This window comes from Cydia strobilella, chromosome Z (assembly GCF_947568885.1).
Source record: "Cydia strobilella chromosome Z, ilCydStro3.1, whole genome shotgun sequence".
In the NCBI taxonomy this organism is placed as follows: Eukaryota; Metazoa; Arthropoda; class Insecta; order Lepidoptera; family Tortricidae; genus Cydia; species Cydia strobilella.
The window spans coordinates 52,745,468-52,817,556 of record NC_086068.1 but is presented as its reverse complement, the minus strand read 5'-3'; the positions used below and the strand labels follow the sequence as shown (position 1 = coordinate 52,817,556).

General features: G+C 36.8%; 1 protein-coding gene across 1 annotated transcript; it reads left to right on the top strand.

Moving 5' to 3' along the window:
* The first annotated feature begins 19,481 nt into the window (after nucleotides 1-19,481).
* Nucleotides 19,482-61,444, top strand: LOC134753973 (homeobox protein B-H1-like). Its single transcript, XM_063690012.1, has 4 exons — nucleotides 19,482-20,033; nucleotides 45,107-45,335; nucleotides 59,187-59,402; nucleotides 60,316-61,444. Exons 1-4 carry the CDS (start codon nucleotides 19,895-19,897, stop codon nucleotides 60,557-60,559), a joined length of 828 nt encoding a protein of 275 aa, XP_063546082.1. The 5' UTR covers nucleotides 19,482-19,894; the 3' UTR covers nucleotides 60,560-61,444.
* Nucleotides 61,445-72,089: the final 10,645 nt, after the last annotated feature.

The window sequence follows — 72,089 nt, the reverse complement described above, 5'->3', positions numbered from 1 at the left end:
AAAGTATTCTTATACATTTTAAGATAATATGTGAAGTTAGCATCGTTCCTACCCTGCCGCGAATGAATTATTATATTTAGTTTTTTAAGACAGGAGATTCGTATTCCTTTAGTAATCCATTTATTTTGCACGTATTTAATAACTTTTTTTCTAACTGGGAAGTGCGTTTGAATCAGTTTATCAATTATGTCGTAAAAAATGTTAAGCTTCTGGAAGGAGTTACAATTCCTAAATGTTATTTCCCAATCAATACGTTTAAAACATTCACGAAAGTTGTTATTGGCTCTAGTATTATTATAAACTCGTTTAAAACATTCACGAAAGTTGTTATTGGCTCTAGTATTATTATAAACTCGTTTAAAACATTCACGAAAGTTGTTATTGGCTCTAGTATTATTATAAACTCGTTTAAAACATTCACGAAAGTTGTTATTGGCTCTAGTATTATTATAAACTCGTTTTTTACTACTCGTCGTGTTAAATTGCTTGGCGATATTATTGCATTTGGGAACTTAATTAGCTGTGCATCGTTCAAATTCGTTTATTTGGTGCATTAAGAGGAAAGGGGACGTCCGCTATCATCCCCTTGCACATGCACCAAATAAATTGACAACGTTAGCAATATATCTCATATGCCTTATTATGCTAAACTAAAATCATCCAGCGTTCGGAAATAAGTGTCGGCTTGAATTTTTCAGAGGCACGTAACTCAATCTAAAGCGAGCGTCTGTAGTCAGCGGCGGCGGCGGTGGCGGCGGCGGCGGCGGCGGCGGCGGCGGCGGCGGGCGGCGGCGGCGGGCGGCGGCGGGCGGCATCTGTAAATCGAACCGGCGTTTATGCAGCCCGGCGTAATGCAACAGGGCTCCGCCGGCCCGAGGGCCCAGCCCATGCATACTAACGCACTCTGTAATAAGTAGCCTGATTTCGTGCTGTGCTTCAATTTGGGTTCTAAGTCAAATAAGGAGATCTAAGCTTTTGATAAGATGAGATTTAGATATGACTCATGAAATACTTAAATATTTGTCTTCTTTATGTTCACGATTAAGATTAAAAAAAATTGAGAATATTCTTCTTTATTAATACTATATATTATACTAAAACCTCAATCTCCAAAAGTACCTCTAAAACATATTTTAAGACAGGTTACTTAGATTAGCATACAATAAATGAAAAGCAATGGCGTGAAAAATACAAGACGTAGGGGAGAGTGGGTAAATTGCGGACACATATGGGAAAACTCAATTAAAATTCCAACTTTAAGGAGTAATCGGTCTTATTTTATTTATATAATTAAATTAAGGACATTCCTCTACAAAATCATCATTAACATTGATTTTTTACTTATAAACAAGTATTAAAATTTCAAAAGAACTAAATATTGTGGCCGTACCTATTCTATGACGTTTGAAACAATACTGACATCAAATGGGATGATTACGGACACATTTGGTTAGGATAAATGCAAACGGCCTATTTATCGCAGCAATAATCACATGTTGATAAAACCCCCTATGCAGTTTAACAAAATTTACTAGTTAATGATTACAATTTCGAATGTCCGCAAATTTGCCAAATTACATTGATTGGGTGATTGCGGACGCCAAACAGTAGGTACCTAAACTACCTAATAATAACAACTGTCTACGAATAGCCCGGCAACGCATATTCGAAGAAATTAAAAATAAAAACCGGCCAAGTGCGAGTCGGACTCGCCCACCGAGGGTTCCGTACTTTTTAGTATTTGTTGTTATAGCGGCAACAGAAATACATAATTTGCGAAAATTTTAACTGTCTAGCTGTCACGGTTAATGAGATACAGCCTGGTGAGTCACCACTGAGTGGTGACAGACAGACGCACAGACGGACAGCGGAGTCTTAGTAATAGGGTCCCGTTTTTACCCTTTGGGTACGGAACCCTAAAATTGATTATTGAGCGCAGTGACAAGTTTAGGTTTCATGATTATTTTAACTAATATTATGATATATTGTAAGCAAAAGAAAGTTACAGTAACATATATAAATACGTAAACATGACATTATATTTCGTTAAAACAATTAGGAATCATACATATTAAATCAGGGAGCAAAGCAAACTTTAAAACTTTGTCGTTAAAGTGTGTCGAATTTTTTCCAGTGGAAATTTCGCAACTTTGGAGACTTTCCGACGGCACATCAGTACTTGGCTGGGCAGTGGGCCCTCTGATCGGCCTTGGCAGAGGAAACACGGGGTTTGTGTGATCACGTAGGTATTATACGTTCCGCAAAGGTTGGCTGCAATGCAACACATTCGTTAGGGACAACCATACCATTTATAGTACCCATGTAATGATGGAAGATTACTTTAGGTATAGATTTAGGTTATTTTTTTAAGCTGGAAGAGATCCCTGAGAAACGATATGATATGATGATATGATGATGATATGTATGCCATAGTAGGTACTCTATCTTAAAGTCATTTTTCAACTGCAACTTCAAAATTAGTGATGTCTTACAAACTAAACTAACATATACTTTTCATGATACTTAACTGAAATCCACAAAATGCATGAAATTAGCCACAATTTTTTAAGTGGTATTAATTGTAATATTTCATGTAAACGTAACCATATTAGCACAATCGGATTAAGTCTAACCTCGAAATCCTTCGAAAGATATGTAATTTGGTATATATGTTAATTAAAGGTCTCTTTTTCATGTCCACACTATTTGACATTTGGGGACCTCGAGGAATCGCAGCCATCTTGGAAAATGTGTACCATCCTGGAGAAATTTGCGTTTTACTCTAAATATACGTTCTTTATGAAAATATGGTGTAAGGCAACATTAAAGCTTATTAAATTCTACACAAAACAGTCCTAGATATCTTTGCGGAAAAAATACATCTTGTTATAGAATATAATAGCTGAATCCAGATTTAGCGCTTATACCCTTTCAGGGGATATTCTCTTATGTTTCTTTGTTTTGTGTAGAATTTAATAAGCTTTAATGTTGCCTTACACCATATTTTCATAGAGAACGTATATTTAGAGTAAAACGCAAATTTCTCCAGGATGTTACATATTTTCCAAGATGGCTGCGATTCCTCGAGGTCCCCAAATGTCAAATAGTGTGGACATGAAAAAGAGACCTTTAATTAACATTAGGTATACCAAATTTCATATCTTTGGAAGGATTTCGAGGTTAGACTTAATCCGATTGTGCTATAAGTGAATATCAATATCAGTAGGTATCAACAAACATGAGATTTTTCAAGTACCTACATAGTACTTGTAGCAGTCAAGTATTGAATTTTTTAACCCATATAAAAATACGCGAGCTTTAAATTAATAATTACTTAGGTCAAAAGTAAAACTAAAAAGCGCTGGTGGCCTAGAGGTAAGAGCGTGCGACTTTCAATCCGGAGGTCGCGGGTTCAAACCCCGGCTCGTACCAATGAGTTTTTCGGAACTTATGTACAAAATATCATTTGATATTTACCAGTTGCTTTTCGGTGAAGGAAAACATCGTAAGGAAACGGGACTAATCCCAATAAGGCCTAGTTTCCCGTCTGGGTTGGAAGGTCAGATGGCAGTCGCTTTCGTAAAAACTAGTGCCTACGTGAATTCTTGGGATTAGTTGTCAAAGCGGACCCCAGGCTCCCATGTGCCGTGGCAAAAATGCCGGGATAACGCGAGGAAGAAGAGAGGTCAAAAGTCAAACTATGTCGGGTATAAAGTGTAAGTACATAAAAACAGTTTCCGTTAACCATGTACATATTATAAGTAATATGTTTAGTACCTACATATTATAGGTATAAAATGGCAGGAATACTTCACAATAGCGCCTAAATTACCTAATTCATGTAGGTACAGTACTAATTGCAAGGCGGATGTTTATCTTGAATACCCGAGACTAATGGAAAAATAAATGTCGTTATTAAAAAGCGTCACAAAACTGCCTTAGGTACCGAGTAATTTTTTGCCGATAAAATGACATTAATGTTCGTTTGGTGCAGAAAATTTTATTGTCATGGCAAACCATTATTCTATTAATAGCATTATAAATGGAGGTGGATTGTTGTAGACGAGGGTAATGAGGAAGTTTTTGCCGCGTCCTTTGCCGCCGCCATTACCCCGCCCGCGCCCGCCGCGCCACGCTCGAGCTCCGACCACCACACCACTACTCAATCACGAGGAGCCATTTTCGGAGACAATTTTCGAAAATATACGTACTTTGAACGCTTTTTATTAGATAACGACCGTTGGACGAAATAGCGACCACTAATGAATGATACGTGGGGATGTAATAGCAGCCAATGATGCCTCATTTGGACGCTACTTTCCAAGCATTACGTCAGTTGGTTTTGTATACGACACAGTTGTCTAATCCCTATTGCAGTCCCCCCACCCCCGTCTTTTCAGTTGTAAGTAGAAACTTAGATTAGTGTTGACATTTTGATTGACAAACTGACTAATTAAATTTCATAAATAATAATGAAAGTGTTTGACTAATATTTATCCAACCGAGGATTAATGCAGTACCTACCTACGTAAGTTATACTTGCCAGTTTGTTTGTAATGCACTAACCCCTACATAATCTATTAAATATTATCTATTAAACAACCCCCCAGACGATGAGAACTCGACAAGTTCCACAGACGCTCCACCTGCTGTACCTGTTATTATTAATATACCCAACAAATACATATTTGACTATTATACTTTTAGAACTGCTTGCATGGTTCCTTAACCCCTAAATCGACAAGGGAAAAAAATCTGAAAAAACTGTGTTGTATCGTTTTTAGGGTTCCGTACCCAGAGGGTAAAAACGGGACCCTATTATTAAGACTTCGCTGTCTGTCTGTCTGTCCGTCTGTCACCAGGCTGTATCTCATGAACTGTGATAGCTAGACAGTTGAAATTAATGAAATATCCGCGTAATGAAAATACGTCTAGTATTTCGGACGTTGCCGAGTAATCCGAGTATGTTACAGCACTTCATGCTTATTAGTCAAATTCATCTTTTTTTAAATAAATATAAAATAATTGCATTTTTAAATTAGAAATACACTTACTGAGAATGTCAACTTATGTAATGAATTGAAATAAAACCTATTATTTTTTTATATTTTTGTTTTCTACAATAACTTCATAGCTCGTAGGTGGTGAAATTTTACCAGTCTTTAACGCCATTATTTAACATTAAATCAAACTTAGCGGGGTATCGTAGGATGCAGTTAAATCTGAGGAATGGTTTTGACAATAATGCATGCGCTTTTATCAAAATTTTCGTAAGTAATTTCTCAACTGAAATCGGGTCTCGCTTGATGAACAAACAGGAAAAAAATCCGAAAAAAATACATTTTTTTTTATCAATTTGGTTAACCTAACATTCCTCTGTTTTATTTATTTACCAAACTATCAGAAAATTTAATAATTTTACTCTTCCCATACTTGGCAACGTCTAACATACTGGACTTAGCAAAAGTGCCGTATAATCGACAACGGGAAAAATACTGGACATTACACTTTTTAAGTGTGTTTTTCCCAGAAATACAACACATTTTTATGTAAATCATACTGCCACGTAAGAAATTAACTTATTACATGTTTACTGCACGCTGCATAATACTGTCGTATAAAAAATATTGAAATATGGGTAAAATGACAGTCTGTCGGATGCTTCCTTGCATCTGTAGGACTTTGACAAAAATATTTTGTTCACACTGGTTCCCAATATTTTTTTATTTACTTAAAAATGACATTATTCACTTACGCTACCAGGAAAGTATCGCTATGCTTTAGTATTTGGTGCAGATTTTTTTTCTTGGGATGTCCAATATAGTGGATATTATCGATTTAAGGGTTAACATATTTCTACAAACCATCCTAAAATTGCCAATTTTCACATCGAGGTCATCATAGCCATTGACCGAATCATAGCCCGATATAATATTTCTCGCTGAAGACGACAATGTGGTTCGGTGGCCGGCGCCGGCGCAGCGCGCAGCGGCGCGTGAACCCCGCGAGAGCGTTACTTAACAGATAATGAGAGCATCATCGTTTACAGAAGTAAGTTTAATTAACGTAAAAAAGCGCGTTTACTCTAACCACCGGCTTATCGCGGCATCTCGCCACTTATAATGACTTTTGTTCATTATTTTGTTGCTGGCTCTATGAGTCTGCCTCGCTTCCGGCGCGAGTTCTAATATAATGCAATTTTATGGTTCTACAGAAACGTTCCAATAGCACGCAGCCCTGAGGATTGAGTGTATTGTATTGTATACTATACGGTTTGGATATCATTCAGATTTCACATCAAGGCTTTAAGGATGTCTCTCGGTAGAGGAACGGTCCGGGTCCGGGCCGAGGCGTCCGGTATTTCAGCTTTTGTATAGACAGCATCACGTATGATCTTCGACCACCCGTTATAGAAAACGAAATGTCGAAAGCCTCGGCTCGGACCCGGACCGTTCTAACGTGAGTCATCCTTTATTTGATTAAATAAGTCAGTACATAACTACCTACATTAACTCTACAGTTCTACATATTTAGTAATGATACAAATACGGACAATTTATTTTATGTAAGTAGTTCATAAGTTTCATGACATTAAAATAACCTTGAATTTTAATGGATTGAATAATCAAATTTTCATACATTGACAACGCAACAAAATCAAAAATAATAATTAATAAGAATGTTTTTTTTAAAGATAACTGGGAGTAGGGAGATATCCTTACGCAAGGTCAGTTTAAGATATTTTTTTAACTTAGAATGTGGCCTTGAAAATAACTGCGTATAATATTCAGCAATACAACACAAGAACAAGTAAAGTAATATGAACATGGTTAAACACGATATGAGTCTATCTACAGAATCCTACATATAGGAAACAAAGTAATTCCATACTCGTGAACACTGAAATGTCCAGCGCCGCCTACAAACCGTATACCTACTATGCAACTTAACCATATAAAGGAGCATTTAACTGCTGTTATGCACAATAAGCTAAATGAGAGGCTTCTTGAGAAAGCTGAGGCAAAACGGCAGTAAGTCGAGCTTAAATGGTTGTAGACCGCCTTCGATCACGACCACAGTCAAGGGCTATGCTTTCATGATGTTTCTTCTTCATTGCTCACTGTATGTTTGTAGATATTTTAACATTAACATAAGAAAGCAATCCACTGATAGGTATTTTGTTGTTATAAGTATATGTAGATAATATATGTACTCCGTATAACTACCTAAGCTTCAGTTAGTACCTAAGTAAGTTTCTCATGGATAAATTCCAAGTTCCTATAAGTTTGTTATAATCATACTGACATCAAAAACGCCACATGTTGTTGTATAATATGTCGGCGGCCGATCGTAAAATCAGGCCGATCGTAAAGATTCCGTGTAATGTTTGGACGGTAGTCACATTAAGCCAATAGATAGGTAGGATAGGTTCGTTTAGGTTGCTTCAGATGCCGGAAGGGCAAACTGTCCACCAGAAATAGGAGCCCCGCTACGCGCTACGTTGACGCAGGGAACGAGAAAATGATTTTCACGATTCACGATATGCCTTAGGAATTTCATGATCTGCCTGATTGTACGATCGGCCGCCTACATAAGAATCTTGATAGTATCCGGTCGCTCAAGTATTACTTAGCTTGCCTAGTTACTGGTAATCTCGTTTCGTTTTCATGGCAGTGTAGTTCAGCAATTTCAACAGACATGGTCAATCAAGATCCATTTAACCGTTAATAACTCTGATATGTAATTTCAACTGAAATTTACTTTAATAATCCCTTTAACTCGATTACGCTGACGTGAAAATAAACAACAAGTTTAACAATCACTAGCGGTGCAAGAATCCCGCTCAAATCTTATAATATAGGGGGAGTCCGGGAGACTTGCCCGGGTTGAAGACTAACATTCACCATTTCATAGAAAAACGCAAAAACAAAATATACTTTTATCATGCATATGTCATGTCCGGATAGGTATTTATCATTAAGTGATATTGGAACGCTGATAAAATAAACAGGTATTTATTTTGCCATTTTTTTTTATAAAATGGATCGAGTTGTGTTCGTTTCCCGGACTTCTCTTACCTATTATAACTAACTGCTTTTAGTAATCTATGCATAATATAGCACTTTAGAAATCTGCACTAATACAATGTTTAAAAGGTTACGGAACTTGGCGATATTGTAATCTGTAAATGATTTTTGAGCACGGATCGGGATCATCAGAATCCCTTATGCATCGATAAGTAAATGCTTTGGCCCCTTGGAGGATATAACCAACGGAGACGCCTTGACTGTAATTTGCTGTACAAAAAAGTCTGCCAATTTTTGCGGGGGATGGGAACGTCAAATGTTTGTATACGTAACGTCAAATTGCCATGTCAGATAAACGTCAGTCCATACATTAAATATGTATGACCATTGGCCGACTATTTTTGACAGAGGGGAACGCCTGTTAATGGCTACTCCGTTTGGTTATATCCTCTAAGTTTGGCCCCGAACAAACACCATATGCGCTTGGCTGTTTTCCACAAGGGTTGTAGGTTTTAAAGTTGCCAAATAAGTCTCAGTTTTCAGTACATTGACACCCCAATATTTATCTAAAAAATTGCAATTTTCTCAGCGGCATGTTAGAAAAGCTACTTGTCTTATCTGCCCACGGCACAATACAACTGCATTTCAAGGTAGTTTTAGATATTCTGCCACGAAATGCTGGAACAACATACCGCCGCCCATAAGAAACACACATTCCATTTTGTCGTTCAAAGTAGAATACAAAAAGTATATTCTGAATTTGCAGAAATCTGCTCAAAGAGTGGATCACTTGTAAGTGCCAACCTTTACTTTAAGTTTTGTCTAAGTAATTTTCAGTCAACTCTAATAAGTCTTACAAATATGTTATTAAATAAGCCATATATTAATATATACTTAATAAGTCAAATCGAAATACGTACCTAATATTTATTTGTAATATACCTAATATATATTTAATTTAACCAATGTTAGTTAAGTTTACGTGCTGACGCGATCGCTTGGACAGGTCTCCACGGAAGACCAGCGTCAAGATACCTGAAAGGTAACTTGACATCAAGCTGAGGGGAGACCTTTTCAGTGACGTTTATGTTCTATATTAATAAAAGTGTATTACATTTAAGCAATACTGTAAGCGTCCTGAATAAATTTATTTTCTTTCTTTTCTTTCTTTCTTTACTTCGCAAGCTTAGGGAAATAAAGCTCGGCGCCTTGCGACTTAACGACCACCCAAAAAGAATAGCTAATATGACCGCTTATAGTATAATTATTATAGTTGGTTTTTGCTGTAACCTGCCGTTTAACCATAATTGTATTAAATAATTGTATTATATAAAAATCCCTTTATAATACAATAAAAATGTTGAGGTACATATTTATCCCATCAAAAACATTACATGTAAAAAGATGCAAGTCTCGCAACGCAATTCTTCTACTATAAAAAAGTTTTGAGATGTTATGTGATAACAAGTATATATCCGCTCCTGTACCTAAATCCGTATTCGCAAAGAGGCAGTACGTAGCTCAGTCGGTAAAATTGTATAATTATATAAATAAGTTGTTAAATATTTATATGTATACCATATATGTAATACTAAATTTCAACTTAATTGGTTCAGTAGTTTCGGAGAAAATAGGCTGTGACAGACGGACAGACAGACAGACAGACGCACGAGTGATCCTATAAGGGTTCCGTTTTTTCCTTTTGAGGTACGGAACCCTAAAAAAGTTATTATCTCCGAAATGGAGTTAATTAGAATACCGGTGTCTTTGAGAAAGTTATTTGATTTAACCCTTTAACAGGCTAAGGGATATATATTTCCCACGTATGGCACTTCAAACATGTGTTCTATTTTCAATGAATAAGACTGACATTTGATTGTCATTTTTGAAATGTCAGCCTGGTAAAGGGTTAAGCTTAGGAACGCACCCTTGAAATTAAAGGAAAAAAAACACGGTGTATATGTATATTGTATGGTCATTTTTTAACAATTATATATAATAGAAAAGTGGTTACTTATTGTATTGTTAGGGTACCGACTGTACACCTGTAAGCTAATTTTGATAATTTTCATCACATTTCAAACCCAGACTGTATCTAATTCAAAAACATCAGGGTTTTTAAATGAAAGCAATTACCACGCTCCGCGGCCTAGGTATACACATAACACTACATGCCATTACGAGTACGTTTTCATGCTCCAAGACATTTCGCCATTGCCCGACATGCAGCGTCTGTCTTCCTACGTCAATAATTACATCGTTTCCTTTGTTTGATGTTCAGGATGTTCTGTATAGGGATGGTCAAAGACGTATGTATTTGTTTTTAAGCGTTGTTGTTTAGGGTAAACTACCCATAGAGATACATATAATATAGTTAACATATTACTTGCTTCTAGTAAAGTCTGTACACGGTGAAACCCCGCCATGCATGATGTGGTACCTATATCTTTTTACCGAATGCACATATTCAAGCAGTTCTTTTTTTTTATAATCTGTAATTATTGTAATTTAATCATGTTACAATGTATGGGCTTCTGTGAGTTTTCGCCGAATATATTCCATTATCTTAAATTTTTTGTCCAGCGGTTTTTGATAATCTTCACTTCCTTCGTACTAACAATGCCACAATTGTATTAATATTTTAATAAGCTGGTTTATGCTCATTCGAATGTCATCTTACCAAAAACATACTTTTTGAAACCCTTTTCTACTTGAAATAGGCAGGAAAAGTTTCTACTTTGTAGTGGAAAGCACCGAGTTGTTTTTATATGGGAGGCATTTTTTTTTGTCAAAAAGTCAAATTCACCAAAGTTAAAACACCTCAGAACTATCTCAATCTGAACACAATAAGAAAAATGTTAGGTATCGTGACAAGAGAATGTAATCCATACTAATTCCATACTAATATTATAAATGCGAAAGTCTGTCTGTCTGTCTGTGTGTTCCCTCTTCACGCTTAAACCGCTGAATCGATTTAGATGAAATGTGGCATAGAGATAGGTTGAGTCCCTGAGATTGGTTTATATAATTAAAAAAATATTAAATTATTTTAACTGAAAAATATTTTAACTGAAGACCGTGGACAAAAAAATATAGGTAAGGTCAATGTGGGGAAGACTGGCATACTTTATTTAAAATAAAATTTAGGTTTTTAGTCAGCTGCAGTAGTATCCGATAGGATAACGTGTTAAAAGTATTTAAAAATACTGTAATAATTTTACAACTAAGAACACATCACGCAATAGTTGACCCATCTAATTTATTAGGATTTAATTAACGAAATAAACAATAAATACTCGTAGGTACCCGACCTACGCTCACGGAGATGAAATTCTATTACCTAATAATCCCTTGGCGCTGTTTACTAGACAGTATGCATACAGACGTTCTGCTGTAACTCTAATAGCAAGAAAGTCAGATTAACAACCGAACACGCGAGCATTCGCAATAAACACTATCTACCTGCCTCTATAGTTTTTACCAGCGTACGAGATAGCTTGCACAACGCGCGATCAAAATTATTGTGTGACGTGTACCCACGGTTGCGTCACGCCGGTAATAATCTAGGTAAAACAAAGAAAGAAGCAATTAACTAAGTATGTACTGGTTAAGCTGGGGCACGTAAAAACGCTAGATAAATTAATGTACGCCGCAGCTTCCTGATAATGAGTAATTATTGCAATTACAGTACGGTCAGCGCGTAAGCTGTTATACTTAATTTGGACACGCTGTGTTTAATTAATTATTGCCGCTGCTATATGCAACACGGTGGATGTTTCGTTAATTATTTTTATTGTTCTTCATAAATCTATTGTCAGATAAAAACTGTACTTGATGCTTAAGGTACACGAAAACATTATTTCAGCGTATTTATGATCATACAATTAACAGATGAATAAGACAGACTGATATATGTATAGGTATAGGTATATGTAACTGTTAATGTGGATACTATGCATAGTTTTCTAATTAAATGTAGTGGTTTAAATAGTTAGGCAGCTACTTTGGTCATTGCCTGAAGTCAGCAGCCATCTTAAGTGCATGCATCCACAGTAACGGACTTAACATTTCCAACTCATTCAGGACGGGCAATTAAATATAAGTATTTTTAGCTTTTTGCACACGTAACGTAATAAGTATGTTAATTAGTATGGTTTGATACTGACCATAGTTTAAAAAATAATTGTCTGAGTTATAGGTGAGAGACCTTGTAAAATAAAATAGTATCTAAATAGGTATACTTATATTTACATTATCTTTAAAATATTTATGTTATTAAAATAGGTTAAAAACAAAGTGATGTAGATTTGAATTTATTGTTTTATAATTCGGTGAAGGTGTTGTGTGTAAAATAACCAAACACATAAACCTCTTCATTAGCCCCAAATAGTTTATGATGTTATAAAGATACGAACGTCACAACAAATTAATCGAATCTAGGTATTTATGGTTCGTAACATAATAATGTTATATTTATATGCTAATACCACCAGTATATGTATTATCTTAATTGCCACATTAAGCTATATGTATAATTTAAAAAATGGTAATGAAAATTTACGTAAAAACGTCATACTATTGTAGGGACCTAATTATTCGTAGATACACATATGTCTACGAATAATTCGGTCCCTCAGGTATATATTATATAGGTACCTTAAATAAATATAATAAAATGAACAACTTATTTGCTGCGGGTTAAATTTTTAATAGCCACCCGGCTATTAAATTGTACAGTATCGGCAGGTTCGCGAATTTTAGCTCTATCATTTTCTTAGCCATGCAAACTTCCTTACACGTGGCTTTGAAAAATCTGGCTTAATACCTGATTAGGTTATTTATTTGGGCGGCAGCTGAATCAGCGTAAGATGTTTTTTTTTTGTTTTAGCCTGGATTAAATATGTTAAGTAATTTAATAAACGATAATGTAGACGAGTTTGTTTGTTGGCGGTACTTCGGCAGGGCGCGAGCTCATTGTGTCATTCGAGCTCATCGATTGTGTGGGAACCCAGAACCTTACGTTTGCTAATCGGGCATACGTCTTCATTAAAATATCAACCTAGATTATACCTTAGCTTATTAGTGAAAGTATTGATGGCTGTGAACTGTGATATAATAATATCATAACAGCATAATATGTTCAACTTACAAATACTGAAGAAACGAAAATACCTAGAAACACAATGCCCGAATTGATAACAATTGGACCGGATAAAATTATTTTTGCTGACTTCCGATATTTCGGCTTTATAATGACTGTTTTTCTGACACAATTAAGTTAACATGAAAGGACCTTAACCGCCGGGAAATATACCTCGCGGAACTAAATTTAATTAAGAATAATTCCATGAAAAGCGATAGCAAAAAGTGGCACGATAACGAGAACCGGAACGCTCGATAATCGCTCTACTTGCGAGTAGTTTGCGGAGTTACGTCCGGCTAAATATATTTATTATCATTTAGAATTATCATATTTGTAGTATAAATGGCGAATATTTCGCATAAAAGCGGGTATGATTAGAGTTTTTCAGTACTAAGTGGCCGCGAGAACCGTGAAATGACTGCGAGCGAACACGTAAACGTTGGCGTTTTTGCGCTGTCTATCGTCGCGCCCATGGCTGACCGCCACCGCGCTTACTCGCTGCCGACAGCAGCCGCACCATCTGGACTTCCATTCGTCTAATTGCTCCCTTAGTCACATATAATAATGATTATGAATTATACGGTTCTTGTGATGTTGTAATCCGAACGATGCGTATATTATTTATAACCGAAACACTACTCATTTTAGGTATAGCGTGCCAAACATTCATAGTATACTCTACCAGGTTGCTTTGTCTCCTCAGTTTTATGGTTCTTTTTTGCTATCTCCCTCAGGTACACACAACAACATTCATTCGTAATACATTCAATGAACCGCTCGCAAATATACACATCGCAACATTATTCTACGCGATTAAAGAGCCAACCGAGCGTGAAATGAAACTTCTACACAGCCCATACGGAATAGCAGAATCAGGCTTTTTCATCGAACTAGATATTTATACAACATAATGGTTCTATTGACCTAAGTAAGGTACTCTATTTGTGTTTATTAATGAGCATTAACGTATTATATCAACGTAACAGACAGTTTGACAGACTTATAGGGAGCTTTTTGCTGGACGTGGCACATAAAACGTAATTGCAGCAATTAACTTCTTGCGACGACAATTAACAGTTTAATAGATCAGTAAATATTCAGTTGACAGGCCTGGATCAGATTCAAAAATAAAATTGTTACCGTGCTACGGTACCAAAAATGAAATAACAAATAAGTACTATTTGTATACCTAACAGGATCCCACTAAAAACATTTTCAGCATGTAACATGTTTCCAAGCACCTGGCGTCCGTTGGCTCGTCGGGTGGATGACGTTCGAAAAATCAGTGGGCACTTGGATGAGACTAGCCCATGACCGGGATAAGTGCCGTAGATACACGAAGAGAGGCCTATGCTCGGCAGTGGGCGACTGAAGGTTAAAATGATGATGATGTTGCCAAGACCATTACCATACGGCCTGCACTGTCAAAATGTTATCAGAAATCATGTAGAACTAAGCTTCTAACTCTACGAGCCCTAACTTCACAAACTATACACCTTAGTCAAAATATGTGGCTTGGCCGTTTCTAATCTAAAGTAGGTATAAGAGCAATGCAATCATATCCCGAGAAGAAGCAATGAAAACCTTTAGTTAAATAATGACTTTTGTAGAGCATTTTTTTATTGGTTTTACGTTTACCTCTGTATCTCAATTCTCAACCAAAGTTTCTGTTTGTTAGAGAAGTGCTACTTAATAAAGAGGCTTATTTGTAATTTGAGGTAAATCTTCAAAGAAATTATACTAGTTAATTTGCAACAAATAAGACCCTATTAACTGGGAGTTGAAAATAAATGATAGAGCTACGTGTTAGGAATACGTAAATATGACCAGCGTCCATTGCCTTTAGCTTATTTTTAATTTATCAAGCAGGTAATATGTTTTATGCTTTTTTTAGAAAGCTTATAAAACGACTTTTTATCAAAATTTTAAAATAGTCTCGTCTGTATTGGGAACAATTACAGAAGTGAGGTAAGTCAAATCACTAGACCTATTATTTTTGAAATAATGAAGATTATATGCCGAGATTTATTGAGCATTGATCACAAGTAAAAGTTTTTTATGTCATAGGCTAGTTAGTAAGTTGGAAAAAAATTTGAACAGCTTGATATCTTGAAAACTATTTATTTTTGATCCCTGGTTTATAGGATATTATTTGCTACTTGACGAAATACCTCGAATTACAAATCAGCTTAGGTATATATTTCAACTATTAATATTTAAGATAGCAATACTAACGCATTGAGGCGACGTTAAATATAGGGGAACTACGGGAAACTTGCCCAGGCGGGAGACTTGCCCAGGCGGGAGACTTGAACCATTGTATAAAAACTATAAAACATACTTACCAAAATTAAAATACTTATTTTTTGCATAAAGGATGGAGTGCTGATAAAATAAATATTTGGATATTGGCACTCATTATAAATAAATTGTTCAAGTCTCCCAACTAATCAAGTCTTCCGGACTTCCCGCAAGATACCAACCTGTGATAAATAAGAAAATTGCGTTTTTGTTGGTGAAATATTGCGTTTATGTATATACCTATTGCTGTACAGTTTTGGATAAAATGTAAGAAATCGAATGGTACCCTTACTTTTTTCCTTTTTAGAAGTTGAAAAATTACTTACATTTTGAAACTTTCAAGTCCTGTATTTTTGTATGATTTCCATATATGATTATAATATCTACATTATTGTGATAAATTACTCAGTTGCTATCTATGTTACTAGATTTTGTTATAAAATTCAACATGTGTCATCATCCCTATTATAAAGAAACATGTGACAAAAAATATAAGGTTGAATTTGTTGAATATCTATAGAATAGAATACTTGTAATCTATTTTAAAATTCGCATATTAATAGCATTTATTTCAATGGTTTTGCATAGGCGTCAGAGCTATTCCCGAGGGTGGCACCTACTCGAAGGGTGGTCGAAATCGGATTAAAATTGTAACGAACTTCTGTTTTTAAACGCACACGAACCTAGCCAGTTATTAGATAATGTGCACTTCTTAAGTGACTAGGAGTTGTAAAACTTGTAAACAAGTAATAAATATAAAACTCCCGTTAGTAATAAATAATCATTCAGCTTTTATACGTCCCACTGCTGAATACAGACCTCCACTCTTGCACGAAAGGGCTTGAGATGTAGTGGGCGGTTGGGAACTTCACATACACATTTGAATTTCTTAGCGGGGGTATGCAGGTTTCCTTAACTGAATAGCTTAGAATTACCGCAAGGTAATTATCAAATGACATTCCGTACCTATAAGTACCGTAAAACTCAGTCGTAGAAAGTCGGACCCCAGGGGGACTAGCAAAAATAACAATAGTAAATCAGGGGGACTAGCAAAGATTGACGCCTTGAAAGAAGACGCCAAACGATTTTTTTTTATCGGGATGACAGATAGATACTACGAAAACTATAATAAAGTGACATACTCCATACATTATTTTTAAAGTCTCAATTGGCGTATTTTATCAACGCTTCTAATCATGGCTAGGCCCTCTGATCCACTCGGCCACCACCGCTCCGCTCCGCTGTGTCTCAAGGTGCAGTACGTTCAGAAAGAGTTTTTAACAAGTCGTAGCGCTTTTTAAAGATCACAATATGGCTGCCATAAATTTAATTAGCAAACTTGAGGCTTTTCTCGAGGGACTGTATCGATTCAAATCCTGAGTTTTTGACTTTCGCTCGACAGAAAAAATCACGAACATACCCATGTTAATAATTTGTAAATAAAGGGCATTTTAGACCCCTATAATGCACTTTTTTTTACAAATTATGCACAATAGCTAAAAATATGAAAAAAGCTTCTAAAAATCGGCAATATTATGCTTGAGGGAATGTATCGATTACTTTTATTTTATTTGAACGTACAAAAAATTAATATTCAAAAACATGTTATCTGCACTCCCGGGCACACTTCCATCTCGCTCGCGCTTACGCTCAGTGAGAGTGAGAGAATAACACGAACTTACTGGGTATTAAGCAGATTCAGTCTTAAAATGTTGATTAGAACTTTCACGATTACTCCTTGTTATTAACACATTCACCGCTGAGCTACGGTCGTAGCGCTACATCGTAGGTTTCCCGGTATATAGTGAAAATGCTTAGTAGAGGCAAAACGACAACGTGTTGTGATTAGCGCTAAAAAGTGGGACTTAAGCGTATATAAAGAACGCAAAAAAAAAATCCGACGTTTCTTAAGCGACATTGCCTTCGTTAATCAAGAGATACACTAGGTAAATTTGACTTCTAACTTAGCGAGTTTTTCGAAATACCCGCATTTGGTGTTGTGTTTATGAAGTTTATAGCACACCGGGGCTGAGACTCGAAGTTAAGGCCCCGTGCCCGTGGGTTCAGGTTCTTCTCTCACTCTCACTGAGCATAAGCGTGAGCGAGATGGCTGTGCGTACCCGGGATCGCGGATATCATGTTTTTGAATTTTATTTTTATGTAGGTAAGTTTAAATTAAAAAAAAAGTAATCGATACGTTCTCTTAAACATGATATTGCTGATTTTTAGAAGCAATTTTCATATTTTCAGTTTTTGTGCCTAATTTGTTACAATTTTTTAAAGTGCATTTTAGACCTAAATTCGCGATTATTTTTTATCGAGCAAAGGTCAAAAACTCAGTATTAGAATCGATACAGTTCCTCGAGAAAAGCCTCAAGATTGCTAATTATATAATTATATTTTTGGCAGCCGTATTGTGTTCTAAAAAAGCGCTACGATTTTTCGAAAACCGCGCACCTACTTTAGGGTGCGTATTCACTATAAATAAATTTGTTTATAAACAGTGTTGGTAAACAATATTTCTCAGAAAATTTATGGTAGGTACTATTACGAAATCATATTTATAAACCGTGTTTCTAAACAAAAATGGGTGTTCCATCACATCAAATCAAGAAGTACACACATAGCAATAAAACAGTAACTTTTATTTGGAATAATCCCTATACAGTGATCTGTGTCTGTTTTCCGAGATTGGACAACCATTTCTTCACAGACCTACGAAGCAATAGGTATACGTTATAAACAAATAGCCAGTTTGGCAAGAGTTATCTCATCTCAATACCTGGATATGGTTGGTTGTATTTTTCTTTAAAATTGTTGACCGAGTGAGCGCAAAACGAGAGAGAAGCGTCTTTTTTTGGAAATCCATTCTCTTGGGAGGAAGGACAAATTACCTATTACACTTTAAAACATTTGAGGGTCTTGGTCTTTCTTTGACGCTATACCTAGACCTACACATTTTGCGTTCAGCGTCATGTTTATAAGAACCTATTACTAAATGTCCACTTCATCACCATCATCATCATCATGTCAGCCGATAGACGTCCACTGCTGGACATAGGCCTCCCCCAAGGCTCGCCACTCCGACCGATCCTGTGCCGCTCGCATCCACCGAATTCCCGCGACCTTCACCAGGTCGTCGCTCCACCTCGTTGGAGGCCTAAATGTCCACTTATCTCTATGAATTTAGAAAAAAGTCATTCAAATCCGAGTTATGCAGCTACCTATTTAGGTATTCAAGCATCACAAACTATAGCCGTTTTCTATGTATATACTTACTTAATAGTAATACCAATTTGTACACTGATTTTTTTTAAACAACTTTAAATTATTAAAAAGGGAGAAAAAATATACCTATTAAAAGAAACGTTGACCTTGATAAATATTAAATTTTCAAATGCTTGATTTGAAAATATTGTGCAAAACCTCAATGCGTATAAAGAAAGTAAGAGAAGGTGATATTTTTCTCTCAATGTTAAGAAAAATAAAATAAAATTCATGTTTAAATATGACTACCTAACTGTAGAGCTTAATTGTGCGTTTAAGTGATCTAAGTAGGTCTGTCTTTGTAATAAATCTTGTAAGGTTGCATGCACCTTTCGCCAGATAAAATGACTGATTTGTCTGGGTACGGCCAATTATATTTAGAATAATTGATATGAACCAAATTGATAGATACAAACTGTCCATGTAGCGCTACGCCATCCTCAATTTGGCGTGTGAACCAATAACGAGTTGACAGTGTCGCCAACTTTCAGTAAAACACCGCAATAAAGTGCGATATCCCGCTGCGAGAACGCTTTATTTTCCTATAATAGCGTTTTATCCACGTATAAAAGCTTAAATCCGCGCGGAGCTTTCTCCGGGCAAAAAGAGTATTAGGGCGCTCGGAGCAACATGGCAGCGGCACGCCCATTGCGGGGCGAGGCGAGCCACGCGGCGTGTCATTGGCGGGCGCCGCCTACGGGCCGCCCGCCGCGCCCGCGCCGCCGGCTGGCCGCTGCGCGCCCAGCTCGCAGTCACACCGACCCAAGCCGCGCGACCCGACGTGCAGCGTGCATCGCCTCTCGTACTCTCCGCGCGACTTTCGGACTAACACTCAAACTAGTGAACAACTATCAGTGAAGTGATACTAATATAAACAATAAACGAGTGCGCACCATCGCACACAAGAAACCGAGGAACTTACACTTTGAAAGTGCAGCAGTAGGGCAGGCTTTAGACCGGCGCGTGCGGCGATGCGAGTGCGGAAGTGGCATTGTACCGTTTAGCACTCAGTGCGCTAATTTTGTGACTGTTCCCGAGCTATGTGGGTGCGGTGACGGGGCTGCAGCAGCTTGGTCCGGAGGGTCCGCGTGCGCTGGATGCGGTAAGGGGCGCGGCGGGCGACGCGAGCCCCGCCGGTGCCGGCGGCGCCGTGGCGATGACGGTGCAGCGCGACGAGCGCGAGGCGCGCGCGCCGCGCACCAGGTTTATGATCACGGACATCCTGGACGCGGCCCCACGCGACCTCAGCGCGCACCGGGACTCGGACTCTGACCGATCAGCCACCGACTCACCAGGTCAGTACTCTCACACAACGCACTACTCCATTTACCTCATTTTCCATACCAAGCCAATCAAAAATCGTAGGGTACTCCATCAGCTAAAGTGACCCCCGAGGTACACTCGGTAAAATACTCCATAATAAAGGCGGAGACAATCAATATATAAATAGTAAAACTACGGTCTTCAAAAAATACGTGACGAAAATTGTAAAAGCCACCATAATTATTAGCCTCGTAGACCGGGCGTAGCTGTCGACGTCGTAGCGACCAGCAAAGAGTTCAACGAAACAAGTAAATCGTACATATCTATTATAAAAACTCTACCTAGGGATTTCCGGAAATACAATACACGTCGATATAGAAAGGTTAAACATTTGACAAAAATTGATGCCAAAACGTACTTTACTTTATGCGTAATTAGGTAGGTATTAATTAACGAATGTTGAACAGGAGTTTTTTTATACTTTTTCAGCTATGTCTGGAAGTTCCTAATCAATTGTGTGTAATGTAATGTAACAAGCTCTGCCTGCCATGCGAAGGTTCAATTTATATCTCTAATTTTTGTTACCCAGGGACGTGCCGAAAAATGTAATCATTATAATTAATTAAGTATTTGATTTCTATGTTCAAAGAAAACTTAACTTTTTTTCCGGGTAGCCTACAGGCTCAGCAGTTAGTTATCGGGCCCAATTCGTCGTAACTGACTGCTAGAGCTGTCCCTGCGTGTCAAGAATCTTTATGTGCTGTGTAACACTTTCTGTCACTAACTTTGCCAGGCTCTAGGTTCGACAGGACGGCGGCGGCTCCGGCGCTAGACAGGTGACCAAATATTACTTACAGCTTACAGTTTGATTTCATAGTTCACTATTCACAATAACTTGGTTTAAATATACTTATCCGACTAGGATATCAACAAGTTAAGACGTTAAGAGAGCGGCGTGGTCACATGTGCCTACTACATGTACTACCTATAAATAATGAACCGGATACACTTTAAGAGGGGGCTCCTGCAAAATTGCAGTTTTTATTATGAATTTTTAAATGTTTTAATGGAGGGCTAATGCAATAAAAACAACATATAGAAACTAGACTATATTTTCGAAGGCAGACTTTAAGCAAAACCTTAAAAGGTTAAAGTTGGCTCGATAGAAAAAAAAACACGAAAACATGTCTAATTTTCATTTATTTTCAATTTTATATCATTACCCAGCATTCCATAGCAGTATAATTTTAGTATAAAATAGCTAGTGATATAGCCGAGGGTTTTGTGCAACGAAATTTTAATCAGAAGTATAATTTCAGTTCTTGGGAAAAAACGTTAAAATCCGCGCGATCGTCATATCTTCCGTCGCAAGTTTCGCACGGCGTGCCGTACTTTGTATTCCTTTCTAATTTGCTGGGTTTACGCGCCCTCTTAACTACCTACTTTACGGATATCAACTATTATACTAAGTTTCAAAGAGGCACCAATTTAGGAAGGATCTGTTTTAAACTATTTTGAAAATATCACATGAAAATGTCACTGAAAAGGTAAAATCATGTCACACATATTCACATACATATACATTTAATATATAAAATAATTGCACGTTGAGGCATTGTATATCCCATGTCTTTTTGCAGTAGGATTACTTTAGGTAGTTATTAACCTATTATTTGAATTTTCCTACAATTTCGTATTTATGTTGCAAATAATTACATTTGTAATGGATGTTAAAATGAAAAGTATGTGAAATCCTACACATCTACACTTTACATTGATGACAGGGGACAAAGCAAGGAGATACGCTAAAGCGGCTCTAAATATAAAATTTATAAAACATATAACTTGACTTAGAACTGTTTAATATAAAATATGTTATAATAACTTATGAGTCAAATTAGGTAAATCATATACCTCTAATTTTGCTCTAAATCAAGATCAACTAAAAAATAATGAACGCCTAACAGTTAGACACGTGTTTCATGTCATGAAACATTTAAGGCGTATTCATAAACGTTTGTCAATGTAACAACAACAAGTTGATAATTATTTGCCCCTATCCGTCATTTTGACATTTCTGTTTATTAGAAAGAGACCAATTTCAACAGAGGCTTGCTATGGTTTATGAATAAGGGGGTTAATATGTAATTTTAATTGCTTCAGCCTCAGATTTTTATACCTACTTAAAAAGTAAATATTTTATAAGTACATAGGTAAACGTGTTTTAAATAGTAACAGACGCATTTACCTATAATCTTAATAACTTACTTACCCACTAAACCACAATCGCAATAGATAGGTACTCGTAATTGGTGATTTATGTGACTGTTCCTCGCTAAAATCCAATCCAAGTGGTACCTAATACTTATAGCGATAAGATCTAGGAGCAGGTGTACAGTAGCAATACGGACAATTACACTTATGTATTCTAGCCGTAACATTTTAATTCAAACTGTTTAAATTGTAGTAATCGTCGAATATCTAAACTTTGTTATAGTGGTTTCACATGCACCTACAACCTAATTCAATATATATACCTACCTAATTGGATATTATCTATGTAGTATTTATTAATCTAATATTTGTAACATACGTAAGTTAAAGGGATAAAATAAATGCATGTGTGTTCCTGAAGAAAAAAACTTTAATATTTTTGTTTGAAACCCCTTAAGTGGGTGCAAGTTGCGGAAAGTTTACAAAAAGTTTGAAAAGTTTCCAGAAATTTCAGGAAGATTTCACAGGAAACTAATTATGGAAATGTACAATTTCGGTTCCCATGCAAAAATATGAGGTTTCCGTTTTTTTTCAATGTTGAAATTTAGTAATTTTGGAAACTGCCGACGGCACGTCAGTACCTACCCTTAATTTGAGCTATAAAATTGCATAAATAATAAAAATCCAACACAAAAGTATACTTAGGTAATAAATTAAAGTCACGCAAGACGCTTATGCTTGTTCGAATTAGAAGCCGTATCTCTCACGGTTATCTCGAGATTATATCGCTGAGTGCATTAAGCATCGACGAATTTAACAATTATTACGTGGAACATTTACAGACAAGTCCGTGCAAGTTTTGAAGTCATTATCTAGTGGCTAAAGTTTACATATTATAACACCTTTATAGGAAAATCTTTCAGCCATTATGATGATTCAATGATAGCAACAAAAAAAAAAGAATATGTGTAATAATAAAAGGTGATAAAATATAACATAGACATAGATTGTGTTTTTAAGTTTTATACAATAGAATATCATGTACACCTAATAAAAATAAACAATATTAGGTATAATATTGACTTAGAAAGAAAAGTAAACACTAAGATAGTCAATTTTATGCACATAATAAATCATTCGCCTCGTTTATTTTGCCTTTTAATTTATTCATAAACCGTCATTGGTTACTAAACACGAGTTGTAAAACATAAAAAGTGCATTAAAGCCGAATGCCTCGCGACGGCGCGGCGCGGCGGCGGCGTCGGCGCGCCCGATACGAGAAGGATTTTGTCGCCCTAGCCGCGACCGCTGTGACCGATCGTTGTCCAATCGTTATTACAGGTAACTCAGACCATTTATACAGCTATTCAAGCGCGGTATTGTACTTAATTGTATAAACAAACATTTTAAAGGAGCACACTATACCTACTTTCGAAGTATGACAGATACCTATTTAGTTGGAAAATAAATATAAATAATATAGTTTCAGTTCCCAAAATAACTAGGTACCAATTTTGTGATTCTTTTTAGTTGTATTTAAATCAGCAAAAGAGCTAAACGAACTTCCTCAGTTTAGTGTTTCAAGATTTTGCAAGTAATGGAATAACCACGTCATAAATGCATATCTGATCAACTGCCCTATTTGGAGTTAGTAACTAAGGAAATGCATATTGGAGTGCCTGGTTTGCGCCGTTATCAAAATGCATGCACACCCCATTACCGCCTGCGTACCTATAGGTAGGTATAAGTAGATAAAACTTTCTTTTATTTCCTTTCATTATCTAAACCGCGCCATGTAATCTTAGCATCGTTACAGTTCCTCATTAAATTTAATTCGGCTGAGCCCCGTACTAATTAGTCAGTAGATGTACAATATAATGACTCTTTACCAGAATATGTTAAAATGCATTTTTTGTATTGTTCAAGTAGCGAAACAACAGGTGGACGTTGATAAACGGTCACCGCGGCTCTTAGCATAAGCAACGCATTCATTTGCGGATACATTAAAAACGTATAAAACAACGTTTATGCTATTAGACGTATTCAATATTTGACTGCCCCTTCCAGATAACCCGAAGAACACACGACGAAACATTCGTATTATGAGAGCCTTCAGTGATAAATTCCAAAAAATGCTCTTCGATCGTCGTAAAAGTGAATTAACAAATTTAGATAAGGCTTTACAAATGTTTGAGTTTCGATCGCATTACCCGTCGACGATTTAATAGACAAGCCGATAAAGCAAAGGCGTTAAATAAATTAAATAATAAAACGTATAATGGGCCCGATAAATACAACCCGTTCGTACCTCGCTCTCGAGATAAGTAAGCCCTTATAAAATGGACCAAATTAATCCCGGCTGAAAGGGCACTCCACGTCACAAGGGAAAAAACTGACGTCATAATCAGCTTTTTGTCAAATGTCAAGCTACGATTGCTTTTTAAAATTTTAAATAGCTCCCCGAAATTCCAAATATCCACACCATACTGGGCGAGGTACAGTCACGCGCAGTCGAGGGGTTCATACGAAAGTCCAACTCGTAAGTTTTCTTAAGCGAGGACACCCCAGCTATTATTTTCTTTACAATATACGTTATCTCATGAATTTACCTCCCAATTACTGACTTTAACATCCGCTGGCAGCAATTAAACGTCTCATGCAACTGTAAATACAAAACTTCTCGCCGTCGTAATTTAAAAACCCACTTACCAAGTATGTGAAAAATACAACGTTTAGAGCAATTAGCGCTTATACAACTCCCGCTGACAATTTAACTAATTAATCTATGGTTAATAATACTAGGGTCTATGGCCCGTCAGTCCCAATAACTATTGTGCCAGCTACACGCTTAAAATAAGTGGAAGATTTCGGTTATTCAAGAATGCCTACGTATCTCGTTTACCTTGACATTACATAGGTGTTATCACACTCATTGTCCAAACAGAATTTATTGCGGGAGTGTGGTTATAATTTGACTGTAAGGATTGGTGTGGTCGTAATCAGTAGGTGCACCTGCATTTTGTAAAATTAATGTTATAACTTAGTTTTGGCATCGGTTGTACTTGTTTATCCTCGGCCCCGCCCGTTACTTGAAATATCAAACCTAACCTCAAATGCACGTCAGCGCTTCGCTAAGCAGCTTAACCTACCCCGTCGCTTGAGCTACAAAATTAAACCTTATGCCCCTACAAATGAATTTCAAATCAGCGCATGATGACTTCGAATGGTGACTTTTAGCATAATCGTAAAGGCGAGATGAAGGTAACGATTCTTTCATCGCTTTAAGTTGATAACATCAAAGCTTTTTATTGTGACAATAAATAGATATCATTGATATAAATAGGGCCAGTTTGGATCCCCTTATAATACTATTCGCGGCTTTACGTCGCGTTTGACAGGAGATGCGAGGTGTGAAATCGAGTCCGGTTTAAAATAAGTAGGTAGGCATAAAAGTTGTCTCGAGATTTCTCGGGAAGCTTTTTTTTCGTTGAGGATTATTTCCAGTTTGTTTAGCTGGACTAATGTTGGAAATGTCGACCGAATAAGCCGTTCATTTAATCCTAAACCGTATGGGAAACATTGGCTTAATATATATTTTATTTAAAAATCATTTTTTCATACATATATACATTTAAATAATTTAATTTTTTTATTAGTTCAATGTCCATATTTAAGTTTCAGTTGGTAGGTCCCATAATGACCTAGCCCGAACCAAATATTACTATGCTAGCGAAATAAAACTATTATTACTTTTCAATATAGTCGCCTTTAATGTCAACGCACTTTTGACATCTTTGAATAAGCATCTGTATTCCTTTATAAAAGTACCTTGAAGTTTTGTCTTCAAAATGACCTAAAACGGCCGCCTCCAGTTCTTCGTCGTTAAATTTTTTTTTCCTCGCAAGTCTCGCGTCAGATTTGGGAATAAAAAGTAGTCACTGGGAGCCATGTCCGGACTATACGGGGGATGGTCGACCTCAGTGAACCCGCACTCGCGAACTGCAGCCTTGGCCACGAAGGCGGTATGCACGGGAGCATTGTCGTGTAGCAGCAGTACCCCTTTGGCTAGTTTTCCTCGTCTCTTTTTTTTTTATAGAAGCCCGCAATTTATGGATCAAAGAAGCATAGTATGCGCCATTTATAACGGTATTACGTTCTTTAAAATCGACCATCAGGTTACCATGGCAATCCCAAAAGATTGTGCACATCAGCTTTTTGGTGGACAGGTGCACCTTCGCTTTAATAGGGGGATTTTCGTTTTTAAAACGCCACTCCATCGACTCGCGTTTGCTCTCGGGATCATAATAAAGCACCATTGTTTCGTCTCGAGTCACCAGCCGCTCAATTATGCTTTTAGGGTTTTCGCCACAGAGCTCCAAAAATTTAGAAGCACATTTCACGCGTTCTTCTTTCTGAACAGCTGATAGAAGTTTAGGTACCCACCTTGCACTGACCTTACTCATGTGAAGATGATCGTGAATTATGCGGTGGACGGTGCTCTTAGAAAGCCCTAGTCTTGCTGCTATTTCTCTGATCTTTAGGCGGCGATCACTTAAAACTTCCTCTTTGACGCTGTTGATATTTTCAGGAGTGAGGACCTCCACTGGTCTTCCATCATGTCCCAGAACTTCGACAGCTTCCCGACCAAATCGAAACTCGTTTACCCAGTTTTTTACGGTGCTATAAGAAGGAGAAGACTCGCCGAATATGACATCCAAACGATCTTTGATTACAGCGGGAGATAATCCTTCTTTAAACAGGAATTTTATGACACTTCGGTACTCAATTTTGGACATTGTTAAAAATCTTGCGACAACCTTGACTTAACTTTCTCTAAAGCTGAAAATAAAGCGAACAAGTTGATGCTCTTCCGTTTAAAAACTACTGATTAGATGTGCTATCCAATAGTGTATAACATGTCATGACACGTTGCGCAGAAGTGGGTCAGGCCAGGTCATTATGGGACAGCCTGGTATATGTACATGAAATAACTTTAATTGATAGAAACAAATTTATCATGTACATACCTATTACGAATACCCATTATAAATATGAATTATGAGTCATAAATTACATACAAATGGCGTTTTTAAACAGAAAATTAGCATTATTTATTTCCAATTGATAATGGTAAGAGGATGTTATTCCAATTATGTATACTTATTGCCAACTTCAGTGGAAATGTCCATTCGCTTCGAAGTATCGGAAAATGCATAATTTTTCATCCGATTTCACATCGATTTATATCAAAACATTCCGTAGCGCTGTGTCCTTTGACGACTGTTTACTTTTCATTGCGCACATTTATATCCATGAGACTAGTTATATGCCAAGTTAAGTATTATAAGTGCGTAAAGTTTTTTATTTGAACACGTTTGTATTTGAAAAATATATTATGTATGTTGTCTTATTGTCTATTGATTTTTACTGAGATTAAACGACTTGGCTTAAAATTACTTTATTAAATTGTATTGTCCAAAACTTTGGGTAGGTAAGTACAAGAAAACAGTAGCAATGACACTGTAATAAAAAGTACGTTATTTTCTTTTTAGAGAACTAGGTACCTAGGTGTTCGTTAAATCATTACATCATTAAACATAAACATCTACAAAATCTACATGCAAACCATAGCTGCAGTCTGTTTAGTATTAGGATTTATTTTTACTTATAATATTTATATTGATTAATTAATTATTCATCATATAATTCTATTTTATCTTTACTACTACAGTAGGCCTAGCACATGATTGGCGCGACAGTATCTAGCATATTTAATTTTACAGCGTTTTGGCGCCCCTAGCTGTAATGCTGTATAATTATATCTGAATAAATATCTAATCATGTGGGACTGTAGGTACTTAATAATAGTACTGAACGACTTGTCTAAAGTTGTGGTAATAGATGAATGAATAACGAAACCAACCAAAAATAGGTGTAGCATGTTTTTACATAGGCCACAAGTAGGTATCGTAACTTTTACGACCGCTAAATAGGACGATCACCAGACCGAAAAACAACGGCGGGTATCTCTAGGCAAAGTATTAAAAAAATACAGAATAAACGCAGTTAAAAATGGTTTAGGATCAGGAGCAGGGATATTCAATTCAATTCAATTCAATATATTCTTTATTCAAATAGGTCTAGCAACAAGCACTTTTAAATTGTCAAGTTTTAAATATTACCTTAATATGCAGTTATTATTATTCTTAAAAACATTGAATTATTATAGATATGTCAAACTTAATAATAATAATTCACAAAAGGATCGTCAAACACCAAAATTATATAAAAAATACTAGTCTAGAAACTTTCTAGAATAAAAATCTAAATGTCAAAAAATACGGATTACCTAATATTCAGGTATTCATTGAATTATCAATTTCATCATTATTAATACAATAATAAATATTTAATTATTTTCAGTCACAATCCCACGGTGTTTCATCATTCATGTAGTCTTGTGTGCTATAATAGGATTTAGAGATAAGTTTACGTTTTACATATTTTTTAAATTTATTAACAGATAATTCAGTGATGATATTTGGAAGCTTATTATAAAATCTTACACAGTTACCCATGAATGATTTTTTAATTTTATGGAGCCGAGTGAAGGGTACTGCAAGCTTATGCTTATTTCTAGTATTAATGTTAATATTAGTGTTAATGCAGTTTTTCTTAAAACTGGCAATGTTTTTATGTACATACAGAATATTCTCATAAATATATTGACAGTGCACTGTCATTATGTCAATTTCCTTAAATTTATCTCTAAGTGAGTCTCTATGGTTCATTTTATATATTGCTCGAATAGCCCTCTTCTGCAGAACAAAAATGGTATTTATCTCTGAAGCACCACCCCACAGTAAAATACCATATGACATAAGGCTATGGAAGTAACTAAAATATACTAATCGAGCTGTTTTCACATCAGTTAACTGACGGATTTTGCTCGAACGGATACTCGAGGATTGGCAAGGCAAGTATTCCCAACGAATGCCGACCATTAGCAAGCATTCGTTTTAGACAAACCAGCATAAGTGTTACGTTGCGAGATCCATATGATAATACCAAAGACATATTTAACTCCGTATAAGATGAATAAAGTCTAAGGAATAGACGTGCCTAGGAAATCAAGAATAAGTCATTCTCGAATAGTTGGCGCCACACCTTTGGCCTATGCTCGGCTAGATGGCGTCGACGACACCGTTTGATATTTAACAATTTTAACACATATCAGTGAAAGAACATGGGTCAAAATCATACATAAAAAAATAAAAATAAAACATTTATTCATATACTATCCTTATATATTATCCTTTTTTGATATTTTTATACATTTTCATTTTTAGTTTTAATCGTGTCTCGATAGATGGCAGTAAATTCACTGTGACTGCAAAATTTACTATGACAGTAACCCTCTATACTAACTATTCTCTTTAGTAATCGCGGCCTCTTACGTAGTTTTGATACCTATAGAAGTGTCCTACGAGAGCGATCTCTTTGCGAACGAGAAGCGGCGCGGCGCGGCGCGCTCAATCGGCTTCATTTTTAGGGGCCTGTCAGTTATTCGGAACTGTCAAATTTTTATTCTAACTGACAGGCCGATATCGTCCGGCGGACTGATAGTCAGTGGGCCCTTCTAGATGCAAACGCGACTCAGCTAAATTTTAGACGTGGCGCATGTAGATTAGGGAATTTCAAGTTTTTGTATGAATGGCATCAGTCGATCAGATTTGTTTTGAGGATCAAATGTCTGTATGGGACCCATTTATTGTGTGTAATTGCAGCTGCACAAATAAATCATTTATCTATCTATTTATCTATCATTGTCTTAAAGCAATACAAAAGTCACAAATGGTGGTCAAAGTCTGGCACCCGCACTTTACTGACGAAACGCTTCTAACAAAATGGCAATACATTGTGACGTCACCATGTAACGTCGCTATTGCTTAGAAGCCGTTTCTGTATGGAAAACAAGGAAATTGTGATTTTGTCGGTGAAATATTGCGATGTACTGTTGCTGTACAATTTTGTATTCAAGGGTCGTGATCCGATGGCCGGGCTGAATTTTCCGTTTCACAAAATATCAGAACATCGTTAACAATATTTGAAGTCACCGGGCCCGTTCGCAATGACCCGGCGACTGCGTGGATCTAATAACCCTTCACCCTGCGGTTCACTGGAGGCAAAGCTTCGGTGAGCGATGGGAGCCTGCGCCCGCGCCGCGATCACACGTTCGCCATTATAGATCAATTAATTTCTTGCATCGTCGCTCTCACTCGCAGCTGTGATTGTATAAACGGCAACACCATTACCTGAACTAGTAGTTGCCGGGTTAGGTTTAATTGCAATTAAATTAAACCTTATAGATGCAATTGTTATTTTCTTGTTTCGTAATGTGAAAGATTACAAACGACGATATGAGTATGAAAGGTTACGAACTAGGTAGGGTAAATCGTCAACAACTGGCCACTGTTTAATAACTGGCCACCTTATACTAAAAACACGGCCAAGTGCGAGTCGACTCGCGCACGAAGGGTTCCATACCATTACGGAAAAAACAGCAAAAAAATCACGTTTGTTGTATAGGAGCCCCATTTAAATATTTATATTATTCTGTTTTTAGTATTTGTTGTTATAGCGGCAACAGAAATACATCATCTATGAAAATTTCAACTGTCTAGCTATCACGGTTCATGAGATACAGCCTGGTGACAGACAGACAGACGGACAGACGGACGGACAGACGGACAGCGGAGTCTTAGTAATAGGGTCCCGTTTGTACCCTTTGGGTACGGAACCCTAAAAATGAATTATATCCACCTATAAACCGAATTCATTTTAGTATAAGGTGTCAATAACTGGCCACCCTTCAATAACGAGCCACCTTATTTAAGTAGGTATACTAAAATTAATTCTGTTTATAGGTAAATAATTCATTTCTATTATAAGGTGGCCAGTAATTGACGATTTACCCTACAAGCCGTCCAAATAATGTCAAAAATTTATAAATAGCATTGCTATACCTATCCTTTAAAAGTAGGTTATTCCGCGGTACGAAATTATTTGTCCGTTTTGTTAAAAGATTACCCACACTGAATTACTTTATTTTATGGTGTTCGTTTCGTATAAAGGTAAGGTACCTAATGCACGTGTGTTTATAAATAGATTGAGTTATACAATGTGTGGCCTGTAATAGGAGCAAAAAATTAAACTGTAGGCTGTACTCCTAATACCGATCAACATTTGTTCAGCGACTTCTAAAAATAACTTGTGTTTTGATTTTTAATACACTTTAAAGTTTTTTCCAAGACGCAATGTATTGCGAATTCTGTTGTTTAAGGTGTGACAGGTAACGTCAATCACAATGATAAAGGCGTACAATGAAGATAATATTTATTTTGTATGAAAAATACGAAGTCTAAAGTCTTCATTATTTTTAAAAGTCGCTGAACAAATGTTGGTCAGTTTGAGGAGTATAGCCTACAGTTTAATTTTTTGCTCCTATTACAGGCCACACATTGTATATAATAAATATGAGTTGTAGTACCTACCAAAAAACAACAGAGAAGTCGCCACCTCTAGATACATAATTATGATCTCGATTCAAATGTGTCCGCTCATGGATAAACCTACATACATATCCCACTTCATAAATATGACATGTATTAATAGGATGCAAATCAGTAAGTAGGGTAGACTGGGGACAATTGAAACAATTTAACTTGTAACTATTTTATTTTTACAGTTAGAAAGGTAAGTGCTTATATTACTAAATCTTATTTATTTAGTTCTAAAATAAAGATTATTTGAAAGCCCTACCGCCCATGGTTATGTCATGATAGGGAATCAAAGGGAATGTGGGAGAGTGGTTCAATTGACCCCATAGGTGTGTTAATTGAAACATTTGGAACACAACAAACAGGACTGAGGACATTTGAAACACCATACTCGTAATATATTCGGCAAAATGAATGATTTTTTTATTATTTCTAATCTATTTTTGTTAAATCTCACTGTATACCACGAGGTCAACTAAAGTTCGCAAACATATTACGAAAAAATTACAATTTATCACCGTCTGAAAATTTTAATTAAAGAATGTAAACGGAAAAAAATTGTGAGACTTCTAAACTTCTTTGTTGCGATTACGTTGTACATATAGCTTAATCAAACAAGTTTTAATGCAACATTATGATATAACGATATAGAATTTTAATAGAAATGCATAGTTGCATACTTGTGTTTCATACTAGCATACTCTCAGTTCATATAGAATTGGTACGCATTAGAAAATTGATATTTTTTTAAGCAAACGATATAACAAAGTTATGAATGGTGAATTTTAAATAGTCATGTATTTAGGTTTTAAATATGTATAAATAAATAAAAAACTCTGTTATGTAAATAATTACGAACTTTTTTCGTAATGGACCCCATCATATTCTACACAACACTTTTGTCGACATTCTGGGCGTGTTGATCCCATGTAGATCGCAACGAATTGATATCCTGGACAATTTGACTAGTCATGTTTAATTTTTTTTATGATTGCCCAGTAGTTTTCGAAAGATCGAAATTGGGAACAATTCGGAGGATTCATCTCGCGGGGTATGTAATCAACCTGATTATAAGTATACCATGCCAAAACTTTTTTTGAGTAGTGGCAGCTGGCTAAATCAGGCCAAAATTTCACGGGACTGTGTTATCGGTTTCTAATAAATGGCAAAACTCATTTCTCTAAGCACTCTTTAATATAAAAGTCCGACTTCATTGTTGACGATGTCATAAAACTTTTCGTCTTAAGGCCGCAACTTCAAATTCTTTGACATATCATAATTTTTTTGCGAACTTGTTAAGTTTCACGAAATTATATTTTTCGGGTACATTTCCTCTACTATCGGCCATATAAAACTTCTAACTGAGTAGTTGATTAATATCGAGTCCGATGGTGTGTAGAATACTGTTCTCACCTGTGGGATGGCTCTGCAAAGTACCAGCTTGAGGCGCTCGAGTCCTCAACTGACTCCAACTGGAGGGCCAAGAGAATCATCAATGACAGCAATCTGACGAATGCTCGACTCCAAAGTCTGGAGCATCGTCGCAAGGTTGCCAGCCTGTCGGTCTTTTATAGGATACATTGCCATAGGAGAGTGTGCCGAGGAACTGCATAACCTTATTTCTCCGTTCCATTTTTACCATCGGACTACAAGACAAACGGCACTCCGGCATCGCTTCATGGTAGGAACTCCAAAAATACGCACGAAGCGTTTTGCTTCCACATTTCTTATGCGAACTGCCAAGGAGTGGAACGCCCTGCCCGAGTCTGTGTTTCCGCATGAGTACAATCTGGGGCTCTTCAAGGCAAGAGTTAATAGGTACCTCATAGGTAAGCGCGCTCCACCGTAGACCGCATCATCACTTACCATCAGGTGGGATCGTGGGCAAACGCCTGCCTATTCATCATAAAAAAAAAGAGTTTTACATACGTCTCGTCGTCCAACAACAAGCAACCTTCGAATTTTGTCAAAACTCGGTAGCACAATAGTCGAGCTCGTGTGTTAGCTTGTTGGTTCTATTTAACGGTCCAATTTGAACGTTTATTTGCTCGATAGCTCTTAATAGCCACCTCTGAGGCGAATCATTTTTACAGTATGAGTTTTCGTGATAAATCGTAATCAGGTAGTCCTGGATTTTGTTTGACTGACCTTAGGACTTTTTTCCAAAATCTTATTTCTTGTGCCAGACCTCCGATTAGTTTGTATCTTCCTGTTGGCAGATAGAGTCTCCTTGCAACGTTTTATGACCCTACAAACACTAGTTTTTAGCATCTTAAGCGACTTTGCTGTCTTCGTCCCGGACCGATAAGAATTTGTGAGGTATTTGTGCACGATCAATCTCTTTTTCTCAATTTCCATGGTCGAAAACTTTAAAATGCATAAAGCCAGCAATATAATATTCTCACTATGAATACGTTGAAGGTTGATGATTGAACTGTAAATGTAAAAAAAAAACCCGCCATGAAAAAAAATCTACAACTAATTATGTGCTAATTCTATATGAACTAGGCTTTAAAGCTTGTTTCAATTGTAACAATGTTTCAATCACAACCATTACAAATACTACCATACTTTTAGTCGATTATATATGGGGACGATTGAAACACGGGAGGCGATTCAATCATCCCCAAGTATTTACGATGTTATTATTCAACAACGACGGGATTTAATCGCGTAAAATAAGTTTTAAATTTACCTCCACCACGACCACGGGGACAACGCCGTCCTCGAAACGTCGGAGGTAAATTTAAAACTTATTTTACGCGATTAAGTCCCGTCTTTGTTGAATAATAATGAGTAAAAATCGTGAAAGTTTAAATCAGTGTATTTACGTTGTTCCTATTACCGTCCCCACATCGCAAGTGTAACATCAAGATTAAATATTATTTAGAAACAACACTCCATCGCTGTCTAATGGCAGATAAAATATTGCATGATCCCCATCCAAAACCCAAAAAAAAAACAAAGTGCTCAAAATATACACGTAAACAAAATAGACGAAAAAATATGCGAGCACAGGTACTTCACTTTATACTGCAATAATTTTGAACGGTTTCTCAACACTGCCGCGTCGCTTGTGCGCTTGAGCATTATTGGCTCCAGGATTCAAAAATGGTTGACCGCGTGACCTGATAGTGTAGGAAATGAAGCAAGTTGTTGTATGGAGACCCATGCATTAATTCCTCAGTCGATGAAATTTTGCTTGGTTATTGTATAGTATGAGCCGAAACTAAACATATAAATATCCAAAAAAAAAAAACACCTAAGTTAGGTATTTATACGTAAAAATACAAATCTGTTTATATATTGAACCGAGTAATTCCTCCGTCCATAATTTTTTTACCAAATAAGTTATTTGTATCAGTATGTGCTACTAGAAAAAAATCCAAAACTTTTGTCAAACATGACAATATTTTTTTTATTAAAATTCCTTTTTTTGACTCTAATTTTCATCGGAAAATTGCTCTGTCATTTTTTTCTTCTTATATGATCTTAGAATATAATTTGGCGTAGTGGGTAAGAAAATCCAAAAAAAAATGCATACCCAAATTTATGTAATTTAGAACTATTAAAAACTGTGAGTAGAAAATTTCTCAGCCTGATTTCTTTTTAAATATATACTAAGTAGTCACGTATACACTTAAATCCAAAATATCCAAAAGATATATTCATCCAGAACACCGAAATTTTGGAAGCGAAGATAAATCCATCCCGCGGTTACCCAATAATGTACCTTCTTCCCTTAGCAGTTAAGTGCAGATTAGCGTCCCGACCCGACCGCGTGACCCGCAGCCCGCACTTAAGAAGGGAGTTGTCGTTGTCACTGGTGTGTGATTCTTTACCACTACATTTAGTGATTTTTACAAGCTTTCATTTAACTTGCAATGTACCTATGTATGTGGTTATGTAGCTATGTTTGTACGTGTCAAATTTAAATTTGAGCCACTTTCCGGTTTTCGATGAAACTGAAAATTTGCACACATATGTAAGTCGGGTGACAATGCAATATTACGGTACCATCGAGCTGATCTGATGATGGATACAGGAGGTGGTTATAGGAACTCTGTGATAAAACAACGCAACCTAATTGTGTTTGGGGTTTTTAGACTTGTCTCATGGAGTATTAGTTGCCTGTGGAAAGAAAAGTACAGTCAGCGATAAAAGCTTGTACCAAAAATGAAATTTTTGCCAAAAACTTATTTACGTTTTCTTTGTACCGAATAATATATACTTACTTAGTTTCATATATAGGCCACCAAACGAAGCCCAATAATTGCCATTCAGGGAAATAATTCGTGTGTAAGCGTATTTTGGCATAGTTGTAGATAAAGGTGCCTGAAACAACATACTAAAAGTACTGATGGATGGGGGTGACGCTAACGGGTAGAGGGGGGTGTAAAGGTCCCTTTTTTGAGTTTTTCGTAAATAACTCTTAAACGGTGGCCCATAACAAAAAATGACCTGTTACATAAATAATCTACATAAAATTGCCTACAAGAAAGATTTCATACACTTTTTCGCTAGGATCAACATTTAAAAAGATATTAAACGAGAAATATTAATTAAAATCAATTCTATGGTACGTTTTTTTTTATATTTTTGTAAATAACTCGTAAACGGTGGCCAATAGCAAATAAATGTTTTTGAACGTAAATAATCTACATAAAATTTACTACAAAAAATATTATTCATCATTTTTGCTAGGATTAATATTTAAAAATATATTAAAGGGAATGTTAATTATAATCAATTCTTAGGTTCCTTTTTTTCAGTTTTTAGTAAATAATTTGTAAAGTATAGCAAAAAAAATCTTATACACAAATAATTAACATAAAATTTTCTACAAGGTACATGTGAAACACTTTTAGCTAGGATCAATATTTTAAAAAGATATCAAAGCGGGAAAGTTAATTATCAATTTTAAAGTCCTTTTTTAGTTTTTCGTAAATAGCTCGTAAACGGTGGCCCATAGCAGTAAAGGTTCTAGTAAATAAATAATGTACATAAAATTTTCTACAAAAAAAAATCCCAAACTTTTCTCTAATCAATATTTAAAACGAAATTGAATAAATAAAGTTAATTACAATCAATTCACAGCTCCCTTTTTTTAAGTTTTTCGTAAATATTTCATAAACGGTGGTCCATTGCAAAAAAATGTTATACATAAATAATTTACATTACATTTTCTACAAAAAAGGTTTATTACACTTTTTCGCTAGGATCAATATTTAAAGAGGTATTAAAAGGGGAATTTAAATTATAATCAATTCTACACATAATTTAACTTTCCCACTTTAATAGTTTTATTGATCTTAGGGAAAAGTGTTCCACATGTTTCTTGTAGGAAATTGTATGCCAATTATTTGTGGTATTTTCTATAAAAAGGGACCTTATTGTCGATGTCGCTTAAAAATTTATGTTTAAGAAGTTTTTTTTGCTATTGGTCATACTTCACAAATTATTAACGAAAATCTAAAAAAGGGACCTGAGAATTGATTATAATTAACTTTCCCTCTTTAATATCTCATTAAATATTGATCGTTGCTAAAAAGTGTAAAATACCTTTTTTGTAGAAAAAAATATGTGAATTACTTTTGTAATTTTTTTTTGCAATGTTAATGTAAACGGTGGTCGTTTACGAAATATTTACGAGAAACTTAAAAAAAGCGACCTCTGAATTGATTTTAGTTAACTTTATTCCTTTAATTTCGTTGTGTTATGGGTACTCAAACAACGATATATATAATATACAAATACATAAATACAAAGAAAACACCCAAGACTCGAGAACAAATATCTGTGTTCATCACACAAATAAATGCCCTTACCGGGATTCGAACCCAGGACCATCGGCTTCACAGGCAGGGTCACTACCCACTAGGCCAGACTGGTCGTCAATATTGATCTTAGAAATGTTTTCGAAATGTTTATTGTAGAAAATTTTATGTAGATTATTTATTTACCAGAACCTTTTCTGCTACGGGCCACCGTTTACGAGCTATTTACGAGAATCTAAAAAAGGACTAAAATTGATAATAATTAACTTTCCCGCTTTAATATCTTTTTAAAATATTGATGCTAGCGAAGTGTACCACATTTCTTGTAGGAAATTATATGTAAACCAATTATTTACGAAAAACTGAAATAAAGGAAACTTAGAATTGATTAAAATTAACATTTCCTCTTTAATATCTTTTTAAATATTAATCCTAGCAAAAAGGCTGTATAGTCTTTTTTGTAGTAAATTTTGTGTAGATTATTTACGTTCAACAACATTTTTTGCTATTGGCCACCGTTTACGAGTTATTTACGAAAATATAAAAAAAAATACTAAAATTGATAATAATTAACTTTCCCGCTTTAATATCTTTTTAAAATATTGATACTAGCGAAAAGTGTACCACATGTTTCTTGTAGGAAGTTGTCTGCAAATTATTTATGTATCAGATTTCTTTTTGCTATACTTTACAAATTATTTACGAAAAACTGAAAAAAAGGAACCGAATTGATTATAATTAACATTCCCTCTTTAATATCTTTTTAAATATTAATCCTAGCAAAAAGGATCCGTTATTTTTTTTGTAGTAAATTTTATGTAGATTATTTACGTTCAACAACAGTTTTTGCTATTGGCCACCGTTTACGAGTTATTTACGAAAATAAAAATAAAAACACCATAGAATTGATTTTAATTAACTTTCTCATTTAGTATCTTTTTAAATATTGATCCTAGCGAAAAAGTGTGAAATATTTCTTGTAGGAAATTTTATGTAGATTATTTATGTAACAGGTCATTTTTTGCTGTGGGCCACCGTTTACGAGTTATTTACGAAAATATAAAAAAACTTACCATAGAATTGATTTTAATTAATACTCTCGTTTAATATCTTTTTAAATATTGATCCTAGCGAAAAAGTGTACGAAATCTTTCTTTTAGGCAATTTTATGTACATCATTTATGTAAAAGGACATTTTTTGCTATGGGCCACCGTTTACGAGTTATTTACGAAAAACTAAAAAAAGGGACCTTTACACCCCCTCCCCCTTCCCCCACCCGTTAGCTTAACCCCTATCCATCAGTACTTTTATTATATTGTTTCAGGCACCTTTATCTACAACTATGCCAGAATTCGCCTACACACGAATTATTTCCCCCGATTTTCCTTCGTTTGGTGGCCTAATAACGAACTTTGCTCCCGTATGACCGCAGACAATATAACAAACGAAAACAGTAAGCCACCGCCGGGCTAGGCGCGGCGCGCGCGCGGGCGGCGGCGCCGGCGGCCGGTACCGCTCCCGCACCCCGCTTATACACTCCGCTCCCTACTACACTGCTACCGAATCTCCCGATAGTCCCGATATGTTTAGTTTTTAATACGCTCGTTATTTTTTTGGATTTTTTAATAATTGAATGGTAAGATAACTGTGAACTTAATTCAATAAATAAAATGGATAGAGAAATTTTCCACGGGGAGTAAAAAGCCAATTTCTGAAAATAGTATAGTTACATGGTAATTTTTTTAGATTTTCATTTTGTAGGTATAAAACGGCAATAAAATGGCATTCCAGTAAAAAAATTAGACTGAGCAATTTTCAGGTCCAAGGCACGCCAAAAAATTATATTTTATTAATATTGGTATTTCTGCTAGGATATATTTTTGGATATTTCATATATTGTTGCAATACGTTACATGAATATGTCCGGTGAAGAAAGTTTGAACAGAGCATTTTTCGGTAAAAAGATATTAACGATTTAAGACTTTAGGTATTTTCTTAAATCCTATTATTATTATTCTTTGGAAATTTATACAATACTCTTTATTTATTGATACTTTATCATACTGTAAAGTTTTTTCTGGCAGAGGAATTACTGCGGGGTCCACTACCTTTATTTCCTACACTATGAGTATTGCGTCATATGCGTAGTTATTGAAGTTTTCGAGAAATTTGACTTGTTTCAATCATAGCGTGTTTCAATTGTCCCCAGTTTACCCTACCTTATACGCGTGCATATAATAAATATAAATAAAGTATTTACTCCAGACAGTACGGCCTTCTTGAGCACCTCGTCTTAAATATAGTAAATTCCTTTCTCTTTCTAACAGGAATCAACCTCGGCCCCGCTACAATTAAAATGTAATTAGATCAACCCACGCCCACAACTAATTACCACCGCGCGATCAACTAAGAATGTCCTTAGCTATCTGTGCGTTTAGCTATTTCATACGTAGATTTGTATAATAGGAAGGTGTAGGTACGGTCGAGTTCACAAACATTTTTACAAGCCAACGTTCCTAAAATATATTTACACCACCTTATTGACAATGTTAGACCCGTAGAGAGAAGTAAATATATTTACACCACCTTATTATCAGTGTTAGACTCAAAGAGAGAAGGAAATATATTTACACCACCTTATTGTCAGTGTTAGACTCAAAGAGAGAAGGAAATATATTTACACCACCTTATTGTCAGTGTTAGACTCAAAGAGAGAAGGAAATATATTTACACCACCTTATTGTCAGTGTTAGACTCAAAGAGAGAAGGAAATATATTTACACCACCTTATTGTCAGTGTTAGACTCGTAGAGAGAAGTAAATATATTTACACCACCTTATTTTCAGTGTTAGAATCAAAGAGAGAAGGAAATATATTTACAGCACCTTATTGTCAGTGTTAGACTCCTAGAGAGGAGTACATATATTTACACGACCTTTTCGTCAGTGTTAGACTCGTAGAGAGAAGTAAATATATTTTTGGAACGTTGGTTTCTAAAGATATTTGTGATTTCGGCTGTACATGCAAAGCATGACTCTATTATTATATATGTTACGGGTAATGTGAGAAGGTTGATTAAACTTAAGTTTACCCGGGTATAACCAGTATTACCCAAGCCTTTTGGGTAAAAGTCGAAAATTCGGGGTTTACCCATACACACCTAGGTCTACCCAACACTGGATGGGTAATGGTGTAGAAGTCAATTTAATTTTCGTGATTTACCCAAAAGGCTTGGGAATACTAGGTATACCCAGGTAAACTTAAGTTTACCTAAATTAAGTATACCCATGTTACGGGTAATGCTAGAAAATTAAGTAAAGTTAGGTTAGGTTCGTTAGGTAGCTTCAGATGCCCGACGGGCAAATCGCCCAGAAATAGGAGCCCGTCCACTCAGGGTAAGAAGGAAATGTTCAGTTCTCGGAACACATATAATTTTTTAAGTCATATTCGGACTTTACCCAAAAAGCTTGGGTAATACTAAGTAACCCCGGGTAAACCTCAGAAAAATAGTTAATAAAAGTTAATAAATAAATACAGTCTGGCAAAAAAGAGTAGAAATTAAAAAGTGGCAACACTGTAGTGTCGTCCCGTTTTTTTGTCAGACTGTAATACTGCTTATAAAAATTCTACCAGCAAAAAATATACCCGAAAGAAATGTTTGCCTAACCTAACAAAATATGTTACTACTTGCACAAAAAATGGGACTTGGAAACTATGTGTTAACTGTCACAAAATCGGTTTTAGGACATTGAGCAAACTTTTATTAGATACCGTCAAGCGGGGTGAATAGGGACAGCAGGGGTGAATAGGGACGCAACGTAGAATGTGATTTACCTTATAATTCCTTAAAAACTATCTACACAAATCGTGTCAAGAGATTTAAAATAATAGTAGATTAATGCGGGTAGTTTATAAGAAATAGTTAGGTAAATCTCATTACACGTTTTGTCCCTATTCACCCCCGCCATCCCTTTATCTTTTGACTTACAGTACAGTACTCAATGAGTTCGCTTAATTATAACAGTTTTGAATGATTCACGGTTAGTTATATTATATTAGACTGGTCGGTATACCGGGATACATAACAAACAACAACAACAACAACAAGATGAACAACAAAAACAAAGAAGATGCATGTAACTGCGTCGAAATATCGGGAGCTCGAAAACAGTACAAAAGGTAATCACTGTCCATATCCCGGTCGATATAAGTCGGCTTATTATATTATTCAGTTACGTGCGTGCATTTCAGTTTTAACTCACTTCAAAATTCCAAAAAGACTAGGTTCTCAATTCGTTTTTTATGGTTCCGTACCTCAAAAGGAAAAAACGGAACCCTTATAGGATCACTCGTGCGTCTGTCTGTCTGTCCGTCTGTCACAACCCATTTTCTCCGAAACTACTGGACCAATTAAGTTGAAATTTGGTTCACATACGTAAGTTTGTGACCCAAAGACGGACATGTAACGTAAATAAATGAATTTTAAACATGGGGACCACTTTTGGGGGGGTAAATAAAAAAAAAAAAATTATTGTTGTAAAACTATATCGTGTTACATAACAAATGAAAGAACTCGTTATAAGAATCCCAAATATTTCTTTTTGTTATTTTAAAATAAATAGTTTTTAAGAAAATAGCCAAAAAAATACCCCCCCGATACTTTATCTCCGAATCTACTGGGTCTCAAATTTTGAAAAAATTATACAAAATTGCTCTTTACCTATATATCACAGGAAAACTTATTAGAAATGTGCAGTCAAGCGTGAGTCGGACTTAATTACTTAGTTTTTGATCCGACCCCTACGGATTTTTAATGACATGTTACGTTTCACATAAAAAATAGGTACATTGTTAAAAATTGTGTAATGCACGGAACCCTTGGAATGCGAGTCCGACTCGCACTAAACCGGTTTTTTTTATTTTATGTTTGTCTGCCTCAAAATTTCGTTATTTGCCGTTCTATTACTATATAAGCGGTACTAGGCAGATAAAGAAATTTTGATTTTTGATTTTGCGCGGTAGACCCTCAGATTTGATTTGAGTATCTAAAAGTATTAGACGCAATTTCCATTAGAAATTCAATTTTGAACCGCAGTTTCTGGAGGAGGCAAGTCATTCCAGCACTTCGTAGCCTGGAACGAATGTAGCGCATTTATATTTCTATGAAAGATTCATGATAAAAAATCGTCAAAGTACCTACCTGTTATACTCGTAGAAGGTATATATATAGATTTACAGGGAGATCTTTTCGTCAACGTCAAACAAACGATGGGTTGATGGGTAATGAAAATATTTAAAGAACAATTCCGAAATCTAAACGTGTATGGAGAAATCTGAACAAAGGCTTTATTTGCACTAGAGTGGATATTCAATCAACAGATTACATTATGCAAATCGGCTAGGAGGCTTGTCCTTTGCGTAGACAGTCGCACAGACGGCCGCCAGCCGCTACGTACCTACCTATTATTTTAATTACAAGTAATTGAGTCACGGCCATACACATGTAAACGCATTCACCTGTCCTTAAGTATAACATATTTACTTTAAACAATTGGACGAAACAAGTTTATGTACCTAAGTAATCAATTAGTTGCTCTGGTAAAAATATTTCCAAATAATGATACTATTAGTTACTTAGTATACATTTAGATTCCCGATCAATTCCAGATATTCCGATTTGAAACATTCCGTTTTTAGCCGCTCAACGTTTTCAGTACCGAAAACAAACGTAGTACCTATATTTCACGTGTTTTTGGACCCGCGCTTTTGCTAAAGCATCTCCACGCTAAGTAGTAATCGATACGGCGGCTCAACGACCGACAATCTGAGAATCGGTATATTCATAACGTTTCGGATTAAAGAGAACTCTCGATTGTTTACCTATTAAAATCAAATGAAAACTTCTAATCCAAGTCGACCCCGAGTAAATAAGATTTGTAAATATTTAATTTACGGTCGATATATTGTTGGCATTGTTATTAATGTAAGAGTAATTAGTAGTGAATCAGATAATTTTACTTTTGGAATTACATTTGGTAATTTGTAACCTGCTTAAGCTGGTATACATAAGTGTGGCAGGTACTAGTATTTTTTTAGTAGCCTGCAAAACTTGGTTTATTTATACACACCTACAACAGTTTTCCATTTATTTACTTCGTTATATTTGATTCTGAACATTAAGTAGGTATGTAATAATTCAGATAGTCGTTAGGACAAATTATGAACTGGTAGTAACATTTTCTGCACGTTGCGACCGTTATAATCCCTTGATGTTTGATATCGGTATGAGATGACAGCTGCCGTTACAATTTTGAATTAACGATAAATTCTTTAATATTTCCCCCGGACTAATTCTTGCAGCTTTAATCATAAAACAACTCAAACTGACGGTAAAGTTGTCCCTAGGTGTTAGGGTACGTACTTATTGTACATGGGTGGCAAACCACAACCGCCGCCACACTCGGCTGAGCTAATTCCTTACACATTACTCTTAATCCTTCGTAAAACCAACAATCTTGGACACAGATATTCAATATTGAATAGTCCTGTATGTACTTACTTTTAAATTAAAACCGAATAAACTTTAGGAAAACTCGACTTTTACAGCGGCTTTTTAAGAATTTAATCAATCAGTACGATACGAATTAGGGATTCAAAAATAAAAAAAAGCCTTTTTGGTATAGCCAAATATCTAAATATTGACAATCGAAAAACCACAAATTGACAATATTTCAAGCTATTTTATAGATTAAACAATTTAATAGATAAAAAAGAAGTAAGTCAAAAAGTCATTAACTATAACAAAAACCATATGTAGTTTGCCGAAAGTGTAAGAATTAGTGGAAAGTGTAGGCTTCTTTGTTAGCCGCTTCCAGCGTACGAGCACGGAGCATCGCAGAGGGAAGTGAGTCGGTAACCGCAGGAAGCCCCGCAAGCACCACGGCTTCGCGACCAGTTTCTTACACTTAATATCGACCAAATAAATCATGTTTGATATTCACGAAACGCATACTTTAAAGACAGAACATATACAGATGATGATCTTTTCTAAAATATTACCACCTATATTTGAAGGGTACACGGAAAGAACATGTCTAGTCACTTTAGTAACATTTTGAGTAATCGCGGTTTTAAAATTTCGAACCATGCCAAAATGTATGGTAATTCCGTGACCAGGTCTTTTTTAACTAAAAAAAAAGTTGTGTTACATATATTATACAGTGCTAGCAAAAGACATAACTAATAGTTTATTAGGAGCTCTACATTTTGAGATGAAAATCTCATTTTCCTAAAAAAGTGACGAGACATGTTCTTTCCGTGTACCCTTCATTTAAACGAGACCTAAAAAGGACGAATGGAAAAAAAACTAATAGGCACGATATGGATAAATAAATTCCTTCCTAATTTCATTTCAGGAAACAAAACAAATTTTTCAATAGCTAATAACTTTCATTAGGCATATTGATATTATTACCATAAACTTAAAACTCATGCAATAAAATAAATTATAGCGACACATTAATTTTTTTAAAGTAAGTCTCATTGGTTGCAGGCGTGAAGGATGACTCGGACGACATTTCGAGCAAGAGTTGCGGCGGGGACTCGTCGAGCCTGGCCAAGAAGCAGCGCAAGGCGCGCACGGCATTCACCGACCACCAGCTCCAGACCCTCGAGAAGTCGTTCGAGCGACAGAAGTACCTCAGCGTGCAGGACCGCATGGAGCTGGCCGCCAAGCTGGGGCTGACCGACACGCAAGTCAAAACGTGGTACCAAAACAGACGGTGAGTTCTGCCACACCTAAATTACCTGCTACCCTATTACTAGGCTTCTAACGTCACTTCAATTCTTATACTCCGGACTCACAAAGTCCCATATCAGTTCTGTTCCGTGTACCTGGCATATAATTAGAATTACTTACTATTTGTATTCCGCTGTGTTATACCTATCGCTCATTAATAAGACCGTACCGTGAGGATAATACACAGCTACTTACTCGGCAATGTGGAGTGATTATGAACTAATACTTATTGAATGACAACCTATATCGTCATGAAAAGTAGGTAAGCGCTTTACATGACAATCGTGGAAAAGCTGCTTACCCCGGTTGCTTAGCTAACTCTTAGTGTCGAACGGAATTAAAATGTATTGTTACGTGGTAGATTTCAATATGCATGTTCCATAGGAATGATTTCTCGACTAAAATAAATATTTTAATCATTCGATTACCTATCACGACAGAACTACCAGTAAATTATACAATACCCACTATAAAATGCTCTACCGCGATAGATCTCAAAAATACTGTTAATTTACTAGAAAATAGAATTAATTTTACACTTGCGTGAAAATAGCTATCTGTCGATGTACTTGCATGGTTCTCAATTTGAATTTTTTGCATGTTTAGAAAAGAATCGCATTGAAATATATTAATAAGTTAAAATTCTGTTACTACGTGCACGTAATATTACAGATTTATTAACAAAATATAATGAGTATTTCAAATCAAAACAAAACGTGTTTACCACTTGTATAATCTCATGGCATGTAGTACGTCTAAAAATATGTGTAAGAGTGAATGTAGCATGTTATATTATATAAGTATATCGCATTGGTATGGCAGGATAACATCAAAACATTTCGTGTACACAATTTTTCTAGTGCTCACTTTTGGATGCCACGGTCGGGCCACATGTGTGTGCGCAGCCATTTTTGGCAATTTCGTGAGCAACCCAAGTAACATAGGCATTAAAATTCAAGTTGTGTTTCCCGACAGTGGCAATCAATGATTTGAGCCGTGTATTAGCTTCTCCAGCGCTGGCGAGTCCGCCGGGCGGCGGCGGAGGCTCCCGACTCGTGGGAGAGTCGGCACCACAAAGCGGCGCTGACTCAGCACAAAGGACGGACTATCGCTACTGGCGAACTATTTACTGTGTCAATGTAACATAAATAACCGAACCCTGCTTTGCGAATTTTCCAGTGATAATACTTTAAAGAAAAACTATATGTCAAAATTTTAGTTTGGTTTCGTTGAAAAATATATATTTTCGGTTAATAAACGGTCTCCGTACTTTATTTTTCGTAGTAAAAATCCATTAGCTTTTGTATACCAAATTTTACAAATGTACGTAGGTACCCTCATGTTATTATAAAACTAATTAAAAACTATGAAACACTTAACGATACCTATTTAGGACGGTCTATATTTACATTCTTAATTATGCTTCGAAAAAAAAATAGGAGCAGGCGTTTCGCCGGCGATGGTACCTGGCGATGGCGGCCGTTTCAAAAACAAACGTTTATCATTAGGGCGCCGCGCGCCGACAGTGCCGACACCACCTTCCGGACAAAAGCTTCGGTAGCTACAAAATAAACTACACTAATTTTCTATTGCTTTATACCAATCTCTATCGGATGATGTTAGATGGAAGATATATTGTTTATTAATCGGTTCTGTGAGTCTTGCTACTACTTGACGTTTATGTAGATAATGTTTTATGAACTAATTTGAATTTTCGGAAATCTATCAGTAAAATTAGCACAACGATTCTATGTAATATGTATAAGGTTTAAATTGTGTAGGTTATTGTACAAAATGGTATTGAATACGCTCTATCGTTTTGTATTCACTTACCAGGCATATCAATAGTTTTATCATTAGAAATTTAATATTCTCGACTAGTACTTAAAAACATGTATTTAAACAAAATTTATTTCATTCATGAGTGTAGAGATGTGAGTATTAGGATATTGCGGTCAGGTTCATAAGCTACACAGCACTTGAGCCCATGGACGAGTTTTAAAGAATATCACTTCGTCATCCGTTTTCAGAACTAATTTGTGTGAGTGAAATTGATTTAAAGTGGAAGATTTAACAGACAATAGACGGGCCCCTCCCGCCGGTGGCGTCGCGCACGGCGGTCCGTCACAGCGTAGTCCCAGCACTTTTTGCCACACTTTTTGTTAGTTTCTATAATTTCGGTAAAGCTAATGTTTGGTCTTCGATTTTTCGGTTCGTGAAAGGGTGTGAAATCGGGCTTAATTGAAGAATTTAATGGCTTTTGTGTGCGGTCAATTTTTTAACGTTTTTACAACGTACGTATCCTCATGGATAAGTACCTACATGTTGCATTTGATTACAGAGTGTAGTTAAATGGAAAGAACACGAGCAAATTATTGGTGCATAGTGGAAATAAACAAAAAAACGAAAATTTGCTTACACTTATTTACAATGATTATAATTACATATAAGGTAGGTATGTACATGTCTGTCGTCGAATCGAAAGAAAGGGCGCATCCCTATAACATTTACATCAAATCTCTTTTGGTTGAGAGATATAAATACGTAGTTCCTTATATTTCTATAACAATAATATTTACTTAGCCGCAATATTGTATTTTATCAAAAAACAGGATACATTAAGACAGTTAAATAAATTTATCATCTAGCCTATTTTACATGCCATCAGTTTCATTCTCAAACTAGTGTTTTGAATTACTGACCTACGTGAATTTGTAATCTCCAAATATAAATAAAACGCTAACAATATACGCTAATAACAAAACAAAATAAATTGTCAGACTACACTACAATATGCCAACAAAATCCATTTTATGGCAAAAATGCCTTAAATCTTTTTGGATATGAGCTGATACTCTTCAAACTGCTGGATCGATCGATGAAACATAGCTATATAATAACCTCCGCAAGAAAACTCGCTATCAAGTGAAAAAACCGCATGAAAAACGGCCCATCCGTTCGATAGTTATGATGCCACAGAAAGACAGACACACAGATAGACGGACATTGGCATCAAACATATAACATCCCTCTTTTTGCGTCGGGGATTAAAAAGTACGGACCACCTATTAATATGTTACAATGTAGTTAATTTGATATTCTGTAATACTCGTATCAAAATATCTGTATCTAAGTAGAATTTTTTTGAATTATTCACCACGTTATGGTCTTTTCACGGTCTGATGATAATTAGTCAAATTTCTCTTTTGTCAGGTTTCTCATAATTTGAACGTTGTTAAGGAAATGCTTGTGCAAAATCTTGATTATATGTTTAATTATCTAATAAATGATAATAAGACAAACGCTTGTTCGAGTGGTGCTTATAATTAGTCATCAACTCATAATAGCTCGAGCGTTCGAGTTCCTTCCTTAACCCTAGAGTAGCCGTTCAGTTTTTCATGTTGGCTCTTATATTATTATTAGTGTGGACGTGTGAACGGAGGCAGATGAGCGCCTGCAAGTCACGGGCGGAGCGGCGCCGTCGCCGCCGCCGCCACCGGCCACTCATTACGACTCTTCCGCCGCCACTTTTAACACTATTATACTTCTTGCATATCACAAAGGCGAATACATTTAACGAAATTAGTCATTAACACCATAACGATAAAGGTTAGGGTCAGCGTTCTCGTGAAATGCAATGACTTATAAATAAACAATTAGTTTACAGGTTTTGAGACACATTTAATATGAATTACGCATTAAATAGGTAGAAAGAGGTAAATGTACTTACCATGAATACAAAATGCAGATTGAAATATTAAAATTACCAGTGTACCTAGGTATAAACATGGAATACCAATTTCAGTGTTAAACAAATAAATCATAAGATAAAAGTGTTAAGTGTTACCTCGTAAGTATTTAAAGAGAGAAAGCCTAGTATGAAATTCAAATGCGGCGCTGACTATTTAATATTTATGTATCTCCGCGTATTCGAATCAAGAATATAATAAAATACATGTTGGATAAATAGACACAACTTTCTGTCTCTTAAAGGAAATGAAGCAATTACAATTATTCTAAACGTGAGCCACTATTATTGTAAATTTGCAATATGTCTTAATGGACCGCAGCGGCGGCGCGATCTGACAAAATCGTTGAGAATTTAATTGTACACTGGCTATAGACAACCCTGCAAATCCCTTTAGTCCGCTACAAATGTGCTTAATTACAAGCCCTTCACCGGCAATCCGACGAAATCGTTAAAAATATAAACACATAGTGCGCCAGTGACTGTCTGTGGCTCGTAAATTTGTAATGGCCACGTTTATCGGCGTTTAGCTGGCGACGGCGATTTGCAACGATTACGTGCCTAATGACGAACTGTAATGACATACGTGATAGCCGATGTTGCCAGTCGACAGTAAAATAACGCATCTAACTTATATGTAACAGAAAAATACTTTATTGCCGTTAATATTCTATGCGCATTCTAATATCTACTAGTCGTTTTTCACCATAGCTTACTATTATGTATGTTGCCGTGTGTTAAAATACGGACATATTTTAGTAGGTACTTAAAAGAAGTAGTGATACTCGTACAAGTAGCAATGTTTTTGGGTAAATATATTTGTTTATTTAAACGGCTAACACGATTTTATGAATTTTGTTAGAAAATTATCACATCAATTCCTACCAATTACAAAACTAAAGTAACTTTAGCTCAAGAGTAGCGGAAATAAATCAGATTACTCCCTACATACAATCATATTTTACTAAAGTATTACCTATGTAATTAATTAAATATAGTAGTTGTTGTTGTTTTAACTTTTTTTAATAAGGTAAGTGTTGTGTCATTTTTTAAAGTCAAACATTCATGATAGAACTCCATAATTTATGAGAAATAAAAATTAACTTGAAATTGAAAAAAATCACATTAATAATCTTTATAATATACCTAATATCTTAATTATATTATCCCCACATACACTGTAAAGATTAGTTCCATTTCGTACAATATCTATGCTCTGAATTCTAAGTGTGGCACCATCGAAGATTATATGCTGGAAGACCGCCTGCGCCCGCGGCTCCGCTTACTTTATTGTTCTGACTCATTTTAAACGCGCGCAAAAAACTGCCAAGTAACAATGTTACTTAATTTCACTGCGCTCACCGAGTATATCTTGTATTTACTTTTAACTAATTGACTCCGCGCAGTACTTCGCTAACAGCGAATAAAATAAGACTATAGTACGAATATATTTTATAAATTGTATTCAATCATGGCACCTTCATATTATATGTATTATGTAAGTATGATTATTGAGTTATTATTTACTGCGTTCATGGGCAGCTGTAGCTGTAGGGCTTGTCTAATTTTAGGGAGTCGAGTATCCTATTATGTAACGTAACGTACCTATGGATGGAAGTAAATACAGGCAAGTTTGTCCATCGGGGATTTTTGAAGATAGACAGGGAGGTCAAGTTTTAAATAAAAATGTGACTAGGTTACTAGGTTAACTAATACGTGTAATACCACTTTACTAGTTTGGAATCATATTGGTCTGTGTACACCCACTGCTGGCCTTGACGCCAAAGTCGCTCAACCAAATGTATGAGAGCAATAGATACGCACCGACCCACCGACATTTACATTTGAAAATAATAAATAAGAAAATTCAGAAATATTTTTCTACTTCATTCTGCTTGAATCGTTATTTTACTAAAATCCCTGAAGAAGAACATGTCTTTGTTTACGTTTTGCACAAACAACATTTCAAAATTTCTGGTGGGCTAAATTGAAAACCATTTCGGTAAATATGATTCCCGTATGTAGGTAATACTCAAGTAAGTTATTTTTTAATCTCATTAATTTCCTAGGAGAATATAACCAAACGGAGTCGAAAATAATCGGCCAATGGTCATACACAATGTATGGACTGATGTTAATCTGACTTGGCTATTTTGACGTTACGTATACATTTGACGTTCCGCTCCCCCGCAAAAATTGGCAGACTTTTGTACAGAAAATAACAGACGTGACGTCTCCGTTTGGTTATATCCTCCTAGTTAATTTCTTAATAAATCGCGGAATAATGTAAATTGGAAGTGTGACGTCATTACTATGTGTGTATAAGATAAAATATTTATGAATTGTGTCCGATTGTCATAGACAGTCATAAAATTCAAATGTCATTCGTCAGCTGTCGCGTTTCTGTGTTTTACGTTTCCTCGCGAGCTCTTTCTTTCAGTACCATATTATTTTAGCTTTTCATCCGTAGTAATGACGTCATACTACACTTACGACCCTTTAAAATTAGCTACTTTTGGATTTGATATTTTTAACCCTTAAATGCATGATTTTTTGTATAACTTTTTAATAAATTGAAATAGATGTGTCATGCTGTATAAAAGTAATAAATGTGATTTTGGATAGCTGCATATTGAGCCACGGACCATCAAATATACGATGCATATATACATCATTATGCATTTAAGGGTTAAATTAATAAATAAAAAACACGTATTTTCTTTCGATACATAACATAAAATAGATAACTAGAAAAAAAAAAAATGTTGTCGATTCAGAGCTATGTTTTGTATGACATCGTATAAACAGTAATACACTATTTAGGTTTGTATAATAAACTGCACGCAGTAAGATCCTGCGGTCAAACTGAGGTTTATATTTCTTACTCGAATGTGCCAGCACCTAATTGCTAGGTATTAGGTCAGCAACCGTATCACTATCGTTTTGTTACTAAATACTTTAGGTGGAACCTGGATAAGTGAGAAATCTATAGCTTGATGGTGTGGTCCGACACTTTAGCACTGAGTTACCTCTGTTAGTGAGACAAAACAAACCTCTATAACTGAGATTAGTATTTTGGATTTTATACTCACATTTACCTTTATAATTGAGACAAAGAGTGTATTTACCTCTTTTACTGAGATTGTATTTGCAAGAATACTTTTGCTCAATTGTTTTTTTTTTTTTAATGTTATAGGAATTGACCTCTATTTGAGATACCGTCAATCTATGACCTCTTTAACTAGGGCATTATTCCAGATCAATTCTCGTTACTTTACTAATTCTTATTTTACCCACTAATTCCGCATTTGGTTAATTGTGGCTAAATGTCTTCAAGTTTTATTTACTTAGTTTAAGTAGTTAAAACTAAAGAAACGAAAGCTAAAATCTGGAAAAGTAACAAGAAAAACCAAAAATTTCCATTTCCATTTATTAAAATGGTAAGACGCAATGAAGCCTGTATCAAATTTAATGTGACAAAATCCTTTGTAGAATATAATTTAAATAGACTTTAAAAGTTTACTCAATGCTCTGAAGGACAAGGATTATTTTACCTTAATTTTAAAGATTACAACTAATACATAATGTTTATAAAATAACTTACTAACCACCTCTATAACTGAAATAACTTCTATTCTCAACTCTATAAAATAATGGAACCCTCTGTAAATGAGACAGAAATTTATTTATACCTGGCTAACTGAGACCCTGGGCAAGTGGAATACCTCTTTAAGTAAGACAAATTTTCAGGTCCCTCGAAGTCTCAGTTATCCAGGTTTACCTGTCCTGGCATTGTCTCTATTCAAAGTAAATATAGCTCATTTTCTGGTTTGCAATTAAGCTGAAATGTAGTACGACCGCCTTTTAAGTCTTGTCGTTTGAAAATCTCTGAAATCACAATTATTAAAAATAACTGTTTCAAATTTTAGGTATCTATGTCAAACGGTCTCTGAGAAAAACGCATTTATATAACTGATTTGCAAGACCGAAGTGATCCCATAAGTGTTCCGTTTGTCAAAACAAAGTTTTGCACGGAACACTAAAAGCTACCATCATATCAAACTATTAGAATTAAGAATTCAAAAACGAATTATGATTGACAGCAGAACCGTTTTGCCGTACCTCTGCCGTCGTCGAGTCAAAGTTGACAAGTCAGTTGTGAAAATGAAAATATCATAGGAAAATTTTCATGCGATAATTTTCTATAACATTAAATGAGGTTTAAGTTTAACGCGACTTCAGTGCTTTAAAGAGTTGACTACTGTTTTCATTGACAAAGCATCATGCCTTCTGACTGTGTAACGTTGGTATTTGGAATTTTAACGCAATTGCTCTAGTTTCACAGTGACAGACTGGGTGAAGGTCAGAGTTTTGAATGATTTATTGTTTTGATATAAGTCTAGTGGGTGAAGGTCGTCCGAAAACCGCGAAAAACCAGGAAAACATTGAGGCTGTACGGGCAGCTGATCGTCGAAGATCGCCATGTGATATACTGTGAGATAGAAGCTTTTGTAGGCATTACAGGGACAACCATTTAAAAAATGTTGCATGAAGAACTGGGTGTAAAAAAAAAACTCGCCGGATACCACATTTGCTTATTGACGACCCAAAAACGGCTTGCATTAAATGGTGCCGCAAAACTCTACAACAACTCGATCGAGGAGATTCAAAACTCGTTTGATACATTGTCAGTGGTGATGAATATCGGATTCATGCTTCAGATCCAGATTCCAAACAGCAATCCGCCGTCTGAGTGTTCTAAAACGAGCCGAAACCAAATAAGTCGTACGCTCAAGAAGTACTTAAAAAAATGGTCACTTTGTTTGTTGCCAAAAGTGGACACGTTGCCACTATCAGGTTAGAATATCACAAAACAGTTAACCCTGATTAGTATGTCACACTTTGCTTACTAGAAGCTATAAGTGAATTCCGAAAAATCAACCTAAAACATTGTAGGGTACTGCGCCAATACAATGCAAGCTCACACACCTCCCGGCAAACAATTGCGTTTTTACAAGAGCAAAACGTCGCAATGCTCGACCACCCGCCGTACAGCCCTGACTTGAGCCCTAATGATTTCTTTGCTTTCCCTAAAATCAAGCAATGTCTTCGTAGTTAACGGTACCGAACCTAAGAAGAGGCGGTAGAAGTATACAAAACGGCCATTTGGAGCCCCAACTTCAGAGTGGAATAAGTGGTTTCAAAACTGGATCGACCGAATGAAAAAGTGTATTAAATATCACGGCGAGTTCCTAGAAAAAGAATAAATAGTACTTGAGCTTTAAATTGTCTTTAGATTTTACAAACGAAACAACTTAAAAGCCACTCCTCGTAGAACACCTACGCAAATTCGGTGACTATGTCATGCTTCAGCACTAACAAGCCGATCAAATAGATTGATGAGGGACACTGAACTGAAGGTGGCCTCTGTAATAAAACGATGCAACCTGAGTGCTCTTTAAACCGTCTTCAGTCGGTGATAGATACAAATATCCACTGCAAACCTAGTAGGATGTCGGTTGCGTTGGTGTGTAAATTTGTATCATTTGGATAAGCGGTGCCTCAACCCAACCCAACGTTACTGCGCCGGGCGGTACACACCACGCGAATTCATAGCCGAGGAGATTGTATGAACGAATTACGGCAATACCGTAGACTGTTATATTTCCTTAAAATTCATTTGAATGTCTTTGGTAAATTCCCAGCGATATACGTACGTTGTTATTTCCCAAAAATACAGTATTATTTAGTATAAAAATAATTATTTAGTACAACCGGATTAGGTCTCACCTCGAAATACTTCCAAAGTTATGAAATTTGGTATTTATGTTAATTAAAGGTCTCTTTTTCATGTCCACACTATTTTACATTTGGGGACCTCGAGAAATCGCAGCCATCTTGGAAAATGTGTACCATCCTGGAGAAATTTGCGTTTTACTCTAAATATACGTTCTCTATGAAAATATGGTGTAAGGCAACATTAAAGCTTATTAAATTCTACATGAAAAAGTCCTAGATATCTTTGCGGAAAAAATACATCTTGTTATAGAAAATAATAGCTGAATCCAGATTTAGCGCTTATACACTTTCAGGGGATATTCTTTTAATATGAGAATATGAATTCCACTTTTGTCTATACGTTTGTACACGTTCTACCCCAATATCAACATTTTACTCGACTGCGACTTAAACAGAAAATAGGGTTATGGGTTTAAATACTAAAAATCAGTACACCCTGTAGCTCAGGATACTGCACGGATTTTTTTAAATGACATATCGGTAGATTCCTCTTGACCTTCACAACTTGTTATTTTCTATAACAAGATGTATTTTTTCCGCAAAGATATCTAGGACTGTTTTGTGTAGAATTTAATTAAGAGAACGTATATTTAGAGTAAAACGCAAATTTCTCCAGGATGGTACACATTTTCCAAGATGGCTGCGATTCCTCGAGGTCCCCAAATGTTAAATAGTGTGGACATGAAAAAGAGACGTTTAATTAATATACATACCAAATTTTATAACTTTGGAAGGATTTCGAGGTTAGACTTAATCCGATTGTACTATAAAGTAAATATGTAGGTATACCCAGATTTTTACTCAATGGTTTGACATAAATCTGATAAAGTAGGTACAAAAGTGCAGCTAAATATACATACAATAAATACCTATATAATGTTGAGGCTGAAAAGAAATTGAAATAATAATAATATTAAATCAAAATAGCAACTCAACGGCTAAATAAAACAATTCTTGTAATATATCATAACATATTCACTTCAAAAAACTGCAATAGAGCATTGAGTTGATACGTATGTACCAATGTAAATCCATCCATGCTTCTTAAATTGTATTCAAGAGCATCACACACAAAGGCCTAAGACAAAACTCGGGACGTGTGTGCACACATCTCTAATGACATAATACCCCCTCACAGCTACCAAGAACGGCCTAATCGGTTATGGCGAACTCTCCAAATTACACCTCCAGAGACACGGGAATCGAACCAAGGTCGCTCAGGTCGCCGAGCTTATCATTTAACCACTAATCATAATACTGGAAATGCCATTTGAGCTCTGCTCGGGTTTTAATAAGCGGACAGAGGCCAGATTTCGTAGGTAGCCTGCAATTTAGACGGACCACGGCTGAATCGTCATTTCGTGATGCGGATCTTATTTTAAAATATTAATTGATTGCATGAGTGAGCAGTTCTAAGTAAATACAAGGTTTTGAGGACGGTTGCGGAGAGGTCAAGGTGCTCCTACTGTGCTTGGTTTTTGGAACGTTAGGAGACATAAGCAGGTAGTTCCAACAACGTACCTAGCTATTAAAACTCTGTTTGAGTTCTGATTCGGACACGATGACATGATTGACATGTGCTTCATTAATACACTGTTCTCTGTCTTTGTAGGTAGGTAATATTTGCAGTGTCGTCATAAACCGGTAGTATCGGGCACAGATGGTCGCTCATGTTATGCAGAGGTCAAACCGGTGCACCCGTAGTAGGTAGTAGGTACCCTTTAAAAAAAAAATTTCAATGGCAGATATAATCTCGTCGGTCCATTACATGGGTGTCTCTTGCGTGGTCTAAGATGGTTCCATATACTACCAAAAATCCATAATAACTTAGAATTTCAAATGTTTAATATCGTGATCTTAAGGTATGGTAGGTTCAGAACTTATCTGGATATGTAACATTAAAGATGTTCAAAACTTTAAACAACACTCATAACTTCTTCCGGATCTTCGTACAGAAACGTTCGTAAAACTTCCTAAGCAGCATATAAATAATGTTCGAAGTAAAGTCAAATTGTTCCTGGCAGGCCAACAGCGAAAGGGCCCAAGCGCTGAGTGCGGCGCGAACTGTGCGAGCACACGGATCGATGAAATGCTCTTTGTCCGCCGGATATACAAGCTGAATTCGCATCACGTCGCCCTAAACCCAAATCGAGAGAAACGACTCCCCCCGCAGAGAGGTCGTAAGCGGGATCGTTTTACCGGACGACTTTCGTCTTTAGCTTGAACGGTTAAGGCGCGTTTTTGGATGCTCCTTCTCGAACAACAATTGAATCAGTTCACGCAGCATCAAATCACTAAACCGCTGGGCGGTGCCGTACTCGGGCTCCGCTGGGGGCTGCGGGACAAAGACGGAGGAGGCCCGCTGTCGCGACGCCGCGCTCGCGTTAGAGCGAGAGCAGCGTATGACGTCTGGTAGAGGCTGAGATAACAGCCTAACTTGGGTGCGTTCGAGAAGCTTTTTGTTCATAGCCCAAGGCGACAATAAAAGATAATAGTGTCACCGAGCAGATTGCCTCTTATTCAGCACTTGACAATTAAATACTTAAGTGCTCTCGAATGGCGCTGCCCGAGAACATTGTGTCATAATATAATGATTAATGCGCATAACTACCGAGCGATGGGTCGCCGTCGCCGAATGCTAATTAGCTACATTAGGTACATATCTACTTACAGTTTGCGCATTAGCATTAAACCAAAAATAATTTGACGAATGATGTCAACTTAATATTAAACCTCGGACATGTCGGCAATATATTAGTTCCGTTAACAAAACGAAAAACAACATGATAGATAGCGAGGTAATAAATTAAATGATAAAAAATTATGAAAAGATCGGCAACGAGCATCTGAACTCCCCCTCATTTACATTTAATAAAATTAAATGATCCATTTAGAGAAATTAATTAACGAGGTAGCCAGTGAAGCGGCGGCTAACCGCGGGCCGCACACAATGGGACATAATAATAGCACCGATGATAATGCGAATAGCAATAATAAATTACTCCCTTCGAATTAATAAAAACCTCACTTGATGACAATAACGGAACACTTCGGAACTAATCGTGGTTTTGAGAGCGAAATTAATTTTGTTTGGGATGGGGCGCTGTTAGTTCTCCTCTGCCGAATACAGTTCCTATTAGCCTATTGTCTGGGAATTTGTAATGGGACGGACGTGCCTAAGTTCCATTACATAGTAGGTTTGTTTAGTAGTTGGTATAACATTAACCCTTAGTGTCTATAATCTATAGAGTTTTCAGCATATGGTCAAACGTGCGATTCCTCAAAATACCCTTTTTGTCAAAGGTGCTTTTGATCAGATTGTGTTTGTCAAATGTCTTGTCTATTTTTATATTAACTTTAAAACTGATTATGATTATTTATTTTTGCACAGGAAGCTACCCATTTTATTACACTCTTCACGGTATCATACTTAGTTATACATCAATTGATTTCAATTTGCTACTATTTATTTAGCCATAATGAGCTTAAATATAAGATAATAAGAGATAGACAAAATAACTATTTACAAAACCGTTTGCGAGCATCCATCTACTTACTTAGCAAGCAGTTGGCAGTTTATCTTTGGAAAGTTTCATTCGAATTGCTTTATAGGATGTTCACATAAAAAGATCAAAAATGACATTTGTCCCCGTCGCAATAACGCGTTAATGTATAATAATATACGAGCGCACCCTTTCCTACCGAATCAAATAAATCAAATTAAACTCGACCACGCTCCGACGAGCGCATGAGTGCCCAAGACGTTTTGTCAAATTTATTATTTTATTTATATTTTTTATTACTCATTTCATTGCGGCATCTTCATTGTGCTCTCGAGTGGCCTGTGACAAATTTGATGACGATTGGGGTCACAGCTAGGGTTAGTGATCTATCGCTTTAGGGGTTCGTATACGACAGTTTACAGAATTTTAGAGTCAATTTAAGTTCGTAATGTGGCATAAATCGTTTTTATGTAATTTCTTGTGGGATTCGCACGGCGTTCCGAATCGATTTATTTGAAATGTTAATGGACCGTGAATGTATTGTTGTAGATTGAAATGTTCAAATATCGAGACATCTTTCTTTAAATTCCTAAAAAAATCTACCATTTTCGATCTACTTAAATTGATTAAAATAGCTAACTGACAAACATACTACCTATATATACTTATACAAAGTAAGCATAAAGCAATGATCGAAAACAATATTAATCTCTCAGTGCTCTCTAATTAGTACTTACCTAACCAGAAGTAAACGAAATTTAATAACTGTTTTTATTGTCCTCAGGACGAAATGGAAGCGTCAAACGGCGGTAGGGCTGGAGCTGCTGGCGGAGGCGGGCAACTACGCAGCTTTCCAGCGGCTGTACGGCGGGTACTGGGCCGGCGTGCCAGCGTACCCCGCGCAGCCGGCGCCGGCCGCCGACCTGTACTACCGGCAGGCCGCCGCCACCGCCGCCGCCGCTGCCTCGGCCAACACGCTGCAGAAACCGCTGCCTTACCGGTAACTAGACTACTGTTTACGAAAATCTTTTTCACTTCACACATTACACCTACCTCTGATTGAAAGTTTCTGACTACAAACTGTATCAACAGAACTACGCATTGAATAGATCTAAAAATTATAGAATATAACTCAATAAAATAGCCTGAAGCAGGATAATATTACCTCAAAATCTATTTAATTAAAAGGGAACTAAATATTAAGGGTGTGACTAGAACTAAGGTCACATTTACCTATTTTTTTTTCAACTTAGCCTGCGCATTTCTGGATTTTCAATATGTTTCTAGGAAGTAAAATACTAAAACAGAACAACGACAAAACACCTATACATGCTTTCCTCCCGCAGAAGCTATTTATTGCCTGTAGACTTAGGGCCAGTTACACCAACCACAGTTAAAAGACTGATCAACGTCACGCAGCAGAGATAGTTCCATAGATCTCTGCCCATACAATAAAATTTAGCGAACACTTTAACGGTGACAGACGGTTTGGTGCAACTGACCCTTACAAAACCTACAGAGGGGAAACTCCCGATGATGACTTGAGACAGACTTATTCCTACCACCTACAATACATACTCGTAGGTACCACAACCTGTGTTTCAAATCAGGCGTCCTAGCCAAAGTGACGATCGCTTACACTTCGCTATCGAATCGCTTTGTGTCTCTCTATTACTCTTCCATATTAGTTTGACAGTGACAGTTGCATTTCGTTCGCTACGTAGAGTTAGCGATTGGCATGTTGTCTACGGGGCCAGTATACTCAGTGTTGACTAACGTGTCTAGAAACGCTGGAAGCTAGACTGGCTAGAAGGATGTTAGGACGCCTTTTAAGTGTCAGAAATATACATATCATTAAGATGACATCTTATTCATCCGTAGTAAGGTTGTATAATGTAAACATGTTGTGTCAGGTTATACCCGGGCGCGCCGCTAGGATCGGTGCCGCCACTGGGGCTCGGGCTGCCGGGCCCGTCCGCGCACCTGGGCGCGCTGGGAGCGCCCGCGCTGGGCGCGCTCGGCTACTACGCGCAGGCGCGCCGCACGCCCTCGCCCGACGTGGACCCCGGCAGCCCCGCGCCGCCGCCGCGCTCCTCGAGGGAGCCCTCGCTCGACCGCCGCACCGACGACGACGACGATGAACCTATACACGTATAATTCCAGTGATTGTGATCTATGGACCAGTTAAATTAAACAAAACTTGCACGTCGACAAAAGACAATTAACTTGCGAAACTTGTGAGACTGCGAAAGTGAAGACTTTACGTGCGGTATCGTGTTTTGGTATTCTATTTTGTTACCTTAATCCCAATTTAGGTAGAATTAAATTATTGCTCCATTTAAGTATGATGACGTTGATTTGACAAATCTGTTACGTATTAATAGCTTTTCTACCGTTCTTAATATCGGGGAGTGATCGAGAAGTGTGGACGGCGGCAGTCCAAAACATGTGATATCTTAAACCCAGATTTGATATAAGAACTTTTAACTTAACGTGTACAATATTAATTCATGTCGTAGGTATAACATATTAGTATTATAGAGTACACATGCTTGAAGAGGACAATGTGTCGGTCGGACTTTGAGACCATAGGTCCTTCTTCGGCGGGTCGTTAAGACGCTACGCGTGAAATTTTATGAGTAAAGTTATATAATACAGAAAAGTAGCTTTATCATCTCAGAAAGCTCGTTGAAAAATAATTGCTCAGTAGACCTGCTAAGCGTATAGATAAGTAAGTTCCACGTGGGTAAGCTAACTACCTAAAAGCACGTTCGCACGCTAGGCGTTTGCCGTATAATTCGCCCTTAACGTAGCATGAGCAATTGAGCAAATCGCGTTCAGGCGAACATAACGTCCACTACTCCGCGCCCGCGGGCGTGCTCCCTCGCCATCCTAACAATAAGCTACCTGTATTGACGACTCTGGTTATTGCAATAACCGACTACTCCGGACTGGGCTCATGAACAGATTGCGAGATTTCCTACTTCAAAATAGTTATTGATAAATTGTAAGCTGCTGGTAGTAAGGCGGGTTTACAAGCACCGCAAATATAATAGGGTTCTCACTATGTGCACGTGTAGTAACACAAGAACACCTAGTGAATGTTTCTTATGTACCGTCGGAGGTCGGAGGGTATTGAGAATGTGCACAATATTGTGCACTTTTTCTGACCCTACCGTTGATTATTAGACCCGTGGCTAGCCAGCAGCGCAACAGCGTGAATAATTTCATCCTGTTGCAGCGGAAAGTGCACATGACAACCAAGGACTTATTCTTTGCCTTCAGTGTTCTTCAGTATACAAGCACTATTTTGTTGAATCTTGTTAGACATTTAACCCATTTTTCATTTCGGCTGTTTACTTTGGATTTACAGATTAAATTGCTTTGAATAACCGATTGGGTTTAGGTATCTGAAGGGTATTGTTTAGTTTTCTAAAATAAATATTGAAAACTCAGGTTTTCTTCTTTCAAATCTGGACTAATAACATTGCACAGAATCGACAGCATTCTTCATCATGCCATTAAAAAAAGATGTCCCAAAATGTCCATTCCATTACGTCACGTTTCAGGGTGAAAATTTTTTTCACGTGCGTGACGTAGTTGCATGTACAATTTTCATACAAATTTATAGGACTTTTTTAATCATCAGGATTGAATATGCTAGTGTTTCTGAGTTAAAAGAACCCAAAAACACCAGGATCTATGAGAATCAGGTTTTCAATATTTATCTTAGAAAACGCCCACCTACCTAATTGCTTCTTTTAAATTTGACCGTTACTCGAATCTTACACGAACACAGTCCAGATGTACTTAAAATCCCATTCTAGCAATGGAAAATATTGGATAAGTTAGATATATAATAATAAATGTTTTCGAAACACGCAATAATCGAAATAGTTGTTAAGTAAAGAATTGTGTGTAGTGATGCAACATTCCAAAAATAATTGGAAACCATTTGCAAAATTGCAGAAACTGTATATTATATTATCTATATAAATATAACTAATGATATTATGTATGTATTGTTAGTATTAAATACACAGCTAAAGTATTAAATGTATGTTGAAAAGTACCTTATGCTTTCGGGTACCATCAGGTATGGCGATGTACTAAAGCATTCCGACCGTGACATGCTATGTCCGATAGATCTTGTGGTGTTTTGTAATTAAAATGTTGTCAATTAAAATAACGCCTTTTCATTTATCCTCATAAAACTACAAGCCTAACCTACCCTACCTATACCCTACCCTGCCTAACCTACACCGTTGTTGTTCCGATTGTAAAAAGCAAGACTGGAGATACGTCGGACAAGACCAACTACAGGCCAATTTCGCTTGCCACTGTTGTTGCAAAAATACTTGACTGCTTACACAACAAATACACAATTAGATAAGTATACCTATATACAGCTGCACGACAATCAGTTCGGGTTTAGGCCCGGATTGTCGACTGAAAGTGCCATATTGTGTTTAAAGCAGACTGTTAGGTATTATACTGATAGAGACACACCTGTTTACGCGTGCTTTCTCGACCTATCGAAGGCTTTTGACCTGGTCTGTTATGATATACTATGGAGAAAGCTTGTGGATATGGAGGTGCCTCCGTAGCCTATATCCATTTTCAAATTTTGGTACACAAGACAGGTCAATAGCGTTCGATGGGCAGGAGCGTTGTCGGAACCGTATAGTCTGGAGTGCGGGGTAAGGCAGGGAGGGCTAACCTCACCGAAGCTCTTCAATCTATACGTAAATGGACTTATTGCCGATCTCAGCAGCGCACATGTCGGTTGCCACGTGCAGGGCGTTTGCATTAACAATATTAGCTACGCGGACGACATGGTGCTGTTGAGCGCGTCACCCTGTGGTCTCGCGAAGCTTATAACGGTCTGCGAGCGATACGCTGCAGCACACGGGCTTAAATACAACGCTGTTAAGAGCGAACTGATGGTGTTTGGAGTCAAAGGTAAATGTCCATCAACAGTCCCATTATTAAAACTAAACAACAACCCGCTTAAGTTAGTAAACAGTTTTAAATACCTGACCTGGGACATAATTATGATTACCTCTGACCTCAAGGACGGTGCCGACGTCGAAAGGGAGCGCAAGGCGCTGGCTGTTAGAGCGAACATGACTGCCCGCAGGTTCGCTTGTAGCTCACCGACAGTAAGGGTAACATTACTCCGAGCCTTTTGTACATCTTTTTACACCATCAGCCTGTGGGTGAACTACACGCAAAGACAGTACAGCACCCTGCGAGTACAGTATAATAATGCGTTTAGGGTGCTGATGGGGCTCCCTCGCTACTGCAGCGCATCAACAATGTTTGCGGAGGCGCGCGTGGATAGTTTTGCTGCCATCATGCGCAAAAGAGCCGCTTCATTGTTATGCAGGGTGAGGGACAGCACCAACATCATGGGGCCTACCTGAACCACTGTAGCGCACTCCACATGTGCTTTAAGTAAATAGATATGTAAATATGTAGATAGTGAGTTAGAGTTAATAAGTTTGTGTGTGTACCTACTAACATTAGTTGTAAGATTAAAATGTGTTACTAACCAAATTGATCCTTTGTTGGTCTTAAATAAATTTAATTTAATTTTAAAGGTTGATAATATTATATAAAACCAACACTGATTAGTAATGTAATGAATTTAGTTTTTATTTAACATGTTTTGTATATTTTCTTTTTACAAAATTTGGTAAGTAGCTATGGTAAACACAACTATTTATGTATATGTTTGGGTATTAACGACATAATGTATACATATAGCAAATACTAAACGGTTTTTTTTTTTAAACGAGTTATAAACTTTAACTAGTGACTTCGTCAATGATTTTTGAAGGTCGCTTGATTGAGAATTTAATCGATTATTTCACAAATCGGCCTGGGTACATTTACTCCCGTATTGGCCACACAAGTGTGTAGGTAACGTTCCAGCAAACTGCCACATACAGCAGGTAGGTAGCTAGCTCAGAATCTATTGGTCGAAAGCACTGCACATTTATACAATACACTCGACAAGTAGGTTTTGCGGTAACAAAGCGTTCGTGCCGTCCGTGATTAGAGAACGTTTAAACGGTATAAATATTCATTTGGCATTTGTATCTAGCTGGCGTGTTCGGTTAATGTTTTACTTCTGTTCTATTGGCATGATTCACCTTATGAGCATTGATGTAGCGAAATGTGCAAAATATGCTTAAATATAAAAGTCATTTGAGTAGCAGAACAAAAGGCGGTGTAGTTGCACCGTGCGTCGATGTTGAGGTGAAATGAAACACGCAATAGTTAGTAGAAGCGATTCTAGAAAACGGTCGTTTGTGATAAGGATCAGCAGTGCACAGGCGCGCCCTCTGGCGGCGGCAGGGAAGAGGGGCTGCTAATTGCGCCGTTTTGTGAACACGGCCAGTGGCGTGCGCGCCGAGCAATCAGCGGCCGCTGACTGATTGCCTTTTAAATAGGTTTTATACCCTCTAAAAATATTCAAAAGAAAAGCTTCAGATTTCGTGAGGTTCGTGTAAACGCGAGCGGGGACAAGTTGTTTCGTAAAACGCAAGCTGACGACCGTGACTTTTCAACGAACGTTGTCGCTGGGAGTTGAGGATGAATTATTCAACTTTGTAGGCTTTCACTCGCGTGGCCTTTGTTAAGGTTTGTTTGTACTAAATGTTAACGAACAACGATGGGGAGCGTGATTAACTTTAACGTCGATGTCGCGATTGTGGCTGATGACATCCGACGTGACGTGACCGTTTGGAACTTTTTAAACATTAAGACGTAAATAGCGAGTAACTGAAAAGTAAAGATCTTCTCGGTTGGTCCGATATAACGTGTAAAATTAAGATAGCGCAGACAATTAAGCAGGGAGTCATTAAACGGTCAAGCGCGGTGCGTGACAGCGGGACGTTAGCGCGGCGCGCGGCGCGGCGTGCTCTCTGTTAAACTGCAACCGACACCAACGCATCAGTCAGAGTCGCAAATTGTGGACTAACTTCGCATTGTAGCAAAAATAACTCACGCTAATAAACTTCAATACTATGACTGAGTAATGAGTATACTGTATAAAATAGATTATTATTCTCTTCATTCTCTTGTATAATTGCTTTACTAATAGCCTGTAGTAGCTGTATACAACTCGCCAAACAACAACTGTGCTCACTGTCACTGCACTGCAGCGCCTCTCCGCGCGTCCTAGATGGCTCCAGCATAAATAACCATGTTATACCTACTTGACTTTCAGTTAGAGCTGCCAGGCGAGAAAATGCCTCAGAAAACATTAGGGTGTTTTGTGTACTCCTTATGCAATCTACCAATAGGGCCTTTGTTTATCACATAGATTTCTAATGTAAATATTAGACTTTTCAGCTTTTCTGTCTAGCTGTAACCCAATATAGTTTGTATTTTTGGGTTTCTTATCTTCTTCAATTGTGCTAAACCCCCTCGGTTTAGACAAACATGAAACAATAAAAACCGCTTGTTATTCTCATTGCGAAACGATCAAGCGATCGTTTCATTCGATGGCGCCGTCAAAGGGCGTCAATTAAAATGATACTAGTTCACCCGAGCAACCAACTCATGATCGCGTAGAATGACAGGCCCGCTACCGCCGGGTGCGACTAAATCCTTTGTAATGAGTAATTATGGGCGCCGCGGACGGAAGCAGATAGCATCTACTCGTACAACGCGAGCCGGTTGGCCATTGATTTACACCTAAGCACCCGCTAAACGATCTACTTTTCTGCAAGTACTTTGCAATGTTACCTCATATAGATCTTACGGCAGTTTTAGTTGTCATATTGATAGCTTTTAGGGTTCCGTACCTCAAAAGGAAAAAACGGAACCCTTATAGGATCACTTTGTTGTCCGTCAGTCTGTCTGTTTGTCAAGACCCTTTATCCCGGGAACGCGTGGAGGTATCGAGTTGAAATTTAAACCATATACTCAGGTCTACGGTCCCTTGAAGCTGTAAAAAAATCAAACTTCTAAGTTTACGCAAAAAAAAGATACGGCCGTTATTGCCGCAAAAAAACGTATATTTCGACACTCGAGGGAATTTATAGGTTACTTCCCATTGACCTAGAACTATGAAGTTTGGCAAGTAATATCGTCTTACACTTTAAGTACAGGAAAAAACATCAAAACTATAAATTTGCACAAAAAAATATATAAATAAAATAAGAAATGTTAGATTTGCAGAGAAACCTCGATGGGCGAGTTCGACTCGCACTTGTCTGGTTTATTTAACTAACCTTACCTAACACGTCTACCGCATGCATCCGGATAGATGAGCTAGCTTAGCCACCAAGAAGATGCCGGTAGAGGGACGTGGGCGGGGCAGGCCCAGACGGAGATGGCAGGGTGACCTGGATAGCTTTCTGAACAACTGGCCGGTAACAGGCAGGCAAATTAAATAACGATAGGTACTAGTTTCGTCATATCGAGGCGTTCTGCTCGCACTCATATATTGAAGCTGTAACACTTACCTATTCGTACGAGTAAACGCTCGGTAAAGATCTTTATTTAATCTGAATCTTGGTCAATTCCTACCCGAAATGGTATGGTATTCCTACTGTCCCCATTATGACTGTCGATGTATAAAATAATTAATAACATTAATCGCGTAAGTAATAAGAAAACCGATGACGATGACAAAATTATACAAAAAAAAACATACTTAGAAAACTATTTTTATTAAGATACCTTCATCTGAAGCCGGCCTCAAAGCAGATAGCCGTCATTTGGTTCAAGTTAACTACTTATGGCTATCTATGGCCCACGACCCTTAATTATTGTCCTAAAATTGTACGGATTTTAACAGACATGTGTTCAATCTTTGGCACCAGACATTTCGTATAATTGAAATAATACTTCACTTGGTAAGTTCGTTTTATTTTGAAATAAACATACCTTTAGCAAAACCAAAGTTATACAATTTTAAAACAATGTATTTACGTAATTCGCTTATCCAGTTGCGCCGTTAAAAATGGACACGGTACGATCGCCCTTTATAGAGAAAATATGTATTTGCATATTAATAAGGTGGGCACGTAAACGCGCTAATGGGGCAATTAAAATACTTAATTGTTCGAACTGCCGCTTTGCTGGGGAGCCGAATGTTCTGTTGTAATAATATGAGTATTATCAGGCTAGAAACACCACTAGTCATACACGTTAACTCGTTATAAAATAGGTAGCTACTATGCTACTATACCAATGAGCTTTGAAATTCTGTCTGAAAAGCTCTAGTTATTATACTTAGGGCCAGTTGCAACATCCACTATCCCGGGGTTAACCGGTTAAACCTGGAGTTACCATGGTTACCAGTAGAATTTGACACTGGGTTAACCCAACTCGGTTTAACGGGTTAACCCCGGGTTAGTGGGATGGTGCAAGTGGCGCTTAAAAGCTTATAACATGTTGCGTTTCACCAGATTCTAGTAAATAAAGAAGACTGACAGAACCCAGCATACATCGCCGCCAGAATTGTTAATGTTGTATTGTACATGACAGAACCCAGCATGCAACACCGCCAGAATCGTCAATGTTGTAGACTGACAGAACCTAGCATACAATACCGACAGAATCGTCAATGTTGTACATGACAGAACCCAGCATACAACACCGCCAGAATCGTCAATGTTGTACATGACAGAACCCAGCATACAACACCGCCAGAATCGTCAATGTTGAACATGACAGAACCCAGCATACAACGCGGCCAGAATTGTCAATGTTGTATATGACAGAACCCAGCATACAACGCCGCCAGAATTGTCAATGTTGTACATGACAGAACCCAGCATACATCGCCGCCAGAATCGTCAATGTTGTACATGACAGAACCCAGCATACATCGCCGCCAGAATCGTCAATGTTGTACATGACAGAACCCGGCATACATCGCCGCCAGAATCGTCAATGTTGTACATGATAGAACCCAGCATACATCACCGCCAGAATCGTCAATGTTGTACATGACAGAACCCAGCATACATCACCGCCAGAATCGTCAATGTTGTACATGACAAAACCCAGCATACATCTACATCGCCGCCAGAATCGTCAATGTTGTAGACTGACAGAACCTAGCATACAACGCCGCCAGAATCGTCATTGTTGTAAATGACAGAACTCAGCATACAACGCTGTCAGAATCGTCAATGTTGTAGACTGACAGAACCCAGCATGCAATGCCGCCAGAATCGTCAATGTTGTAGACATAATATACGAGTACGAGCGAGATGCATAGAAAGTAAGTTACGCACACGCTAGCGAATGTGTCAGTGTAAAACTGGTGGTAAGTAATTGTGATAAAAGGACAAAATAAAAACCCGCGGAGCGGCCATACCTTCTGTCGAACGTTTCGCGCAGCGCGCCATATCTTTTGTTCCCTTCTATTTTTCTGACTTTACGATTACGACTTCTCTTAAGTACTGACATTATACTGACAGTGCCTAATGTAAACATTGTCTGTGTGGGTCACAGTCTCACAGTACAGTACATACATACCATAACTTGTAAATGTAGTTGAAATTATTTAAGATGAACAAATAATTCATAAGATGCCCTTATTGTCTTAGAAAGAACATTCTAACAGTAATTGTCATAATCATAATCATAACATCGTTTATTGCATCATGGTAAAAAGTTGTTACAAAAAATACAAAGTAAGTATAAAAGTGTCTCATGGACCCCTTCTGGGGTTGTTGCAAACATTTTCTTAATCTAAGTATCAACAAAATTAATTATGTAATTATTACCTTTGGAACACAAACAAGCCTTAAAATTAAAGGTATATCAAAATTATTTATATCTTGTAATGTAATGTAATGAAAACACTTACCCTGGCAGGGTGTTTTTCATAACACAAAATCGAGCTATGTTCCAGTAACAATTTGTTTTTCACAACGAAAAGCAGCGTTTCGTGCGCATACGTCGCGAGGAAAGATTACCGACCGGTTAGTGTTGCTAACACAAAAATATGAATCGGCTGCGTTCAGTAGTTTACGAATAACTGACAAAAATTTTAAAATTAAAAGTAATCATCAAAGTATCCTCACAATTTGAAAGAAACCCGATTTACGGCACAGCAAGTTGCACAATTGCATGGAAACGTATGAATGTAGGACATACAGGAATTAATTCATAAAGTGGCCATGCACTTGTGCAGCTGGGTGTAAGTACGTGATGATCATTTTAAATAATTTCATTCACAATTCTGTGTAGTCAATCTATACCGATAATTGTACTTGAACTGTACTATATAGAAACTTGTAATTGTAAAAAAAATTACCGTCGCATTAGTATGCTTAACTATCGTACATTTAAAGTGTTAGTCTGTGCGGAAACAGAAGAGTCGAAAAATGTATGGGGCTTAATACATTCCCGACTCTTCTCATTCCGAACAGACTCTATATGCATAAGAATGCCGATAGAGACATGACTATTGTTTGAAATAATTACGCAACACATGAAGTTTTCTCATGCAAAATAAAACCAATTAAAAATGTCAACTGCCCCGGCTACATGTCTTCAGTTGCATTTGATGACCGGTTTAATTACTTGCTTTTAAAATTAATGTCATGTAAAATGTCGTGTACAATGTGCATTTCACGTCGCGAAGTGGTTTTAATAGCGTATGATGTAATTAAAACCACTACGATAAAAGAGGTTAATTTAGCTGTCAGCTTCAATCCATCGAATTGGCCTAGAAGACGTTTACAATTATTATAAATGCATATAATCATTTTTATACTACAGTGCAGCGGAACCAATATAAGGAAAGTTCCCAATACATACTACCTTCATGACTAAAGTTGCTAAGAGCATAGATTAGACCTGGGGACCGACCCCCCCCCCCCCCCTCCACGCACGCACTTTTTGGGGTTAGGCTCGGTACGATCTCGTGGCTACCGGGCCAAATAAGCTTTGTTTGACTTTAAGAATAATCCTGCCAAGCGGCATTGCCTGACACAAAAGTGCATACTCACTTAGGGCCTGTTTCACAATGTCCAAGTAAACTCCTGAATAAGCTACTTGCCACATATCTGACGAATAAAGTCATCTTTGGCGTTTCACAATCTTCAAATAAGCTTAACTGGTAGATAAATACCTTTACAACTGAAGGTAGTTTTATCTGGCAGATAAGTTATTTGTTAATTAGCTATCAAATACTTTACTTGGACATTGTGAAACAGGCCCTTAGCCTACGAATTCAAGTTCAAAGAAATTATAAATTTTGAAAATTATAAATTCGGAAACTATTAGATCTACAGAGACAATTCTAGTCTCGTGTTGTAGCAACTGAGAAGGTACTATCAAAAACTAGTCCTTTAAGGTTCAGATCTAAAACAAAAACGAAATTTTCGCGATTTTGTAGATTTTTGACAAAGTTGCGTTCGGCGCTCGAAGTCACAATCTTAGATCGACAAGTCTGCCAAAAATCAGAACTATGGATTTGACGCAAACGAACCATGTTGCAAAATTACGGATTAATATTTTAATATTGTTTTGTGACCTTTAATATTTAATATCGTTAATAATATCTAAGAAACCTCTGTAACTGTAATTATTTTAAACGAGCTGGAACCTCTACTGAACGATGATACATACATATATACTTAACCGGGATTCAAACCCAGCATCTCCAGCATCGTTGACAAAGTTACAACCAACTTCATAGGCTAAACGGCGGTAATACTGTATTTTAAATAAATAAATAAATAAATATATAAAAATGTTATTTATTCAGGTATCAACACATTACATTAAGATAATAATTATTATTAATCTTATTTATACATTCTTATTTATATTAAATACGATAAGTAGGTAAATCACTGATTTATTGGTTTACAGTGTTACATTTTATTTAACGATTTAAAAGGTAAAAAGTGTTTATTACTCTTTCAACATTAGGTACTTATTAAAATGAAATAAAGCTGATTAAAATTGATCATTACAGTTAATGAGATTTGTGATAAAACTGATTAAATTACATAGTAAACGATTTGCACTTCACAATAACCTGCATAGGTTTCACAGAGCAGAAAACCACCATTACACCAATAACAGCGTCAGCAGTACCGCGAAAATGAACCGGCCTCATTGTTTTTAAATATGATTCTTATTACGGACAAAACAAGGTTAAAATTTCAACAGTCTGAGACGTGAGTTGGAGAAAGAAAGTATAGCCGAACTAGCCCGTTATATGATAAGCATTGTAGTTAAGATTGTTAACCGTACAATTTGAATAGCAAAGCGACGCAATTTTTATTAGCCACGAGCATGATGGTATCGCACTCAATTACCACATCGTTTAGTCGCAGGAACGAGCGGACGAACGAACTTTAGACGTTCTCGTCCGAATGAAGAAAAACAAAAATGCTAACATCGCTCTTCTAATCGTCAATTCTCTAAAACTTGTTGGAACCTTTGGTATATATAATATTTAACATTAATGTAACCCAGACGCTTCAATATATAACTGTTTGTATACTTAAAAAAAAACTAGGTAAAATAAAAACAATGGTTTTATGCTTTACGTCACAATAATAAACTAAGCGCGGTGTGTGCGGTAAGAACGGCGATACGCAGATCGTATCGCGCGGGGGTAATAAGTTGTTTCATTTATCGCGACAGAGCGATACAACAACTCACAACTCTAACGCTTTTTTACGTTTAATCAATT

Coding starts and splice junctions, on each gene's coding strand:
- LOC134753973 (XM_063690012.1), top strand. CDS start 19,895: ATGACGGTGCAGCGCGACGAGCGCGAGGCGCGCGCGCCGCGCACCAGG. Junction 20,034..45,106: donor ATCAGCCACCGACTCACCAG/GTCAGTACTCTC, acceptor CATTGGTTGCAG/GCGTGAAGGATGACTCGGAC. Junction 45,336..59,186: donor ACGTGGTACCAAAACAGACG/GTGAGTTCTGCC, acceptor TATTGTCCTCAG/GACGAAATGGAAGCGTCAAA.